Genomic DNA, 72,089 nt, shown 5'->3' with positions numbered 1-72,089 from the left:
TTAATTTCAAGGATCAGAGTTAAGGATATCTGTGCACTCCTGAAGACCCATCATGGGACAGGGAGCAATAGCCTGACCACCACTCTGAACAAAGAAGAGCAGGGCAACTCCAGAAGACTCAAGGAAGGTCACCAGCTATTTAAAAATATTTTTAGAAAATTCCAAAATTTAGTTGATTCTTCTCCCCTCTCTCCAAAACTTGTATATTTGGACTCATTGAACTAAAACAGCTTAGGTTTACAGGAAGAGGGATTAAAAAAAAAAACCACACACATGCATGATCAACTATCTAAAACACTAGAGAACTGTTGTTCCTGGGGAAAAGGGGGTGGGTGGGAAGGAATGTGTGTGGTGTGCAATCAAGATTTTTATCAGCATGTGAGCAGGTCACTGTCCCCTCATGGAGAGAAACAGCACCACAGGAACTCTGCCTCAGTTTCCCCAACCATATTTCTAGCCTTTTCAGTGGGCCTACATGGCTCAACCCTCCAGCCAGATCACTATACAAGTTAAATCCCCTTCCCAGGTAACAGAGACCAAAACAAACACCAGATAAAGGAGTCTTTGCCCCAGCTAGACTTAATTCACAGCCTCTGTGGGACTATTAATTCATCTTCCCTCTGGGTTTAGTGCTTCTGTCTCTTCAAGTAGGATACCTTCTGCTATGGCTTGGTTTAAGCCCATCAGCAGGTCCCAGGTACACACAGATGTCTCTCAGGAAGCTGTCTGACTCCACTCTGGACTCCCACCCAGCTTCTTTCTCAACATGAGGGCTATTGCTCCATCTACACTCCTTCCCAGCTAACTAGCCCCTTAATTAAGTGGCCTCTTCCCTTTTTAGCCCCACCCTTCTGGCCTACCACCCATTACAGGTGTGGCACATGGCACTGATTAAGCTCATAGCAAGACAAGGAAGGTGAGGAAATATCTTTGATTGGATCAACTGCTGTTGGTAGGTCCAAGCTTTTGAACTACATAGAGTTCTTCAGGTCTGTGGAAAGAAATCAGAAACAGAAAAAAAAACACCAACACTCCAATAAGCTCATATCACTCCCTTAACCCTTGCCAGGTCAGTCTGGATTTTGCAAACCCCATCACACCGTACCTGTTCGGGCAGAGCTGCAGAACATACTTGTGACTTTGCTGCTTGCAAGTTAATAACACCTTTTTTACTCTAGCATGAGAGTATAGTAAACTAATGCATGTATCCAAAATAATTAACTCAGAATGTCCCAGTTTTAATTGAGATTGGCATGGTGTCCACATCTTTTGATAAAAAGCACTGGAGTTCCAATGTAACTGTTAGGCAAAGAGTATTTATGAATGAATATGGCCCTGAAGATATTGTGAGAGAGGCGGATCGAGCACACATTGCAGTCAATGGAAGGACTCCGTTTGTCTTCAGTGGGTGCTGGAGCAGGCTTTCAGGCACAATTCTTTCCCTGTCCCTCCCCCCATTCTCAGAGGGAAATAATTTGCTATAGCTCTTTGCCAGGTACAGGTTATTTCCCTTTTCACTGGCTCAGCTCTGTTTGCTGACCCACTGCAGAGTAGGAGTGAAGGCTTTCCCCAGTCCCCTCTCCCTACCCCATCTCTTCCCATTTACTCATGGCTGTGGGTAGCAGCAGTTTTATGGAGCTCCCTTTTCCACCACATACTTAAAACAGAGATTCTGGGTGTGGGTCTTAATCCCTTGCCTGGCTGTGCAAGGTGTGTCAGTCTGGTCCAGTCCAGCTCTCTCTCAATGGCCACCAGTCTGTTATGATGAGATCCAACCACTGAACCCCATGTGCTGCTAAGAAGCTCCCTGGGTCATGGTGAAGAAGCGAGTGGCGACCTCTATGTGGAAGCTGGCAGCTCTAGACTGCTACTGATCAGTCATGAATCAGTTTGGAGTTGGGAAGTCCACCTGGGGGTTCCAGTGATATAAGTGTGCAGGGTCATTAATTGTGTCCTGCTACGAAGGACTGTGAGTCTGGGCAGTGTGAGAGGAAATGGCAGATGGCTTTGTGACAATGAGATTCCCAAACTATGGCAGAGCAATAGATGGCACACACAACCCCATTTTGGCCCCAAACCAACTTGCGATGGAGTACATCAAGAGAAAGGCCTCCTCTGTGGTATTGCAAGGGTCCTTTCACTGACATTAATGAGGGGTGGTCAGGAAAAGCGTCTAGTGCACGAATCTGCAGGAAAACTGGCTTGTATAGAAAGTTGCAAGCTAGGACTTTCTTTCCAGACCAGAAGATTCCAATTGGGGATGTGGAAATGCCAGTTGTGACCCTGGGAGACCCAGCCTACCCCTTGATCCCATGGCTCACGAAGCCTTACACTGGAAACCTTGACTGCAACAAGGAGTGCTTCAACAACCGGCTCAGCAGGTGCAGAAGGACCACTGAATGTGCCTTTGGCAGATTAAAGGGTCACTGGCGCTGCCTTTTTGGCAGGTTAGACCTCAATGAGGAAAATATTCCCATGGCCATAGCATCCTGCCGTGCTCTGCATAACATTTGAGAAGCTAAGGGGGGAAAAGTTTCTGCAAGGGTGGAGCATTGAGGTGGATCAACTGGCAGCTGCTTTTGAGCAGCCAGATACCAGGTCTGTTAGAGAGGCTCCATAGGGGGCTAGGAATCAGGGAGGCTTTGAAGGAACATTTTGATAATGAGCCCCAGTAATGCGTCTTTCTGTAATCCCTTGAGCCAAGCATTGTTTTCTAGCACTGTTGAATGACCCTTGTAATATGATTGCTGTGTGAGCATTAATTGTAGTCTACAAATGTATCGATTGCCACTGTATATGAATTTCAGCAGCAACCACCATGTCTAGGACACAAAGATTCTTTTTTTTTTTTTCTATAAGTAAATTTTTATTAAACAGGTTTATAAACATTACTATTTCCTACAAGAGACATACCCACAAACTGCACTTTTTGAAATGAGGCTCTCACACCTGGGTGTATGTCCAGCTGTCATTGGGAAACATGTCCCGAGGGGTGGAGTGCATGAGGTATAGCGACTGCCTGGGAACATGTGAAGAATGTGTATGGGGAGTTTGGGGAGGGAATGGAAGGCAGTTCTGTGTGGGCTGCAGGGGGAGGCAAGCATGAATGTGTTCCACCTGCAGCACAGTCAGGGACCTCAGCATGTCAGTTTGGTCCTCAAGCAGCTGTATCATCCACTCCTGCCCGTTTCCCCTCCTGGCTATCCATTTTCAGTTTTTCATTGAATATCTCCCTCTCTGCTCGCAATCAGCTTCATCAGACGATTGCAACACCTCTGTGCCATTCTATACCTTGGGGGAGCATACTGTAACCCCCATATTCCTCATTTTCATATAATCGTGATCTTACATATAAAGCATGCCTTGTAAGGTATCACGGGAAAGGTTATGATCTGCTGAAAGTCATTTCTCTATCCATATATGTGTATCATTAATGCATATGAAGTTATGAGAATTGTGTTGTATGGTGGTCACTAAAGCATGTTGTAAGTTGGGGAATCAGCCAGATATTAGCTCCCCAGAGGCAACAGCAAGGAAAGTAATCAATGCCCAGCCGGGGTATCAAATAACCCATCAACAGCCATTGTCCAGCAAGGGAGCTACAATGCAATGACTCACCTGCATGAGGCCACACCAGGTGAATTGCTCAACCTTGCTTGGAGAGACTTCCATACATTCTTGGATTTGTACTCCCCAAGCACATGGACTGAGAGTATAAAACAGAGAGTGGACACATACTGGGCCCTTCTCCTACCCCCACCTATGCTGCAAGCAACCAAGACACTGAGCAGAAGACAAAACTCCAACACAGGAGATCGGCCTAGGTTTAAAGAACAAACCTGTATATTAAGGACTGCAATATCCAGTGGGGTGAGAAAAACTGCTTAATCTAGTTGCTGCCCAGTCTAATAGGGTTGAGAGTTTAGACTGCATGGTTATATTTTCTTTTGGTAACCATGCTGACTTGTTATGCCTTGACTTAGAATCACTTAATATCTATCTTTATAGTTTAAATCTGTTTGTTTATTCTACCTGAAGCAGTGCATTTGGTTTGAAGCATGTCAGAAATCCCCCTTGGGATAACAAGCCTGGTACATATCAATTTCTTTGTTAAATTGACAAACTCATATAAGCTTGCAGTGTCCAGTGGGCATAACTGGACGTTGCAAGATGGAGGTTCCTAGGGTTGTGTCTGGGACCAGAGATGTTGGCTAGTGTCATTCGGTTGCAAGTAGCTAGGAGCAGCTTACATAACAGAGGCTGGGTGTGAACAGCCCAGGAGTTGGGTTCTCACAGCACAGCAGGGTAAGGCTGGCTCCCAGAGTCAAGGATTGGAGCGACCTAGCAGATCACCAGTCCAGATAACACCAGAGGGGAATGTCACAACCTCCCTAAACATGTCTTCCTTACTCCTCCTGGTTTGTCTCCTTATCAGAGAGTCAGTGTGCAGGAGGAGACCCTCAAGGGCACATCTGCAGAAGCTAAAGAAACAATAGAGAGAGTGCACTCACAGCCTTGATTCATAGATATTATACACGTCACTTTCTCATTTTCCCTTTGCAGACACACAGCATGATGAGAGGCCTAAGCATGGTGAGTTTCACCCGGGGGGAAGGGGCAAGATGGGACAAATGGTGGGGTGGTTTCCAAGGGGGATCACTACGAATGCCTAGGGACACTATTCTGAATACTGGGACTGTTTTCCACAGGCAGAGGTGATAGAAGCTGATATTTTGCACCTGAGGGTAAGTGAGGATGCCAGGGTGCAGCTCCTGCATGCATGATTTTAGTAAAGCTTTTGATACTGTCTCGCATGACCTTTTCATAAACAAACTAGGGAAATGCAACCTAGATGGAGCAACTATAAAGTGGGTGCAAAAACCATTCCCACAGAGTAGTTATCAGTGATTCACAGTCAGGCTGGAAGGGCATAACAAGTGGAGTCCCACAGGGATCAGTTTTGGGACCGGCTGTGTTCAACATCATCATCAAGTATTTAGATAATGGCATAGAGAGGATACTTACGAAGTTTATGGATGATACCAAGCTGGGAGGGGTTGCAAGTGCTTTGGAGGATAGGATTAAAAGCCAAAATGATCTGGACAAATTGGAGAAATGATCTGAAGTACATAGGATGAAATTCAATAAGGACAAAGTACTTCATTTAGGAAAGAACAATCAGTTGTACACATACAAGATGGGAAATGACTGCCTAGGAAGGAGAACTGCAGAAAGTGATCTGAGGGTCATAGCGGACCACAAGCTAAGTATGAGTCAGCAGTGTAACACTGTTGCAAAAAAAGCGAACATCATCCTGGGATGTATTAGCAGGAGTGTTGTAAGCAAGACACGAGAAGTAATTCTTCCGCTGTACTCCGCGCTGATTAGGCCTCAACTGGAGTATTGTGTCCAGTTCTGGGTGTCACATTTCAGGAAGGATGTGGACAAATTGGAGAAAGTCCAGAGAAGAGCAATAAAAAGGATTAAAGGTCTAGAAAACATGACCTATGAGGGAAGATTGAAAAAACTGGGGTGGTTTAGTCTGGAAAAGAGAAGACTGAGAGGGCACATGATAACAGTTTTCAAGTACATTAAAGTTTGTTATAAGGAGGAGGGATAGGAGGATAGGTCAAGAAGCAATGGGCTTAAATTGCAGAAAAGGAGGTTTAGGTTAGACATTAGGAAAAACTTCCTAACTGTCAGGGTGGTTAAGTACTGAAATAAATTGCCTAGGGAGATTGTGGAATCTCCATCACTAGAGATTTTTAAGAGAAGGTAAGACAAACACCTCTCAGGAATGGTCTAGATAATACTTAGTCCTGCCATGAATGCAGGGGACTGGACTAGATGACCTCTCAAGGTCCCTTCCAGTCCTATGGTTCTATGTGGCTTCAGTCTGGGTCCGTAGGCTGCTTGCCAGAAGTAATTGCTGATTGGCACAGCAAAGTTTCCTACCGTGGGAAGAAACAATACATGACCTCCCAAAGAACCTGTGGCAGAGGATTGCAGAATACCTTCAGGAAAATTCCCAGAGATCTCTATGGAGGATTCTCAGGACATTCTGGTGTGCATTAACAAACTTTTCTGCTGTGCCCCCTCTGTCTAGCTGCACAGGGGAATGAGAAGTAGATGCAAACAGTGCTAGAGTTGGTTATTTTTATCCCTCTTCTACCCTTTTTCCCCACCTTTTTCTTTTTTTTTTTTAAAAAAGAAGTATCATGTCCTCCTGCAGTATCAAAACACAATGAGTACTCCCCCTCTCCTGCATCAGGAGCACCAGAGCTGGAGTGCTTGGACTGTTTAGACCCCCTCCGGAGTTGAAAAGAGGTCCTGGCTCGCCACACCACCGGATGACCCGCTTGCCTGTCCCTCATCCTCCTCCAAGTCCATTTTCTTGTCCACCACTTTGTCCTTGGTGTTCACTCTGCTGAAGTATCCATGGAGCTCTTGGTGGTGGAGGTGGGGTCGCCGCCAAGGATGGCATGCAGCTCCTTGTAGAAGTGGCATGTCTTTGAAACCACACCAGAGCAACTGTTGGTCTCCCTTGCTTTCTGGTATGCCTGCCTCAGCTCCCTGATCTTAGCACGGCACTGCTGTGTGTCCCTTTTGTGCCCCTTCTCCCCCATGCCATGAGCAATCTGCCCTTAGGTATTAAAGTTCTTATGGCTGGAGCACAGCTGCACCTGCACAGCCTCCTCTCCCCACAGACCCAGTAGATCCAACAATTCCGGTGTACTCCAGGTGGGAGTGTGTTTGCTGCAGTAAGCCAGCATGTTCAGCTGGGATGATGCAATGTGAGTTGTCCATGCTGAGCAAACTGGAAGAGGAATTTCAAAAATTCCTAGGGCTTTAAAGAGGGAGGGGTGTATGCCTGTGTATGTGGCTGCAGGGCATCAGAGTTCAAACTGGTGATCAGAGTGGTCATGATGGGTATTGTGGGATACCTCCTGGAGGCCATTTGGTGCACCATAAGCAACGCTCTGTCTACACTGACAGTGCATCGCTTTAACTTTGTCCTCAAAAGCTCTATGCCTCTGGTCGAGGTGGTTTTATTATGTCAGCATAGCAGAAGGGTTAGATCAGCGGGAGGAGCATTGCAGTGCGTACACCTCCACTGTTTCTGTCTTGTCAACAAAGGGGCCCTTTGTTGATAAAACTGTGTAGTGTAGACATGGCCTTAGAAAGCACTACCTTTTAAAACAGACTCTGTTCCTCTTTGGGTGGGGGAGAAACTGCAGCTCGCTCAGCCATGTGCTTAGCCTGGGGAAGGTAAGGAATTCCAGCCACCTCCCTTCTCCCCACACATATTTCTGAGTACAGAGTCCATTCAAAGTCAATGGCCCTGCTGGTGGTAACCCCATTGTTTCACCAGGGGAAAGCCATTCAGTGCAGATAGCCCTTGGTAGCTGTGTCACAGCTTTCCAGATACAGCTTCCTCTGACACTACGTGTCAGGTTCCGGCTATGAAACAGATGAATTAATCCACAGTGATGGTTACGATTATAAATAGTGTTCATAAACCCAAATGGAATTCATACCTGGACACAGACATGAACCCAAACTGTCACATCTCTCCCCCATTGAAGATGAGCTGAGCCAGGGTGGTCTACAAGCAGCCTAGAGAAGTTCTCACATCTTATGAGAGAACACCAGCTACCCACACTGATATGCCCTTTTACATGAATCACCTCCCTATCATAATCCTGGCATGCCAGACTCCATTTTAGCAGTTTGACATTAGACTCTCTCGACCTGAGAAACATGCTTTTCCAGGTCTATTAAATATCCATCTATTACATCCATACATGTCAAGGCAAATTTCACCATCCCAGATATTCATACAATTAAATATCCTGTGATGTTGGGTAGCGTATCTCTAAGTTGTTTAGCTTGTCAGACAGAAAGTCTGGGGGAGGGGTGCTGCAGAAGCCCGTGTTTTGTTATAAAGAGGTATGTGAGGAACTGAATCACTACTACACTATATGGTACCAGGGGTAAATAAAAAATTAAGAAAATAATCTGAGTGGAAAAATGGAGAAGTTAAAAGCTCCACCAGACCTGAAACTCCCTGGAAATATGGAAGATATTTAAACTGCACTTCACTTTCTATCTGCAAGCACTGGGTGCCAGCAAAAAGAAAGACAATCAGGAAGTAGCCTTAATTTTGACAACAGCAGGTTCTGATGCACTTGATGCATTTAATAGCTTTCGGTTAATTCAGGAACAGGAAGCTACCTATGAAACTGTACTGGATTAACTTTAGGGTTGTGACTATTTGGGGGTTCTCTCTCTACTACTTCTGAATTGTGGATTATTTAATGAAATTATATCATGAAATTACTGTGTAATGGAGAGTCTGTATGTATGTGGATCACACCATGAGTTAGCAGGACTGTCAGAGACAATGGTGAGCGATCAGCTCTCAGTGAAGATCTAGTCAAAGTAAAACACCTTGGGACAACAGGTTTGCTCTAGGTGGGAGAAGATGCTTCCTCTGCTTGTCTGAAGGGAGTGGAGAGTTGGAAGTAATGGAAAGTTACCAGGAAGTGAACAAAAGAGACCAGGAAGGGTTTAGAATAAAGGAACACACAGGAACAGGGGATCAGAAAGAAGACACATGGGGCAGGAAGAAGCAAGGTCACAGAAACAGGGATGAGGCTTCATGACGGAGAGAGCCCAACTAGCATGCAACAAACAGCCTGCATCAGGTGAGAACAGCTTGCTTGCCTGCCTTCCTGGACCCAGATGGTTCCCCAAGGACTCAGAAGAGAAGGGGGAGACAGAAAGTGAGGGACAATGCAGTTTCAGATGTTTATTGTTTTGTATGATCGCTACTCTCCTGTGCTTTACATGATTAAGGATAAAAGTGCATAAAGGTATTAGACTAGGCAAAGTGTGTGTGTTGTCTGCTTTACAACTACTGTGTGTCCCTGAAGGAGTTAAACTGTAAATCTTTGGAGTGGAGTTCTGGGGGATGGGTGTATTTTAGGAGCGTGACAGATCCCCGCTGTGCCCAGAGGTGCTAGGCAGCTGGACAGCAGGTTCCAACACTCACAGAGTGATGGCAGATAGGTCTGCTCCCTGAAAGTGTGCTAGGGACCCTAAGATTGGGACAGTGGCTGGAGCCTGAAACACCCTCGGGAGCCAGAGCACAGAGGCTTGCATTCCCCTAACAGCAGTTCTAGCGAAAGGCCAGGAGGAGTGCTCATAGGGTCTCTGACAGGAGTACAAAGGGAAAGTAAAACAATAAAAGAATCTGTGACTGATTTAATACTGACGAGCCAATCTTACCACTTTGGGAGAACTAATTGAGCCCCTAATAAGAGATCAGATTGTGACTAGAATCTAGAACAAAAAAACAAACAAAACCTTCAGCCAGAGACTACAGAAGACCCAGAATTAACCCTTTACAAAACAATTAGAATTTGCCAAGTAAGAGAACTCAGCCAGTCCAGAATGAAGCTCATGCAGAGTGTACAGTGCTCTGGTGCTGTAAACATGATAGCGAATCCAAAATACAACAAGAATAAAGACTTAAAGCAGAAAGGAATGGAGCTGAAAGCCAGATTTAATCAAGGAGCTAAAAATCCAGATTTAATTAAGAACAGCTCATGGAGCTGCAGAGGCGGTGACAATCAGCACAAGTCAGGACAGTGCCTGGTTTATGGGAAGAAATGTAATGGATCACCTGACTTTACAAGAGATTGCAAGCTCCAGCAGAGTATGCACAGTGTGGACAAAAAGCATGACAGCACCACTAGCTCACATGAATTTTTCATAGGAGCAACAGACACCATTAGAAACAGAAGATGAATGGACTGTCAACCCGAAAATAAATGGAATATTTATTCATTTTAATTTGGACTGTAGTGCAAAAGCCAGTGTGTTGTCAGAAACTAAAAGAAAAGCCACAGGTAGTGAATGATAAATAGGTAAAACCCAGGGCTTCCAGGGGCAAGCTTATCCCACTGAAGGATTAGAGCTGAAAGAGCCCAACCACCACACAATTCATGCCTCTATGAAAGTTCTGCTCACCCACAGGAAGAGATTAAAAGTGGAGCTGGAAGGCTCATTGCTCTGTGAACCCTAGAGAGAGCAGAAGAACCTAGAGAGTCAGGACAGTTGGTCGTTACAGAAATTAAAAAAAAAAAATTGGAACCCTTCACTTGCATATAGAGTCAAAAGAATTAAATAAATATAGAAAAAAGGGAACATTTCCCACTACCTACAAGGGGGGGAAATTTTGGGGGATATGGCTGATGCCAGGTATTTTTCTACACTAAGGCTTTACTTATAGTAGACAGTTTTGTCAACGAAAGTCAACTTTGGTTGACAAAACAGTGGAGATGTACACACTGCAGTGCTCCTACTGCCAATGTAACTACCCTGCTATGCCAATATAATAAAACGACAAGCACCATAGAGCTTTTAGCGACACAGTTAGAGCGACATTGAGTCAGTGTAGACACCTCACTTGGTTATGTCCAGGAGGTGTCCCACAATGCCCATCATGACTGCTGTAGTCAGCAGTTTGAACTTTGTGGCCCTGAAGGTACACAGGCAGGGTCAGCTCTAGGTTTTTTGCTGCCCCAAGCAAAACAAACAAAAAACCACAAACAAACAACCCTCAGAGTGTAACTGCCGAAGCAAAAAAATAAAAAACACAACCCAGAATGCCACCCCTGGAATTGTGCCACCACAACCACCCGGAACGCCACCCCAGGAATTCTGCCACACCAAACCCATGCTTGGTTTGCTGGTGCCTAGAGCCGGCCCTGTACACAGGGATACACCCCTGTGGAACTCTGTGCCTCAAAGCAGCCCTGGAATCCCCATATTCACCCTTGTCATATAATTATGATATGTTTTGTATAAAGTATGCCTTGTGAGGAATCATTTTGAAAGTCTTGATCTGTTGAACATTAACATTCTGTTGGCTTGGGTAGTGAGTTGAGACTCACTGATGCACCACCTCCTGCTGGTCATCTTGGGAATTAGCTCAACTCCAGCTTCAGAGGCCCTCTGCTGGCCAGTGGCTCACCTACCTCAGGCCCCAGTGTCTCCCCCAGACCCTGGTGCCCTTTACCTCAGGATTCTGCCCCAGCAGTACCCCCACACTCTGAGTCTCCCCTCTCAGGGGAACCCCCAACCCTCTAAACCTACTTTGCTTCAGTGGCTACTGCCAGTCATCATCTAGCCCCCACTCACTGGGGCAGACTGCAGTCTAATGGCCACTCATCATTGACAAGGGGTTCCAAGCAGCTGCCTCTGCCTATTCCCAGGCTGTATCTCTACAGCCCCAGTACCTCTGTAGGCCTTCTACAAGATCTGCAGCCTAGGGTTTTACCAGGCTGGAGCTCCCCAGCTCCCTTGCCCTATTCCTCAGCACTGCTCCACTTCAAGTACCTTGCTCCCAGACAGCTAGCCCTTCCCACTCCAGGACTAGAGTAAGACTCCTTCAGCTCCTGGCCCCAACCCTCTTATAAGGGCCAGCTGGGCCCTGATTGAGCTGGCCACAGCTGTGGCTGCTTCCTCAATCAGCCTAGCTTGGCTGCTTTTAACCCATTCTCCAGGAGTGGGGCAATTGCCCCACTACAACTTCTATGTGCTATCATTGTATGTGAAGTTATGAAGTTTTGCTGTGTATCTGTTATTGAAATATGTTGTGAGGTTGGGAGCTCCCACAACCAGTCTTTCAGGTACAACAATGGAGGAGCCAGATGTGCTGATGGCCCATTAAAGAGAATACACTATCCCAGGAACTGTATACAATGGAGACTTCTCAGGGAGAGCATGTATACATGGAAGCTGCTTGACCAATAGGGGTAGACCCCATGTCACGGGCAAAGAGCTTGCCAGCAAGCTGGAAAAAAGTATAAAAGAGGGGAAGTGACATCATCACTTGGTTTCACTCCCCCATAACCCAATCCCAAAATCTAGAGGACAAAGACTTTGAACTGAGGAGGGTGGCCCTGGGTTGGAGGAGAGTTCCAGCCTGTGTACTGAAGATCTATGAGTTGTTCGTACCATCTATCTGGGTGAGACACTGCTTGAGTCAAATCCTGTTTAGTTTATAGAACTCAGATTGTGAATTTACTTTTATTTCTTAGGTAACCAACTTTGATCTCTATGCTCACTACTTATAATCACTTAAAATCTATCTTTCTGTAGTTAATAAGTCTGTTTTATATTTTACCTAAAACTGTGTGTTTTGGTTGAAGTGCTTTGAAAATCTCAGTTCAGGTTCCAAAGGCTTAGTGTGTAAGCTTTCCACTTTGAGGGAGGGATGGACTCGGTAATAAACTTACACTGGTCAGGCATCTGACCAGAGCAAGATGGTATATTCCAGGGGTGCAAGGCTGGGGAGCTGGAGGGAATTGGCTGGAGCCTCTCTATTGTTGGTTCATGAGTGGCTGGCAACCCTTGCCCAAGAATACAGAGATTATTTTTTTTAGTAATGAACATATGATTTGCAAATCAAATACAAACCTGGGTGAGATTTGGTGGTTGCAAACTGTCATGCATTCACAGAGTGTGCTATGCCTCTGACCATTATGCAGTCCCTCTGAGAGCATACCCCTAAAGAGACCGGCCGTATGCAATGTTTCCCCTAATTTTTTCCACCCATGTGCGGAATAAATTTTGTTATGCGCACTAAAGTATGTGCGGATGTGCGCCACCAGTAGAAATCAAAAACCTAGATATAATTTTGTTTTTAAGTTACTAATAGGAATAATTACTCCAGCCAGGACAGGTTAGGCATTTTAGAACTCACTACTCAGAGAATTAAATTTAAGTGTAAGAGAGAAATAAAAATGATGAAATACATTGACCAGTCAAAAAATCAAAATAACACACTTTGAAATAATAATAAAATTACAGAGAATATATGTGCATTGCAGGAAGCACTAAGAAGTAACAACAACAGTGTTGGGAGGTATGTGACACAGAGACTGTGTGTGTGTGTGTGACAGACAAACAGACAGAGATTGTGTGTGCTGCCTGCTGGGGAAGTTTCTGAGAGACCGTGCGCTCTCTCTTTAAGGCACTCACTCACCTGAAGGCTTGTTCAGACCTCAGAGCTGCTGTGAGTCCTAAGCCCTGTCCCCTCTACCCTGCTCTGTGGAGATGAGGTACAGGGGCTGGGCTGGGGGATGGAGAGGGGGACACCCTGACATCAGCATCCTCCTTCCGCCCATCCCCTGCTCTGCACAGGCAGCAGGAGGGTCCCGGGAGCAGCTGCAGGAGCAACCTGGCTGCAAAGCAGTGGGGGAGGGGCACCTGAACACATGCTGCTGGCTGAATGTGTGTAGCTCTGTTAATCAACTGCGTGGCACTTAAATCTCTCCTGGGCAGCTGCCCAGGCATGCAGCTTACAGGGAACACAGGCCCTATGCCTCTACTTTTTGCCAGGGAGAATCCCATGGCTTCATAACTCTGAGACTGGGTCTTTGGCTTCAGCATCTCTGTTCTCACAGTGGTGCCTCCAGTGCTCCAAATGAGTTCAGACCTGTGTCGGAGACTTACCTTCTTCGGAGCCACATGACCAGCAGATGTTTGCAGTGACCCAGGACAGCCTTTTCAAAACAATCCAGCATTTATTAGTCAACTGGAATACAGTACATAAGGATCCCTACGTTAGCATGGAAAAGCAAAGTTTGTATACATGTCCCTGTTGGCAGCATTATCTGTCTCTGTAATCCTAAGAGTCCAGGATTCCATCTATCCCTGCATTGGGCTGCAGTCTACTGAATCCCGGCTGCTCTTTGTTTCATGTTGCTGTTTTCACATATTTTATCTCCCTTTGCTGGCAGTTTTTAAAGTTAATGAGACAAGGTGGGTGAGGTAATATCTTTTATTGGACCAACATCTGTTGGTGAGACAGAGAAGCTTTCAAGCTTACATTGACCTCTTCTTCAGGTCTGGGAAACTTACTCAGAGTATCACAGCTAAATGCAAGATGGAACAGCATTTCTCAAATGTGGCTGCATGTGGCCACCAGGGGCTTTTCTTGTGGCCACAGCCTCCTGGGCAGTGATGGGGTTGCATGGGGCAAAGCAGCAGCCCCTCCCCTGGGGCCATCAGCAGGGGCTGGTCCATGTTCCCTTCAGAAGCCACAAACACTGTAGGAGCCTGCGGCCAGCATGAGTTCACCATCTTCCTGGGGATGATGGGGCTTGGGCTTCAGCCCTGGAGTGGCGGGCGGCAGGCAGCAGGCTCAGGTCGTGTGGCGGCAGGCTGCATCCCCCACCCGCAGGGCTTTGGGTCCAGCTCTGGGCTCATCCCCCACATGTCGCCCCGGCCCCCGCTGCCTCTTCCAGTCCCCAGCCATGCAGCAGGACTCCAGGCTCCTGTCCTGGGCTCACCCCCTCATCGTCTCTGACCTCGTTGCCTCCCATCTCCCTACCCACTCCCCATCCAGGGCTTAATTTGTTCTCCAACTTGCCAGGGCTGAGTACGTCTGCTGTGAAAAGTGATATAGTTAATATCATTCACAGCCTCCCAGCTAGCTAGCAAGTCTGCTGTGAAAAATGATATGAACAAATATACAAATGTCACTTTTCACAGTAGCAGATTTACTAGCTAGCAAGTCTAAAAAAAAAAAAAAATAGCAAAACATGCAAAGCACCTTGTTTGTGTTTCTACTCTGTTTAGAGCCAGTAAAGAAGAGAGACAACTAAATTATTTTTAATTATTGAGTCTGAAAAAAAAAAAACCTACATAAATAAATTACAATGATTTGGACACGTATATGTGCATTTCCCCCCCTCCCCCAAAGTTAATTAAGTATTTTAGGGAAAATTGTTAGAGTGGCCACCAGCAAGAGTTGAGGCCACCCAAAAATTTGTTGTGAGAACCTCTAGCATAAGTAGTTAATATATGTCAAGAGACCATTAGCTGTGACACTCTGAGTAAGTTTCCCAGACCTGAAGAACAGGTCAGTGTAAGCTTGAAAACGTGTCTGTCTCATCAACAGAAGTTGGTCCAATAAAAAGTATTACCTCACCCACTTTGTCTCCCTAATTTCCTCGGACCCACATGACAACAACAATATTGCATACATCTTTAAAATTTAATATCCAGTCATTTATCTTCCATTCTATCTCCAAGTATCTACACACATACACCTCTGTCCCGATATAACGCTGTCCTCGGGAGCCAAAAAATCTTATCGCGTTATAGGTGAAACCGCATTATATCGAACTTGCTTTGATCCGCCAGAGTGCGCAGCCCCGCCCCCCTGGAGCGCTGCTTTACCGCGTTATATCTGAATTCATGTTATATCAGGTCGCATTATATTGGGGTAGAGGTGTATGTTGACAGTTCATGCCAAATGATATGCCTGCTGCCTATATGACTCTTACCCAGTCCCCTGTCTCAGGAAAGAAACGAACCCCTTCAATCCCAGCAGCTAACAATTCCAAAGTGAGTGGGGAAACTGTGTTATGTATATTTTGTATACAAATAATACAGAAATTTCTCACATCCTCCACACAGACCCACTTTCTAGAGCATTTGACAAACATGCAGTGGAGCAAAGTCCAGAGCTACACATTGCACACGCCAATTTGATTTCAAAAACCCTGTGCAGTCCCAGACAAAATGTAGACTGTGATTGCCAGAGCAACAGCTCAGGATGAGAAACTTGCAGTAAGTGATTAAGGATATTAGCACAGGGAGGCCAGGACAGCATGTTCCCAGTCCCTAATACAAATTTAGAAGGGAGCTCTCAGTCCTAGATAGGGTTTTGTTTAAAGATACCTGAATGGTGATGCCTAAGGTGTTACTGAAAAATATTTTTAAAAGGATACATGAAGGTCATTTAGGGACTGAAAAATCTAAGAGGAGGGCAAGACACTGTTAATTTGAAAGACAAAAGTGTCACCTTGAAGAAGCTGTCATTGCTTGCTGCATAGGCCAAAAATACAGGCCAAGTCAGGCAAAGAGCCTATGTTGGTGGCTTCCCGGAGCAAAGTAGGCATAAATTGTTTACACTGACTGTAAAAAACCATGTACTTGTCCTAGACTAGTATTCTCACTTCCCTGAGAAAGCTTTACTAGATAGCTTTACGTCAAGTCTAGCTTTGCTAGACATGGTATACCTGACATAGTAATGTCTGACAAAGGGCCACAGTGTAGTAGGCATGAGTTTAAACCCTAATTTTACTGTGAGTTGCTTAGAGATTTAATTACTGGTCCCCACTATCCCTAATCCAATGGGTTGAGTGAATGCTCTAACCAATGGTCTGTAGGATATATGGGGACAAACCCCATCTATTTTACCAATGGGGCCTAATCCAGTAGGCATGCTCAGAGCACACCTACCTGACCAGGCCCTGCAGGCAAGATAGGTGGAGGACTATCTAGTTTGAGAAGCTCACTAAGTGTTAGGTGTGAGCTACAGGACAAATAGCTCCTTGGCATCAGGATTTAAGTCATTTAAGGCATGCCCACTGGAGGAAATATAGGCACCAGGATGGGGAAGCAAGATTACTGTAGTGATCTGACAGAGATAACTCCTCCAATATGGGCCCATTCATTATTTGGCTTCTTTTATTTTTTTGTGTTTGTGTTTGTTATACTGAAAATAATAATTTGTGCTTCACATATGTATATAACTGGCAGGTTATTAAAGTTCTTTGCATTCCCAAGACCAGGTGCAAGTGAAAATTTCTGAAAAATAAGAGACCTTGACAATGATCTTCTGATTCTGAAGTAAAGTATTCACTGTTTTAACAAGTTTTGTGCTTTTGGTTTTGCTGCTACTTGGAGCTCATCAAATTCATGTTATTTGGAACATCAGTTTTTGGCCTATCTGGTTTAGCCAGCAAAGTCAGATTTTTGACATAGCCAGTGAACTTTCCTGATCATACTTATCATACTACAGCATTTTAACAGTGTGCAAACAGTGATGCCCTGACTGAAAAGTTTTGCAATTCTATAGCACACCAATCATTTAGGAAAAATTTAATAAAAGCAAGCAATGTGTGAAAGAAAAATGTGAAACTGTAAATAGAGTTGTGCAAATAAATGTTTTGGTTTGTTGGCAGCAGTGAAAAATTGAAAAAAATTGTTTCAGGTCGACCTGAAATGAAAATTTTTTGGTGAACTGAAAAGTAAAAGAAAAATTTGTTTGGGGCTGAAATAAATGTTTCATTTGACCCAAAATAAAACATTTTGTTTCTATTTTGAACTTAAAACATTTTTACAAATAAAATGGAAGGAAATTTTGAAATAAAAAGTCATTTTGAAAATGTCAAAACACAACATTTCTATTTTGTCAGAATTTTCTTTTTGTTTGGCTTTCTTTTTTTCCAGATGAAACAATTAGGCAAATTCTGCACAAATTTAGTGAAATATTAATCTGCATTTTTCACAAAAAAACTTACAATTATTCTTGAAACACAAGTTTCTATGGAATCATTCAGACCAGATTCAGTATCTGAGGATTGTAGCAGTTAGTGTCATCCCTCTTTATTGCAGTGTGTAAAGTTCACAGCGTAGTGATCAGGAGACAAATGGACAAAACTGCCTATTCTTTTTTCTCATTTGCATTCTCTTCTCATTCTTTCAAAACTGCCTATTCTCTTTGCTTCCTGTAGAGTAAGATAATTGTTGGACCTTATCTAAATAAAGTGCTACATTGGTTCATTATGTATTTTGCTAAACATATCTGGATTCCTGTAAGTTCCAAATGCAGAAGTAATCACTGGAATTCATGAGTGATGACTTTCTTGTAGAGAGATATGGTTAATTTTAATACTTCGGATTGCTTACTAAGATAGTAAGGTACAAGGTTCAGTACTGGAGAGCAATGGACAGCCAGGGCAGATCCCAGAGCACCCAGAGTTATATGGTCCTAGCAAGATACCCTGCTCAATAAAGCAGATGCTGTATTCTGCGCAAGCTTCAGTCTCCAAATGGTTTTAAGGCATAGCCCCATGTAGCGCACATTGCAATAGTCTAATCTTAGCACTACAAAAGATGAACAACAGTGGCAAGATCTACTTCTGAAAAGAAAAGGTTGCAACCTTTTTAACCTATTTAAATAAAGTAGCAATAATTTAACTGAATCCTATATCAGCTCTTCTGTTGTTTTGCCCAGGATTGATGTCAGGGTAATTGTCCTATAGATACTTATAGTAATAGGGTAGCTGGCCCCTTAAATGAGACTGAGCCCGGTTCTCCTGTTCCAGTCCAGGTTTGTCCTAATTTGGTGTACTGAGGAGGGCAGAGCTGCCCCTGGTAGCAGGGCCGGCTCCAGCATTTCTGCCGCCCCAAGCAAAAAAAATTAAAAAAATAAAAAAAAAGCCGCGATCGGCGGTGGCAATTGGGGGGGGAAAGCCGCGATCGGCGGCAGCAGTTCAGCGGCAGGTCCTTCGTTCCTAGAGGGAGTGAGGGACCTGCCGCCCCCGAATTGCCGCTCCTCTCCCTTGGCCGCCCCAAGCACCTGCTTGTTAAGCTGGTGCCTGGAGCCGGCCCTGCCTGGGAGTTCTAAATGAGAGTTCAGACAGCTGAGAGGGAGGAGTCCAGAACTGGAGCTCTGAAGTGGGGAGCAGTTAGAATTCCCTAGAGAGCAATGGAGCCTGAGCAGGCAGGTGAAAGCTGAAGGCAGGAAGGTCACCTACAAATTTCTCCAGGCCAGAGAGAGGGCTGGGGAGGACTGAAGGCTGGGAGCAGCAGAGGTAGATACCTGCTGGTTCTTTGAGCTGGAGGGCCAGAGAGGACTGAAGGCTGGGGAATAATGAAGGGGTAAGCCTAGCGGTGTCTCTGGGCAAGAACTGGAACAATATCTGGGAAGGAAATAGGGCAGAGAAGCACCCTAGGTAGAAGGGCTGGGATGAGGCACAGTGAAAGACCCCAGAGCCACACTTGAGAGCTGAGGTATGTATGGTGAGACACCCCAGAGCCATATTTGGTGTTGGACTGTTGAGACTAATATACTGTTTGCACTGCACTGGGAGAATTCTGCTTTATGGTAGTGGGACTTTTGGTAATAAATTAACCCCACAAAAGGGCTATTTATGTACTCCAAATGCTGTACAGTATTGAGTTTATCTGATGAACCAAGAGGGAAACTGATGCAAGGAGCATTTGCAGGGCTGTCCTGAGACCACCAGGGGACACATGGGAGACAGCCTCAGGGTTTACACATCATCACACTTGCCCTTTTTGAACATTGGCACAACAATAGCTTTGTTATTATTAGGGTGACCAGACAGCAAGTGTGAAAAATCAGGAGAGGGGATGGGGGGTAATAGGAGCCTATATAAGAAAAAGACCCCAAAATCGGGACTGTTCCTATAAAATCAGGACATCTGGTCACCCTAGTTATTAACCTTATTACCATAGGCCCAGAACTCAGCTGTGTTGGCTCATTTTAAGATTCTCTTTGTTTGATTTAAAACCATCTGCAGTCACTCCTATTGGTCTTTTTAGAAACTTGCCTTTATTTCATTAGTTGTTCTTTGAACCAGACATCCTTCCCCCTACTTCATTCCTTTTGGCCTTATAAGTCATTACTTTCAAGGCTCTTCTCCATGCTCGGTGGTGGCGTGTGTATTGGGGGGTCTCGTCTCCCCCCCGTCCCTCTCCTCCCTACTGGGTGACGGAGGAGGGGGTTGTGTGGAGGAGGAGGGCAGCTCTTCTCTCCCCACCCCCCACTGGGTAATGGAGATGGGGGGGTGCGGTGGAGGGCAGCTCTTCCCCTCCGCCCCGCCTCTATAGTGGGTGACGGAGGCGGTGTGGAGGGGCAGCTCTTTTCTCCCTACCCCTGCTGGGTAATAGAGATCGGGTGGGGGCGCTTCTCCCCCCGGCCCATCTCCTGCCTGCTGAGGGGCTGAAGTGCCTCTGCTCAGGCCCACCGCCCCACCCTTGAGCTTTTGTGGGCATCTCCACGTGACACTCGCGCAACGATGAAGCAGGCAGAGTTCATTGGCCGCTCCCGCGTTCAGAACCAAGTTGTGATTGGTCGCACTTTCTCCTAGAAGGGGGGACACAGCCAATCAGGAGGGCCTCGGGATGCTAGATCCGGCTTGCGCCGTCAGTGCTCTTGCCTTAGAAGCAGAAGTTTGCGCAGGCCCCGTGGCGGGACCGCGCGCGCGGGGGGGCGGGGACTGGAGGAGGAGGAGGAGGGTGCGGGGGTGCGCGCGGCGGCGGGGCAGCCGGGCTCGGCTGAGTCAGGACGGTCACAGGAGGCAGCGGGGAGGGTGACCGACGGGCCGGAGCTGCAGCTGCGTAGAGGGAAGGAGCAACGGCCGGGCTGGGCGGGTTTCTAGGGTCGGGTAGAGGCTAAACCCCCTCCCCGCCTCAGGCCGCCCCCGCCGGCATAGCCCCCCCCGTGGGGAGTCACCCCTCACCCTCCCCTCGGGGAGAGACCCCCCTCTCCCGGGAGAGACCCCCCCGCAGCACCCGGCTCCCGGCATGGCTCTGCTCCAGCGCCTGGCCCGGCTCGCTGCCTACCTGCAGGACCCGCAGAAAGTGGCCGACTTCCAGCGTCTCTGCGGGGTGGAGGGGCCTCCGGGCTTGGCGGCCTCCCCGCCCCTCGCTGAGGAGAGCGGGGCGCCGGGGCCGTTAGCCAACGGCAGCTGCCCCGCCATGAACGGCGGAGGGGAAGGCGATGGGTGGCCCTGGCTCAGAGCCGCCGCTGGCGGGGAGAAGCGGCCCCCGAAGGGGCTGGGGAACGGGGCGATCCCCGAGGGAGCCGGCGGGGAGGGACCCCCGCAGCAGACCTGGGGGAGGAGGCAGCCGCGCCGCAACTCCCTGACCGGGGAAGCCGCCTGCCAGGAGATCGCCATCCGCAACTCCTTCCTCTATTATCTGTTCAACCTGGGCACGGAGCTGGGCAACGAGCTCTTCTACATCCTCTTCTTCCCCTTCTGCATCTGGAACCTGGACGCCTGGATGGGCAGGAGGCTCATCATCGTCTGGGTCTGGGTTATGTACCTGGGCCAGTGCACCAAGGATGTGATCCGCTGGCCACGGCCTGCCTCCCCTCCCGTGGTGAAGCTGGAGGTCTTCTACAACTCCGAGTACAGCATGCCCTCCACCCACGCCATGTCGGGCACTGCCATCCCTCTGGCCCTCGTCCTGCTCAGCTACGGCAGGTGGCAGGTAATGCCCGCCCTTCTTTTTCATAGCAAGATATGCGCTTCACTGCCTTACTGGGAGAGGTGAACTGGTTTGGATAAAATACAAAACCTGTTCTCCCCTCCCCCCCCCCTCCCAATCTATTCCTAAAAATGAATGTGAACTTAACTTCTTGTTTGGTCATCCAGGTAAGGTCAGGAAAGAGACTGCTGGTATTTCCAGCTTATATTTGAATCCTAACTATGTTCACAGTAAAAAGAACAGGAGTACTTGTGTTCTTTTTGCGGATACAGACTAACACGGCTGCTACTCTGAAACCTGTCATTATGTTCACAGTGTGCTCTAAATCTCTGTCTGCACCCTGTTCTTATGAGACTTTTGTAGCCTCAAGTGGTTTGAGGAAACTTTGTACAAGCATCTGATCTTTTGGCAGGCCGATTGGTTTAATTGACTGACTGACAGAGCACCAGGAACTTTAGAGTTCAATGATAATCTTACTTTTGCTTCTGATTTACTACTTGGCCTTGGCATCTCCTTGAACTCAGTTTTAGTTTAATAATCTCTTATCTGGGTGTTGAAGATGTAAATAATCCTCAAAGTGCTGCACAACTATAGAAGTACTAATTTTTATCAGGAACTGACTTCTGAACCTTTTCAGGCTTGCCCTTCTCTCATCTAAATCTTAATCTCAGGTATATTGCATCTTAAATCAACAAGGTCAATTTAAATGATAAATTGTACTCTATGGATAATTAGATCATGTCATGTTTTCAGTTGCGGTAGGTATTGCTGAAATGTTTGCTATTGAACATATTGCTAGAAAATTTTCTACGAGTACATGATCCTCGAGTTCTCTCGCACCACTTGCAGGGGCAGGTGAGCAACAAGAGTTTTTGGTGGTTTTTTTGGTCATTCCTTCATAGCAAGTGTTATAGACGGCCGTTTCAATGCACTGCATATTAAGTAACAGCAATGTATTTGGAGGATACAGATCTCCTATATCCAGTTTATGTAAAAGGGGTTGATTTCTACTTGCAACATGTTTAGCATTTTCAGACTGTCTGCTGCCTGTACTGCTTTTCATATAACTGTATAACTTTTAAGAAGTGCAGCAAATTGCTATGAGATACTTTCAGTTTAGTGACTAAAGAACCCTTATCTTTTCAGTCAATGCTGTTAATGATCACTGGCTGTTTATTGTCATAGCATGATGCTTGTGTTTTTTATCTCAGTCTGTGAAATGGGTATTCTGAAAGGAGAGAGGTGGTTGAAGGTTCAGAAATGTGCAAGTATGGGGTTTAAATAAAGATTGAGATTCAAAGTGCAGTAACTAACCTTGGTAAAAGTCAGTCCACTCCCAAAAAGTGTAGTTATTTTGGATACCTACACTTTTTTTAGCCAAAGGCCAAGTGCCTTCCACTACACACCAAGTCCCCACCCACTTGATGCGCACAGGGATCTGATAGATCAAGGTGTTACGGTTTACTTTATGAAATATATATATTCAGTTATTAGTCACTGTTTGTTTATAGTTTCACTATAAAGAGTGACTCATAAAATGGACCTTATTCAACAACATGTGTATTCAGTGACAGTTACTTACTTTAGTGACAGAAAAATGTTTTATTGCCTTTTACCCCATTAGCACTGGCGAGCTGACAGTCTGAGAATGATCTGAGTTATATTACTTTCTATATATCCCTAACAGAATAACTTACTAATGCCAGAGAGACAATGTGGGTGAGGTAATATATTTTATTGGACCAACGTCTGTTGGTGGGAGAGAAAAGCTTTTGAACCACACAGAGTTCTTTTTAGGTCTGGGAAAGGTACGCTGAGCATCACAGCTAAATGCAAGGTGGGACCAACAAGACTACAATTACATCGCATATGTTACTAATGCTAGTCAATTATATCCATGTAAACCCTATGAAGGCAATACTGGTAGTGATGTATGGGAAGCAGAGCTTAGCTTGATTGTCAGAGTGACTTTGCAGCACTGGCAATCAGAGAAATAATATTTTTACTGGTAAACTAACTACATTTGTTATGAAAATTCAAGTGATGACAAATATGGGAATGCTTTGGTGTAGTTTGTTGTCACTATTCAGAGAAGAACCGCGCTTAACCTTTTCAGTAAACCAGCATCTTTTAAATGGATTGCTCTGCCATCTCTTGATTCTATGAAAAACTTAATTTCATATGAAATTATTTGCTTGAATAGTAGAGCACACTGAAACTAAAGTTTATTCAGATAGTATCTGTCATCTGAAGAAGTCTGAACAATCAGACTAGGATGCTTCAGAAACTTTACAGAAAATTGATGCTGTGAATAAATGTGCTGGACTTCACAAAAGTTTGGGCAGTAACATTTAAGTAGTTTCATTGACAGTTTTAAATATTTTTTATTTTTGTTGGGGAGAGGAGTTTGATTTATGTGGATCTCTGTGATTGGGCCTAGCTATTGAGAATCTTCAGAACCTCAGTTTTGACTCTTAGTGCTTATTGTCTTATACTAGGCCTTTTATTGCAGCTTGACATCTAACCAAGGAGGATGGCAATGTTTTCTCCTTTTGAAGCCTATTTGTGCTGCTCATGAGTGCTGGCTATAAGGATTTGCTATGAAGCAGTTTAGAAGTTCTCTCTCTACTGTACAATTGGGTGTATTGCATTCATAATAATTCCAGACTCTGCTAAAAGTTTGAACTCATGTCTCTTGTATAGTAATGAAGTGCTCTGTTGATGGATTTTGTTACATTATGTATTATGAACTAAACTTTTTTAATAAAATGAATTTTTAGCACTAACTTCCCGAGCTAATATTTCCAAAGGAATATTTAAAATTAGATTAAGTGACATGAAACCATTAAACTAAGTCTCTCCTGAAAACCCATATTATTTGCAGTGGTGATGTAGCTGGTTGGTCCCAGGATTTCAGAGGCACAGAGTGAGTGAGGTAATATAAGTTGGTCCAATATAAGATATTACCTTACTCATCTTGCCTTTGAGAAACCCTACTTGTTTTAAAAAACCTTGCAAAATATTCTCGCTAAGGGTCAGATCCTGCTTCCATTGAGGACAATGACAAAACTCCTTTTGACTTCAGTTGTGCTGGATTGGGCAAAATGAGTGTATATTGTACGGAACAACTCGGCAGAGATGCCTTTTATTCTTCAGTAGAAGAAAGTTAATAGTTTTTAAAATATTTTTGAAGTACTACTTTTTTGTAAAGATAATTTTTATGCCAATACATAAAACTAGCAGCTAGAAGAGTACCTTCCACCAGGTTCAGTTCTTTTGCATTCATAAAATGCTGACAGGGCTTTGGAGCTGTGCTCCAGCTCTGCTCCAGCTCCAGGCAAAAATCTGCAGCTCCACTGCTCCGGAGCTGCTCCGCGCTCGAGCTCAGGGCTCCGCTCCAAAGCCCTGGTTCTTAATGGAATTTTGTTCATTACTTTTCTCTTTAACAAATAAGCAGAGCTTGGTAAATTCTTTGTGAATAAAAGGGTCTAAGCCATTAACTTCTACAGAGTTGAAGCTTTAATTTAAAAAGAAAATTCCTGTTATCGTAATAGCCATAAGAAACGTTCTAAATGTGAATAAAATATAAACTGATGCACTATTGTCTGTCCTTGGATTCAGGAAGGCAACTCTAATACCTCTGCTACTCCACATAGTTTACCCATAAAGTAAAAGTGGGACATAAATAAAACACTGGTTCTCTTTACTACTCTGGAAATAGTGGATTGACAGGAATCAGGCAGTTTCCGTTCAGTTACCGCTTGGGAGAGTTTTGAACAACAGGGGACCTCATTAGTAGTAGTCCCCATCTTTTGTGTCTAATAGCTGAAAGGTGGTTCTCTATGAGCTGAGGAGTGAAAACATTTCTATTTTGGTATGTTATTGCCAGGACTCAAAGATCTCTACCTAGAGCGTGACATATGGAGCCCTAATCTATAGTCTGCAAATATCCCGTATTTTACCGTATTCTTTTGCACAACCAGAGAGACCTTGAAGGATTCTTGTTTCCAAAAGAACAGTATTGATCTTTTAGCAGCAAGAAAAAAAATTGTTTTGATAATGCTTCATTATAGTTAACGGTTTTGTCCTCTTATAATATATGACTTTTTAATTGTTACTTATTTTGACACTATATAGGAACTTGACTAATGAGCTCTCTATTTCAGTTATTCAGGATTATGTTGACAAAATCCCTCCATTTTATTATTAAATTGTTTACTAAGGTGGAAAACCCCACAAACTTTATAATTTTACTTGGTGACTGAAATACAAAGCAGATGCAATCTATCCATGGAAATTTAGAAACACTATTGTGGATATTAATACAATAGATGGTGAAAATTGTAAAGAAAACTGATTAACTGGAAATAAGGGTGCCATGGATGATATTTAAAAACAAACAAACAAACAAAAAGGTGTATTCCCTAGTTCATATCCAGATCTACCTTCATACACCTTTTTCTAAATATATGATTTTACCACAGTAAAGAAAATACAGGCACTCTCTAATCTTCAATCAGTCTTCAATATTTTAAATATTATAAAGTGACAGGGGGGTAAGAGGTAAAAGCACTGTATGATGTAAACAGTTAACTGACATTTGATAAAAATTTCATGAACTTTAGAGAGTGCTTGAAAACAAGTACTTGTTAACCTGATTTTTAGAAAATATTTTATATTAGAATGAGTTTGATCTGTACATAAACTTTCAAAGCTGGGCATTTTCATGTGTCACATTTCAGATTTATCAGACCCTGCACAGCTCAGGAAGGCTGCTGCAAAGGTGATTTTTAGCTACCTTAGTGCCAGATTGGGGAAGCACAAGTACAATTCTTACTGTAAACTAGAGCAGTCTGTGGATTTTGCTAAATTATGCTGGTGGCCAATAGTCCTAAAGGGTTGTTTCAGGAAAGAGTAATTGTGGTGCCTATGGAAGACTGGGTCATTCCCTCTGCTCTGGTAGCCAGGAGTGCGTGGTGTAAGAGATTTTGTAGCTTCTCTAGACCACCTCAGAACATCTCTGCCTATGGAGAAGGAATCTTCCAGTGGCTGGGTAAAGCCAAAGCTGCTCTACAGTAATGACAGGATCTAGCCATGAAAAACTTTAGCTATTACTCACTTGGGTTTGAGTCACTGTAATGACTCACTTAAATGTGTGATGTCTTATCTAGTTACACTTAGTATTGAGAGGAACAATTCACTTAACATGAAGAAAATATAATTGTGTGAATATTAAATTGATTAGTTCTCAGTTAATTTTGTTCAGGCTATTTGCATAATATACCATCCTTCCTAGTACCTGTAAACATTAGGCAGGTTTGAATTAGTGTATGTATAAATTGACAATCCTGACTCCTTTATACATATGGTTAGATAACAAGCTCTTCAGCTGTTTAATATAAAAATGTAAACTACATGAAGCTAAGGTTGTTCATTGAGATTTCTGAAAGCTGTTCTAGTTTGTTTTGGCTGTTCAGTGAGATTTTGGAATGAAGCAAATAGATTTGGATTGTTAAAATATGTGATGGCTGAACAGTCATATCTGTTTAATAATTCTGTGTTGATTTTCCCTTGCCCGGAAAACCAATATTTATTGTCATCTTTATTCATTATGCTGAAGACCTTTAATGTAAGCTAAATAGGGTGGTTGCTTTTTGGTGGTGGTGTTTTTTTTTTTTTTTTGGGGGGGGGGGGGGCGCAAGTCAGTGTCTTTCCGTGGACTTTAATGTGAATCAAATTGTGTCACATTTTAGCTTGGTATCTGGTGAGAAATGTGAGGAGGGAGAACAAGATTTACAATAATAAGATAATATGGATGTCTTGGTTAGTGCATATGTATTGATGACTTAATAAAAGCTTAATTTAAAAAAAAAAGATATTGATACTAGCCAGAAAAGGTCAGGAAGAAAGTTCCGTGTGTAAAATTCTGCATAGAATTTGCATGAAGATGAGGAGGAAAAGGAAATAGGAGGGTGCTTAAACGTGTAGATGGCATATATACTGTACCTGAGTTATCTTGATATATAGGAATTCAGGCATGTAACTCCCTGTGCTTTCATTTGGAATTCAACCCCCCCAAACAGTGCTGTTAGCAAATATTGCAGTACTTTGCTTATAAATTGTGTAAATGTTTTTGTGTACAATCATTCTTTGGATAGACTGTGTAGCAGCTAGTGTGAAAATTTAAATTGTACAATAACAGACAGGCTGCTGGCAATTGCCTTATTTAGTTTCTGCTCATTAGCAAATAAGGAAACAAAACTATGCTTATCTTACTCATCAAAGTTATTGGCTTAACTTTTTGTTCTTGCTCTTATACAGCCTGTATTTAAAAGACATAGATTAATAAAATGGACAATTGGGAATCTTTGGTAAGCTTAAAACAAATTTTAATTGCTTTTCCCAAAGCTAGCAGTACCCTTGCTTTTCTGCAAAACATAATAATGTGTAATAACCTATGGGATGTTTTCATCCCAGTTGAATCAAGGCACATTACTAGTATTAATCTTTCTATATCTGCCTATGTCTGAAGAAGAGCTAAACTAAAACTTTAATCGTGACAGCCTCTGCATGAACAGTACATTTTGAAATATGGCTGATTCTCCATCTATCTGTAGAAAACTTTGGCCAGGTCTGAGTTTAGGCCTGGATAATTTTATTTGGTAAAATTAAGTTTAGGATTAATAAGGAATACTGAAATCAGAGCTGCTTTAGGTGAAAGAGCACTGAAGTAGGCCATGCTCTCACCTTGTGCTTGGCCCCATTTTTGAGTCTCTTTTGGAAAAGAGTAAAAGGGTAATGGACTACACACTGCTAATTATATTTAGCAAAGTGAGAATGGGCCATATTCTGCTAGAAGTCTGTTGCCAGCTCCTTCTCACATGTTCTGCTTACGAAGAGGACATCTATTTGTGGTCACCAATGGATGATGGAAGAAAATGTCCACCTGAGACTGGACTCTTCTACTATGACCTCAGATTGAGATACCGAATTACTACCACATTGAGCTATAGCCAACATGCTGAAACCCTAATTGTAGAAAGGTGGTCCCCAAGGCAGAGCAAGAGGACACAGAATCCTACAAGACTAGCCATGCAGAAGGAAAGTACGGGGGACTCTCTCTTGCATCACCAACGACACCTGAAGTTGTGTCCTGCTTTCTTTCCTGGACTTGTCATCCAGAGAAGTAATTTAAAGACTGCTCATCAGCTAAGCCAAGCCTGAAGTCACAACTGAGAGAGAGAAGAGCCCAACCATCACCCTGCATGCAAAAGGAGCTCAAATTTTTTGCAACATCAGAACTAGTTCTCACCTAAAAGACTGATCATGTTAGTTAGAGACTCTAAGAAAAAGACATGCGTGCATTTGTATAGAATTCAGAGATGTCTGAATTCTCTTGACATTCTATTTGTGTGTGTCTCTAACTTTTTCCCTAGGTAGACGCTAAAAATTAGTAAGAAATTATATTGGTTAAAAGTGTTATTTCAAAGCTGTTAAGTGCTTGATTTTAAGAATAATTTCTGCATCTGTATAAAAGTGTTAGGAAGATGCAGACAACGTATTTTAATGTGGGAAGGTGAATAAACTAAGTAAATAAAATCTAACGTGGGTCGTATGTTCTCAGAAACTTAAGGTGGAACAGCTCAGTGGGAAGATATAAAGAAATAATTTTACATATTGTACTCCCTTAAAACAAAGGCAAGAGTCAGCTTCTGTCTTTAGCAGACTCAGCCCGATTGCCTTTCTTTTAATCTAAGCATTCTTCCTTAACTTTCCTGTAAAGTATTGAAGTGTAATTCTTGTGAATTTTGATAAATGATTTAATTACCGATTGTAGTAATTGGTGAGCCAGATAAATTGAACCATTGATATGTTGATTGAGTTTTCAATTGTAACCTCATTTTGAACATTGCATTGTGTTATATTTGATTAGTTTAAGGAAACTACAAATAAAATGAGTGACATATTTACTTCATATTTGATTGCTTATTCTTTTACTAAATCTATAAAAGCACATTAGATTTGTTCCTCTCTTGAAATTTCAGTGCAGGAAAACAACCTAGTTAAGAGTTAAAGGTAAATACATTGAATAACACTGTATTTTAATTGACTAAAATCCTATCACCACTACATAACCTAGAAGTTATATATTACATACTCTTCACTTTGCTATTAGTGCTTTGTCACACAATTTGAGGGAGTTCTCAGTAATAGAAAAATTTCTCCCCAGCAGGATCATATTATTTATAATGGAATGTCAGATGAAATAACTGACGCAGTTGTCAAGTTCTCAGGATCATGTTTAATTTATAAACTCACAGATGAAAATACTCAAACTTCATTGAAGATTGACCATATACTGTACATGCAAATAAGCTCCTTACATTCTATTTCTTGAAAGTTTTATGAAATACACACATTTGAACATATATTATTAAATGTATTAGTAGACTGTAACAGTAGAACAGCCAGTAAAACTACAAATCATAGAAGTTTGTATCTATAAATTGACACCAGTTGCAACTTATTTACTTGATAAAGTATCCATAGACTTTGTATAACAAAGCAAACATTGTTTTAAATTCAAATTGTCAGTCAGATCACATATGACCAGTCCTTGTTTTCAAAAAAAAAAAAAAAAAAAAAAAAAAAGTCTGCGTACACATCTTGTCATATTCGCATGACTTCGTATGGTTGGCACAAATATGTAGTTAATATTTTCAGGGCTTGTCTACCAAAAACTGTAGTGACAGTAAGGGTGCAGTATTTTGCCATATTACTTGCAGCTAGCAAGATTGAGAGATTTTGACAAACTGTATGATTTCTTTAAGGTCTTGAGAAATGTTTTGTATTAATGATTATAGATGCCTTTCATAATGTTTGCACGTCATAATCTTGTAAAGATAGTGTCACAGTTCTTCCTTCCCTGTCCTCACTAATCATCTTCTTATAGCTTTCATTACCTGAATTATTTTCTGGAGTCTTATCTTGAGCCTCATCCCCAGAGATGCTGAGCGTCCATAGGTACTTGGCACCCAGCAAGTTCCCAAATTTACCCTTATCTTGTAAATACCTTGAATCAGATAATATCTAACTCTGGAAAGCATGGAGTAAATTTTGTTTAATATAAATGAGTTATTAGTTATGTGGTCCACAGATCCATGACAGTAAGGGAGGTGTGTCTCCACCACAGAGAAACCACCAGATTTCGTCTTCCTTTTTAGGGTATGTCTACACTGCAGTTAAAAACTTGTAGTTGGCCTGTGCCAGCTGACGTAGGCTCGCGGGGCTTGGACTAAGGGGCTGTTTAATTGATGTGTAGATGTTCAGGCTCAGGCTTGCAGCCTGGGCTCTAGACCCCACGAGGGGCGGAGAGTCCCAGAGCTTGGGTTCTGAGCTGGAACATCTGCACCACAATTAAGCAGCCCCTTAGTCCAAGACTGAATCAGCTGGCATGGTCAAGCCCCAGGGTTTTAATTGCAGTGTAGACATGCCCTTAAACTGCAGGCAGGCAGACCTGCTACAGAACATATATAAAGAAGTGGGGGTGAGGGAAGAGAAGGATGAAATTCTTGAGGCTCTGCTTTTATCAGCAGAGGCAATCGCCCTTTCTGTGTCTCCCCTCCTTGCTTATCCGTGTGGAATGCATCCTGGGTAAGAAGTGAGAGAAAGCTGGACACTGTCTCCTGTACCTCCCTCTGCTGATTGAGTGCCTTCATGGACTTCTGTGGTGACCCAGGCCCTTCTCAATGGCTCAGGCTGAGACAGCATTTCCTGCAGCCTTCCTCCCTGAGCAGGACAGCTTCCAGGAAACGTTGGCAGCACCTCACCATAAAATTACCCACACAGAGGCCCCAGGACGGTCATAAGTGGCAGCTCCCTACCATATGAGGAGTGTGTAAGTTGAGGCACAATAGCAGAAGGTCAGGTGAGCCTCCCGCCTAGTCGTTGGAGCCCATGCTTACAGTCCTGAATGTTGGCCTGGAGCCCTGTCCAGCCTCTTCCTGACAGCTGCTGCACCAGCAGGGATTTACTGATAGAGACCCAGAGAGCAGACAGAAAAAGGAGAGTCTCATAAAGGACCCCCTGGCGCATCTGCTCCTAGTGTTCTGCAGCATACTCCTCTGTCCACCCTGCAGTGCCTTAGGGTTACTGCTTGCCAGCAGTGTCATACCGGTTCTATCTACCAGGTGCAGCATGTTGGTTAAGGATTCTGTTTGAATCACTGGGGTTGCAACCTGCTGCCCACACTGTTGACTCAGACTATGTCTAGGAATCTCTCTCCAAAACAGGATGTGGAATCCTGGAAAGCCACCTTCTGCTCCCAGTGCAGCACAACCTTTCAGTTTGAACCCCCTCTTTCTAGGGCAAGAAATCTGCACAAGAAAGTAACCACAAGGTTCCATGGCCCTCCAGGAGACCCTCAATCTGAAAATTCTCTTGGTGTCTGAGAGGAGGAGCATCAAAGGGGTCTCAGATGTTCAGACCCCTCTACTCGTACCATTATGAAGCTCTAAGGGAAGAAAAAGGGCCTCCCAATCCCTCTCAGTCTTATGAAGAGTCTGATTCAGGTAATTTCTCTAGGAGGCACTCTAAGGGCTTGTCTACAAGGGGCTTTGCTTTGTGACAAAGCAGTGTGTGACTCTACAGAGCAGTAGCTTACCATGCAGTAACATTCCATGTGGATGCTGCTAGAGCACATTAAGAGTTGCATAGAGCACTGTAGCATCATCCACACAGGAAAAGTCCCATGTAGACAAGCCCTCAAGAGGTACAAAGTGAAATGTTTCCCTCAAGCAACATAAATCTGAGGAATGCAGCAGGACAGATATTCCTCAGCACCTGCCTCCTGTGCTCAACTTCCTGAAGTGCAGCATAACAATCAATGCAGAAAACAGCAGGCCATAGCCATGAACTCTTTCCTCGAGGTGTGCATAGTTGAAACCCTACAAAAGGAAATTCTCCCCATTTATGGAAGGAAGGCCACAACTCCAAATCAGAATTAGCGAATCAAAGTTAAATAAAATACCCCCCTCCCCAGCCCCCTGGCTAGACTCTCAGGGAAGAATGTATTGAGTATTCTAAATCATGATTATAAGGTCTGCAGATAGACAAGCTATAGCTAAATACCCCTCTTTATGCACCCTGGGAGGGTATAATAGTGGGATAGGGATTTCCTGCCACACCTAAAAGATTAGGAAACTATCAGACAGTCATCCACCACTGCGGCTGTGAGTTGTTGCCCTAATATCCTGGGTGTTGCTATCAGACTCTGTTGCAGGTTGCTGTGCCTTGCCTTCACCTTATAACCCATGGGTTCTCAGACTGGGGGTTGGGACCCCCTCAGGGGGTCATGAGGTGATTACATCGGGGGGTTGTGAGCTGTCAACCTCCACCCCACACCCTGCTTTGCCTCCAGCATTTATAATGGTGTTAAATATATAAAAAAGTGTTTTTAATTGATAAGGGGGGTTGCACTCAGAGGCTTGCTATGTGAAAGGGGTCACCAGTACAAATGTTTGAGAGCCAGTGTTCTAAACCAAGTAGATGGCTGTGCAGTAATGATAGGGAGAGCAGCTCAGATGTGGAAGAACCAGCAGGCACTAAGGGGCATCTTGGCCCACTGTATTTTTTTTTTTTTCTTCCTGCCCCTGGTTTCCATTCTGTAAGCTCAGAAGTTTCCTCAGTGTGTTCAAAATTATCCTGGTATCTCTTATAAAGAAAAATGTGCCTATTTTTCTGGTGGTCAGGAACTCATCTTTTCTAACAGAGACTTTTTTTTAATACCTGCAAGAGTGTCTTCCTCCCTATCCAGCCCAATCACAGGCAGCCAAGTCCAGGCAGGTGTATTCTTAGCCCCCTCCTTCTGGCATGAAAACTATTGGGAGCATCAGGCCCCAAGAGTAAACAAACATACATCATATCTGTTAATCTGATACCCTAACTGCCCATTCATGCTTTCACAAGCAGTGATAATATGGGTGCACAATATTGTAAGTATGGTCCCTCTCAACCTATTTAAAAAGAGAATTGTATAGTCTAAGGGCTTTTCCCTAAGGAGGAAGAATCAGTGCATGCAGATAGTCATCCTAGATCTCTTATGAATGGAAACAATATAACCTGTCCCCTCTCTAGAGAGGAAAACAAGACTTTTACTCCATATTGTTCCTAGTCTCTTCTCCCATCTTCCCTTCCCCTCCCCCACCAAATCAGAAGGCCATAAAGAGCAGTTCTTGACCTCAAGTGTCTCAACAGTTCCACGAAGAAATCAAAATTCAGTATAGAGACCTTAAAATCCACAGTGGCTGCCAACAACAAAAGGAACTGCATGATATTAATGGATTTGAGGGATGCCTATCTCCATACAAGAAAGGATGACCACCTAGTTTGGGCACTGGCCTGGGGCATGGTAGACTTAGGTTCCAATCCCTGCTCTGCCATGGACTTCCTGTGTGACCTGGGACTAGTCCCTTAGCCTCTCTGTGCCTCAGTTCCCCATCTGTAAAATGTGGGTCCCAGAGATGAGATGGGCACTGCCCAATTAAAACCACCCATTGAAATGTCATGAAATGACACCCCTATGGACCAAGTTGGTCACAGGATATACACGCTATTGCTGTATCTCAATCTAACAGTCTAACAGATGCTTCCTAAGCTTTGCTCTGTATACAATACAGGTCCTTGCCCTTTGGTTTAGTAATAATATGGCAAGTATTTACAAAAGTGCTGAAAGTGTTAATAATAGCTCTTGGACTGGAGGGGGTCTGTGTCTACTTACCCCTTCCCGTGTGACCTCATCCAGAGCCACTTTCATAGACGGCACCATGTGATGAGGATGCTGCAGAGCCACAGTTTTGTGAAATCAGTTAACGTTGTCTCAGTGGATTCCTCATCATGGAGTTGACATAGATGTGGTCCTTTATAAAGTTTCTTTTTGCAGGAAAGAGAAGAGAAGCTGAGAAATCTTAACAGAAGTCAGTCTCTCAAGGGAAGTACCCCTTCCAGTTTCTTCTGGGATCAGTGGTCTTCATTGTGGATATTCTTAGTGGCTCATGCTCACATGAGATCACTGCAGAGCTGCTTCTTATCCACCCTTCAGCGAAGGTCTATCTCCCCAGCAGGATTCTCAGGTCATTCAGATGGTGAATGAGTCTCAGCAGATTTAAGTTAGGAATTCTAATAAGCGAACCCACTCAGGACATTTATCACCAAAGATGCAAGCATAGAGGGATGGGGTGTTCACAAGGTGTCAAGGACTTTCCAAGGGTTCTGATGGAAACGAGAGCAAGCACAGCATAACTTGGTGAGACCTCAGGACAATCTGATATGGTCTCTAGATTCTGCTCCCACATGTGGACTCCCCTCATGTTGATAATGACAACACCTCAGCCATGTCATATGTCAGCAGGCAAAGGGGAACAAGGTCTACAGTCCCTCAAAGAGAAGCTCACCTCCTGATGACTTGACTGATAACTATCTGCAGTCAATTCACTCTCTTCATATCCAAGGGAAAATAAGTGTTATGGCTGGCTGGCTCAGCAGGCCAAAATTAGATTATCCTGAGTGGGAACTATAGCCAGATGTGTTCCATTTACTTGGAAAGGAATCTGGTCTCCCAGCAATAGTTGTTTTTTTTTTTTGCCTCCCACTTGAATTGCAAAGTTTTTCAGTGTTCTTGTCTGGCTGGTGGAATCACAAAGCCAAGGCAACAGATGCTTTTTCAGAAAGATGGCCCAAAGGGATCCTTTTATTTATGTCTTCCCTCCCTTTTCTCTCCTTGCCAAAACATTACAGGGGATCAGCAGAGAAGCAGCACTGGTAATTCTGGCTTCTCCAGTGTGGCCAAGGAAGCCTTTTTTGACATGGTACAAAAAGCCCCTGTATATTTTCTGTCCAGAAAGGATCTGATATTACAGGGGCCAGTTATGCATCAGAAGTTGAAGTGATTCACTCTGAATCTAATTGCTAAATTCTTGAACAGAGCCTCTTAAGCCAAGGAGGTTATTCAGTGGAGGGAATATTCATACTTTTAGCTTCTAGAAATAACTCTATTAACTCAACATATTCAAAGGCCTGGTTGAGGTATTCCTGTTGGTACGAGGACAAGGGTCTCATCCCTACATCTGCATTTTTTATTAATTTCTTCAAGATGGACTTGGGGTAGGCCTGGCAGTTCAGACACTCAAAGGTCAAGTTGATGCTTCATCTACTATCCTTAATGCCATAGATGAGTAGTGGATTTCATCTAACCTACATGACTAGCAGTTTTTTTTTTTTTTAAGAGCAGAATCTTTAATACATCCTTCCCAAGTACACAGAGTTCTTTCGTAGAATCTTGCCTAAGTGATCTCTTTTGACAGCAGTTATGTTAGTTTCCAGATGTTTGAGTTGGGAGCTCCTTTCCTGCAACCTCAATGCTGCAACTTCTGTGAAGATAGTGGTACTTAGAACCAACCTTGTCTTCATTTCAGAGATTAACTCCAGGCTCCACAGAGCACAGGAAACCATCCTTCTATCCTTCTGCCCAGCTCCATCGCACTCCAGAGAGAAATGGTAGCCTACTTCATATGTCCACAAAGCTCTTAAAATGTATATTCATTGCACAGCTGAGTTCAGAAAGACAAATGCTTTGTGCTTTATCTGGTGTCAAAGGGAAAGAAGATTTCAAAATCTTCTATTTCCATGTGGCTAAGATAGTGTATCTTAGACGTGTACAAGTCCTGCAAGGATCTATACTATGCCCTCTTTTCCTCAATATGTACATGAGATCACTGGGAGAACTCATGAGACGTTATGGGTTTAGCTGCAAACAGCATGCTGAAACTCAGCTATATATCTTACTAATTCATGCAGCCACCGCTACTATTACAATGTCAGTGCTTATAGGAAATTAGCTGTTGGATGAAAAGCAGGTGGCTCAAGCTGAACCCAGACAAGACTGAAATGTTGTTGGTCAGAAAGATGAAAGACTTCAAAGCTGGCTAAGATGTTGTCTCCACCTTCCATTAAAGACATATAGCCCCCATTTGTCAAGTGCAATGTTTTAGAGTCCTGTTTGACTCTTCACTAAGCTTGAATAACCACATAGGCACAGTTTCCAGAAATATTCCCTTTCACCTCCAGCTTGCTAGGAAACTTCATCCCTTCCCACAGACAAGCACCTGTCTACAATAATCCAATCTTGTCACTTCCAGGCTGGGTTACTGTAACTGGTGGTATTTGAAACTGAATGTGAAGATGATGCATAGGTTCCAGCTGGTACAGAATGCAGCTGCCTATCATCTCTATGGCTCAGGCAACTGTGAGCCCTCAGGTTTGTGCTCAGATCCTTTACTGGCGCCCAGTGAGCTTCGGATGCTAGTTTAAGGCTTTGGTCCTAAATTTCAAAGCAATTAATAGATTACGCCCCACCTACATGAAAGACCATTTTTTTATCGGTGAACGATCACGACAGCTGTGCTACTCCTGGACAATGCAGATCACTAAGACTGAGACCAAGCATGTGAGAGCTGAAAACAACACACATTCTCTGTCAAGTGGTTTCATCTGTGGAACAATCTTCTGAGGAGATCAGGTGAGTCTAGCGTCTGACCATCTTTAGGAAATGTTGCAAAGCTTTTCTCTTTGAGAGAGCCTTTCTGCCATAAATGACACTTACAAATCAAACACTTCTTTTATTTCCAACTCCCCACCCAAAAAGGTTCCTACCACAAACTGAGTTCTGACCCCATCAAGGGAGAAGTGCCACAGACTCCGTAAGTCCACTAAGGACTTTACTATTGTTATTGATTTTTATCCGAAAGACACTTGGGGCCCAGATTTTTGAAGGCATTTAGGTGTTGCTGCTTTCAGTGTTGTAACATGTACCTGATTTAAAGCCTAAGTCTCATTTTCAAATGGGATTTAGGCCCTAGAAACTAAAATCCCATTGATAATTAATGGGGTTTAGGCTCCTAAGTGCTTAAATCCCTTGTGAAAAATAAGATGTAGGCTACTGAATCAGTTAGGTGTTGCAAGGCTGAGTACACCACCACCTAAATACCTTAAAAAATTGAGCCTCAGATGTTATGGAGATGGGTGCTGGTACAAAACTTAAATTGTATTATTGCTATGGGCAACTTTTCTTTAGTTGGCTTTCCACTGAGTCCTATTAAAATACTATAATACCTAACAGATCTAAAATTGAAATGCATCCTTTCTGTGTCTTGTCTTCATCATTAAACTGGTTCAGGGTTTGGCTCACTCACGAACTAAATCTTCCCAATGGGGTGGAAAAATACTTGGTTTGATACACCCCCAAGGCATGCCTACTTAATATCCATTGGTACACAGTTGTGTCCTCACCCAGAATAAATACATTCTGGTACACTGAAACAAACCCACTTTAATCTGTCAATTAATATTTGATAGAGTAGAAATAGAGGGAATTAGAATTCATGCTCTTTTGCTTCTTGAAAAGCAGATGGTGAACTGATTCTGGTTGAAGTCCATTTTTACGGAATCAGCCTAACAACCATGCTTTTGTAAAGAACAAATAGCAGACTGTCCTTGAATTGAGGGGTATTTATTTGGAAAGTGAGGTTTGAAAGGTGGGTCTTGAATGCTGTTGTGTTGCTACATCTTCAGAAGAGCTTTAAGTTACAACAGTAATGAACTATTTATTGAAAGTAGCAAATAAGATTTTTGAATGGACACTCAATAGATATTTCATGAAACTTTGTTAAATCCCATTAGAAAAAGAACACTCTGGTGTGTACAACACAGGCCATAAAATTTCACGGTCTCACCCTGCATTGACTCCAATGACTTGTTTGGCTAAAACATATCTGCCTGATTTGAAGACATTAAGTGATGGAGAATCCACAACATTCCTTTGTAACTCTTCCTGTTTTTTTTTTTTTTTTTTTTAAAGTGCCTTATTTTTCATTTGAATTTGTCTAACTTTAACTTCCAGCCATTGGCTCTTGTTGTTTTTCCTCCTCTCGATTTAAAGATCCCGTTAGTACCTAGTATTTTCTCCCTGTGAAGGTATTTAGACACTGTAATTAAGTCACCTCTCAATCATTCTGATAAACTAAACAGATTAAGCTGGTTAAGTCTCTCACTGGAAGGCATTTTCTCCATCCCCTCTAATAATTTTTGTTCTTTTTGGCATCTTCTCCAATTTTTCCACATCCTTTTTAATGTGTGGTCACTAGAGCTGTATGCATTATTCCAGTATCTGTATCACCAACGCTCCATAGAGAGATCAAATCACCTCCTTACTCCTACTCCCTACTCCTACTCAGCAGTACTGGTGGTGGTTTCATTTTATAGATCAGAACAGCTGCTTCAGCAAAACATGTTGAGAAAATTGGACAAACTTGCAGTATAATGGTAGTCTGTTAGATAAAATATAGAGGAAGACATGCCTTTCATTTCAGGACATATCACAAGACGAATTTTACATTGCAATCGCTTAATTTCTAACATGATGAAGAGGTAGATTTTATATTCTGCCACATACCCCTATAAAGGTCAGTTCTCAAAGTCAGATCTCCTGAAATATTAAGGACCTGCCTGCCTGGAGTCTTCTGAATCAGCCTAAGGTTGGTAGATGTCTGAAATTTCAAAGTCCAATCCCCGGTTGCTAGTAGGGAGAGGAGCATGCATACTTTCCCTCCTCCAGGCCTCTCATCAAGTGTCTGGGAGGAGGGGCGGTAGGGTTTCTGGTACTGTTCTGCCTGCAGTCTTGTGGCTGCTGCTATGGGACTGTGCCATTGATACCCTACTCTTTTCTTCGCTTTCGCCCTTACCCTAGTCTCTGTTGGGATCCTTTTCCCAAATAAATATCTCCAGTTGTCTTCTCATAATTTCTGTGAGAAGCAGGAAAGTGTAAATTACCTGATTCTTAGTTCTTATAGTTGCCTATTAGTGAAAACTGACATGAGTCTGGTCAACTTTCAGTCTGTGGTAGCAAAGCTTAGTACAGCAGCCAAGGCATTGGGGCTTTCTGTCTAGACTTAAGAAAATAACTTTCCCGTCACATCTGAAAGTTTAATCTCTGCAATCATAAGCTCTGTAAAAGCTATCTGAGGGTTTAGCTAGCAGAAGCTTCTGATCTTGCCATTTCTGAGGGAGGAGAATACTGTTTCCCTCAATACTATGGCCTACATTTGGGGGATAGAAAAAAGGGGCAAAATGTGAATTTTAATGTGATTAAATGGATTAAAATCAAATTTTATTTTAGTTCTCAAACATAGAAAGACTGTACAGTAACTTCTCACTTAGTCATCCCGGTTAACATTGTTTTGTTGTTACATTGCTGATCAATTAGGGAACATGCTCTTTTAAAGTTGTGTAATGCTTCCTTCTAACGTTGTTTGGCAGCCGCCTGCTTTGTCTACTGCTTGCAGGAAGAGCAGCCCCTTGCAGGAAGAGCAGCCCCTTGCAGCGAGCTGGTGGGGGCTTGGAACTAGGGTGGACTGGCAGCCCCCTATCAGCTCCCCGTTCCCCTGTTCCCTGTGCAGCAGCAGCCTGCAGTTCAGCTGTGTCCCTCCCCCTACTGCCATGTGCTGCTCCTGCCCTCTGCCTTGGAGCTGCTCCCCGAGACTCCTGCTTGCTGTACCGGGGGGTGGGGGTGGGGAGGGAGAGAAGGAAGAGGGGAGCTAATGTCAGAGTGTTTCCCTCCCACCTGCATCCCGCTTACCCCATCTTCCATAGAGCGGGGCTCAGGATGGAGGGAGCTTGCAGCAGCTGCGGTCTCAGCAAGCTGATCTAATTAACAAGGTAGTGTACTTAAGGGAAATGCGCATATCTCCCTCCATTCCTGCTGCCTTGCAGAGTGAGAGAGTTAGCCCTTGAGGGCTCAGCCAATTGCTAGTTCATCATTTAGCAGTAAGGGAAATATCCTACCTTTTGACTCCTCCATCTCAACCAAGCTTCACAATCATCATCACTGTGTAAATTTTGTTTAAAACTTATTTTGTGTGTGTGTGTGTGTGTGTGTGTGTGTGTGTGTGTGTGTGTGTGTGTGTGTGTATATAGTCAGTCCCTGGAACCTCTAACTCCCTCATTTACATTAATCCTTATGGGGAAATTGGATTCGCTTAACATCGTTTCACTTAAAGTTGCATTTTTCAGGAATATAACTACAACGTTAAGAGAGGAGTTACTGTACTACACACAAGAAAACTACATTTGGAACCCTGTTCTCGTACTAGAACCCCACCATTAGAAAGAAAGTTGAAAAAGGCCTGGCTTTTTTAAACTGAGAAGGAAGGGAAAATATTTTTTTTTTTTTTTTTTAAGCAGAATTTCCTTTCCACCTATACAAAAAAACTGGAGTCTAAACTAAAAGAAATGGGTATCGAGAGTCCTCTTTGGTTCTCTCCTCCGCTAAGGAAGGGGAACTTTCTGACCCTGGATCATAATCTTGCAAGACAGATTGTCTCCTTATGAATGTTTTCAAACAATGATTAAGTAATTAAAAACCTTGGCATTCAATCAGAGGGAAAGAAGTTCAAGAAGGGCACTTCAAGGGAAATATTTTCTGCGTGGATCCAACCAGAAGCTTGCTAACCTACTTTAGGGGATGCAATTAAAGCAGAATGGGAATTTCCCAATAAAAACAGGAGGCATAATATATGATATATGAACATCTAGGGATTTGAAAAGGAAAAATCTGATCTGTAAAGTACATATTGAAATGCCTTCATTACTTAAGGAAATGATACTTTGGAGCATTTGTTTCTGCTGTCAAATAAATAAGTCTCTGGAGAAATTGCCAGCAGTGGCCAGACATTAGTTTACACTTTTTTGCCAGCTCTGTTATGACATTCTCATTATACCTAAAAGACAGCATACCTAGCAAATTTAAAGTTGTCATAATAGACTTCCTCAGCCTCTTTTTTTTATATTGGATATATTCATGGATACCCTGAGGTTTTTAACTGGAACTATAATACCTATAGGCAGAAATCAGACTTCATCTTTTCTTGAGATCATGGAAGACCGATATCCAGGTGAAACAGTTGCTAGCTTTGAAAAAATTCTTACGAGGAAAGGTGGGGAGGCTTTTTGGAGAGGGTTCTTGTCAGTGGTGGCTGGATTAGTAGAAAATTGGTCATTACCATCATCCAGACTTTTTAAGAAAGATTTCAAGACTTATTTAATTAATTCTGTTTGTTCAGAAATCCAAATAAAAGATTCTGGATATAAGAAGAAAACAGTAAATAAACACTAGTCTGTGGTCTTAAATGGATTTATTTATTTATTGTCATGGATAACACTAGAAACTGTAAATAGCTACCAATGAGTTTGAACAAATGGAATTCAAAGATGAGTAAATAGGAGAATTACTACACCAGTGGCCTTTCCATGGCAGAAAATTTCTTATCTGTTAACTTTCATTTCTCCTAAATAGCATGTCATCTAATCTGTCATTCATTAATATAATTCGTACACATAAAAAATATTAGCTAAGGTTCCTTAAAGGAAATGGCCACTCACACAAACCCTTAAAACCAAAGAAATGTCAATTATGATATTCTTTTTAGCCTACCATAACCCCTATTCATCACAAACACCACTTTCACTAACAGACGACTCCTCTCTGTGAATACCATCTCCAACATGTTCAGTAACAGTACAAACACCTCATTCCTCAGAATCTGACTGTACTGTGAAACCTTAATTCTGATATCTGCAACATGTAAATGTCTATTGAACATCAGTGCATTGCTGAAGTGTATGATGTGGTGTTTTATCATGGAGAAGTATGTGGTTGGAGTTAAAGTTTTGAGGTGACATTTGTGGTGACACTTTTGTTTTAGCACAAAATTAATTTTTAAAAAATAGAGTGGCCACCTCTGAAAATATTGGTTTAAATGACTTGCTCAGCATCATATAAGAAATCTTTGGTAGAGCTGGGGATGGAATACAGTTCTCCAAGGTCCTAGATCAGTGGTTCTCAATCGGCTGCTCACAGGCTGCTTGCGGCCCAGTAGGCACAGAGCTGCAGCCCATGTGACCTCCTCAAGGCCATAGAGGTAGTATTGGATGTGGTCCACAATGGAGAAGCACTGTCCTAGACCCATATCTTGACAACACCACTCTAAAGGGGCAAGGAGGAAAGCATGGGATCATGTAATTAAAGATTATCATTCACTGTATGTTTTGCAGTGTCTTATAGAGCTGGAGATGCAGGAGTAGCCCATTTTAAAGAACATATAGCCAAGTATGAAGACTTAGTCTAATCTTTCTGAGAGACAGCATGGCCAAATGGATGAAATTTGGTTTCTGTTCCCAGCTGTGCCAGAAGTGATCTTGGGAACCTTTCAGATCTTCACACATTTCCTCTGTGAAAATATTTTGAATGACACTTGTGTACCTCCTGAGGTCTTGCTTAATAAGAAGAGCAGTGAAGCACACCCCTAGTATGTGGATGAAATAAGATTTGAACTCCTCATCTCCTGGATGCCAGTGCACGTTTCCATAGGGGAATTGCTCAGATGCTGTTGCAGCTCTGCTGATCTGGCACTTTCTTACTTAAGGAACCACATATTGAAATTACTGTAATTTTGTGGCTTTACTTTGGCATTTTTCTTTCTACTTAAGTAGAAATTGCTAGTACTGTGGAAAAGATCCAAGTATCAATCTATGCCATTACTGGAAAGCTGAGGTCTCTGGGATTCCTGATTAGCTAAAATCCTAAGCATGTTCCCCAAAGACAACTGGAGTACATAAGAGCTCTGATACATTTTACAAGTCTTAGATTTTGTATGACTCCTAGCACCTGCAATACTCCTGTACAAACAGCTACTATGGTCTATACTGGACACAGTTCTTAAATTTATACTAAACTTATCAGACTGATATTCTTTTTGCTATATAGGAAATGAAACTAATCTTGGAAGTATGCCGTGTGTCTTGTGACTGCCTCCCTTTTATGGCTTTGTAAAACTAATGATTCTTCTCAAACGATAAAAGGAAGCTGCACCCTATTTTGCGCAATACAGTGTTTTGCAAATATGTAGTTGAAGAAAAATGTCTTGCCCTTTATGAGTTATGAAACAGTATACCATCTTAATCTGAGGATTTCAAAATTTTTATTAAAAAGTTCGAAATTTTGTTTATTTCTGGACTCTGAAACAGTACATACCAGTTAAAATGAAGCATTTTTTTTTCTTCCCAATAATGTAGTGTACAGAATCTTGAAAGATTTTTTCCATGCCATGTGTTCAAGAAAAGCATTGACATTCATGCTTTAACAAAAACCCTAAAGAATTAAAGTTCTCTTTTATGTGGTTTGTAGAAGACAATATGATGATTTTCCAGGCTTCCTTATGTAAAGGTCAAGGAGAATGGAGTATGTTCAGACTATTTCAGGTTTCTCCCTAACTTTGATGAATGCTTGCATATCACATTTATTTTTTTATTTTGAGATGAGCCTCCAAAGCTCCTTGGATCAATGGATAAAGTTTGTGGTGACTTGGTGTTGTCTCATCTTCTGTGTTCCTAAGGGTTAGCAACAAGAGCAGATGAATTGTTAAGGATCCTAGATTAAAGTAGATACCTTTTTAGTAAGCAAGCAAACTGGGAGAAATAGAAACTCAGCAGAGTTCTTTCTATAAATCAGTAGTATTCAGTTTCCTTCCAGGCAGCTATCTTAAACAATTTATATTTGATTATAAATTCAGTATTGCTAACCACAAGTGATGAAAAAATCATGTCAGTTCCTCCAAAATCATGATATTATTTTAAATCATGAGATTTAAAAAAAAAAAAAATTGTCTTCTGGGCTTTGAGCCTTTAGGGTTCGTGTTTTCAAGCCTTTTCCCTCCCTCCCGCCCCGGAACCCTGAGAAATAGAAACATTCTCCCCTCCTCCCCTGCATACACCCCAGTTGGAAGCTGAGCTGCTTATGCAATTTCGTTACTCCAGGAGCTGAGGCTTATATCGTGAGACAATTGCAGGTGTTGCTAAAATGGGAATTAATGCATTTCATGAGCTATACTTAAGTTTAAAAGAAGTTAAGTGTTTGAATCAGTCAGCCAAAAATATGTGAGAATCTGTCTCACATTACTAGATTACATGGCAGCATGTCTTTAGGACTCCATATTCCAGACTCCACCTCCATCCTATTCAGGGGGTTGATATTAGTTGTATCAACCAATCAGGCGCAGCATGGACTACTGGTACAAGTATGAAAAGTGCTGCCATCTCCATGCTGATGGACAGACCTTCAGATCTGTCAAGGTGTTCTGTTCCACCCACCTGCCCCCTTAGATTCATTGTGACAGATGTGTCCAAGCAGGACTGAGGTGCACAGTAGGACAACCTCCAGATACAGGCGGTCTGGGGTTTTGGACGCAGTCTCAGTGATACAAATAAATTAGAAGTCAGAACTGTTTGTCTAGTTTGCAAGACTTTCCTACCCCTGCTTCGGTGCACCACTGTTCAGGTCCTAGCAGACAATCCAACTGTGATGCACTATATAAACAGCAAGAAGGGGAAGCATCTGCCCCACTATGATGGGAAGTGGTTCTTTTGTTGGCATGATGTATTTTTTTTCATTGAGTCAGCCTGATATCCCTTCATTTGCTGGGTGCTCAAAACAATTTGTCAGATTATCTCAGCAGGAGGGCTTAGTCACTCACGAGTGGGAGTTGAAAGACTTGGTTCTGCAGCAAGTATTTCTGAAATAGTGGGTCTCCTCAATAGACTTATTTGGCTGTTAAAATATTTTAAGGATCAAACTTGTAAAATGTGCAAAAGTGCATCTGAGTTATTTATGTATCACTAAAAGGCTGCTAGCAAAGGTTTAATTAGTGTTTCTAGATTGCTTTTAATGTAATCTTGCTGTAGTAGATGGTTGACTCATGGAATAGATGGTTATAAAACATTTAAAGTGTTCTGGGATAACGGTAATTCTAAACAGTTTATTTATTTATTTATTCTCCTTTGAATAAATATAATTTCTGTTTTCCTGCACTACCACCCATTTTTTGAATAATATGCAGACAATTAATTGTTTAACAAAGGTTGTAAAATCTTCAGACAGTAAACTATGTCCTCTTTTCAACAAAAGATTGCAAGGTTCTATACAAATATTATGTTTTGTAAGACCCTGGAGAATAGATAAGTTATTTTTCCCACTTCACAGATGGGTAAACTCAATATTGTGTAAAACACTTCCTGATCACAATCTGATAACTCTTTGGATCTACAAACTCAAACTTCATGAAGTGTGTATGAATCCATAAAGCCATATTAATTAAAGTGGTGTCTTTTGAAGGATTAGTGAAACTACTGTTTAAATACTTGGCAGCAGCATCATGTGTTGTCGATTGCAGCATGCATTTTGAATGGAAATGGAGAATGTGTTCTGTTATATTTGTGACTCAAAGGATGTTGCACCTAGTGGGTGTCCCCTGTCAATCCTAGCTTTTTCTTAAAATGTCGGATAGTACACTGTTAGCAAGTTTTTCTCATAGAATAGGTTAGCACTAGTCTCTCTCCTGTCATTGCTACTTTGAAATCAGCAAAACTGGTGTGGACTACCTCTTTGGAGTGCTTTATCACAACAGTAATTTATCAGTGTTGTACCTTGTCACAGGATATTGTATTATAAATTTTACTAGATCATAGGAGCCTTCCAATGCCACTAAGAATTTGTCATTTTGGATGCATCCTGTTTACCAGTTCCTTGATACTTATTAAATATTAAATACTATTTTTGATTTTAGGAACTATTAACTTCAAATTAATGATTTACTTGTATTGAATTGTGGAACACTTCTCATACAGGTATAAATTTTCCAAAAGTATGAACTGAACAAACAGAGGTCCAGTTATGGGCATAATTTTTGCAGTGTCCAAACTGAAATTTTGAAATGTTCTAAAACCATATTCCAGTTCATATATTCAATTAGTTTAAATTGAGTTTGCTTATTTACAGTATACAGTAGAACTTCAGAGTTATAAACACCTTGGGAATGGAGGTTGTTCGTAACTCTGAACCAAATGTTATGGTGATTCTTTCAAAAGTTTGCAATTGAACATTGACTTGTTCTGCAAAGCTGTATTTATGCAGGAAAAAAAATGCTGCTTTCCCTTTATTTTTTAGTAATTTTCATTTAGCACAGTACTGTCCTGTTTTTGCTCCCCCCCTCCCGCCCGGTCTCTTCTGCTGCGTGATTGCATACTTCTGGTTCCAAATGAGGTGTGTGGCTGACTGGTCAGTTCATACTGAGGTTCTACTGTAGCTTTTTAAAAGCAGTGGTGCCTTCTCTAAAGTACCTCTATTTTTAATACCTCACCCCCTCCCCCCCCCAAATGTAGCACTGTCTTAAACTCAAGGATCTGGTGTACGGTCAGCCCTATCTGCTGACTTTGCTGATTTAAAATAAATGTTCGCCATTTTTGTTAGTCCTCAACTTTGAGGGGCTTTGGATCCAGCTTTAGGGGGAGGAGATTCTGTTCTGGCTCATGCATCAGCAGAATTGATAACTTAGTTTCGATTGCAACATTTTTAATTGTTAATGTGTGAACTTGGAAAGAACTTAGCCAGAGTTTCACTTCCCCAGGTAAGTTTAGAGAGGTGGAAATTAAAAAACAAAACAAAACATGGTTTTACTGGTAAACTGAGCAGAGTTGATCTGGAACTGTCAAATAAATATGGAACCACACTTTAAAAAAAAAAAAAGTCACTTTTCAGAGAAGCATGCTTTTTCCATAGTCAATTATTTTATGCCTCTGCCTTGCATAGTTAGTTACTGTTGGAGAGAAAAAAAGTTTCAGGTCTTGGTCTGTTGTAACAAAATAAGCAATGAGCATTGGTACTGTAGCTGTTTATAACTTTGTCATTTTGCAGATAGATTTTGGAAGATGAGTGATTTTCTGTACCTTCTAGAAGAGAGCCAGTAATTAAAAATACAGTCTAAACTTTTAGTCTGTACATGACCACTATAGGCTATGTTCTGGTTCTTTAGAAAATTAGGCTTTTCTTCTTTCTATTAAAAGAACAGGAGTACTTGTGGCACCTTAGAGACTAACAAATTTATTTGAGCATAAGCTTTCGTGGGCTACAGCCCACTTTTTTCCACAAACAACAAAAAGTATTGTATGATCAGGTGAAAGATCCTAGCAAGGATTACTTGTAAAAATCTAGGTAGTATTACTACAGGGGAGGAGTAGCTGTTACTGGAGAGTAATGTTATGATGTAATGACGGTAATAATAATTTAAACATTATGGTGGCAAACCAGGTCAGGGTCCCATTGTGCTAGGCACAGTATGAACATGCAGAAAATGACAAAAAGCTTGCAGTCTAACAGATAAGAGAATAAGGCCTTGTCTACACAACAAAGTTTTGTCGGCAAAAGCTGCCTTTTGCTGACAAAACAGGGGAGGTGTACACAGTGCAAAGCTACTTTTGGTCGCAAAACAAAACCACCTTGATGAGAGGCATAAAGCTTTTTTTTGCCTCAGGATAGGTCGGTCAGCCTGCTGTCTTCCTCGCCCCAGACACACCACTATCCTCTCCCTCCCCCTCACCCCCTTCAGTTGAAAAGCTGACAGTCTACTAGGATGCCCCTGGAATGATGAGATTGAGAAACCTGCATCATGTGATGCAGTACCTGCCCCATGAGGCATTGCCAACCCTTCTCAAAGCACCCTGTGACCAGTTGCACAGTGGGATAGCTACTCCAGCGCACTGCTCTCTGTGTTGATGCAAGAGCTGTTTGCGTGGATGCACTTTACCGACACAACGAGCTAGTGTAGACATGCAACAGCAGTTTTAATTAAAGCGGCATAACTTTTACAACAAAACTTTGTAGTATAGACAGGGCCTAAGTGGACAGACAAAGGCAAAAAAATGACCAACTGCCTAGCTTGATTATGAGAGAGACCAAAGGCAAAAAGTATTTAGACTTGAATATTAAAATTTGATGCAAACTTCCAGAACAGAGTTGGTTGGGTATGATGGTAATACTATGTGAATAGTGTCCAAAATGTTTTAAGCTCTGTCTCTATTCTCAAGAACCTACATCCTTACTCGTAGCTGTCCCTTGGGTAGGGCAAATCGGGGTGACCGCTCTGAGCCCTGTGCTTTGGGGGGCCCAGTGGGCTGTTGCGATTGGCCAGTGCGGTCGGTCCTGGACAAGACGAATCGGTAACTTCCACTCCGGGCCTTGCACCCCTCTAGGGATGGCCCTGTCCTTACTGTGTTACAGTATTATAATTTTATTACATATCTTCATAATGTTATAATTTTGTATGATGCTTAATTGATTAAAAAGACATGGTCCTGCCCAGCACTGCCTGTATTGTGAATAGAATAGAAAAGCAGACAGAGGGAAGGGGGTAGGAAAGAGAGACAAGAGTTAAAAGAAATGGATCCATATAGTGAGGAAATGATGTAAGCTCTGACACTTAAGTAAAAACTGAGCCTAGGGCAAGAGGAGAAATAGTAAACAGCACAGCGTATAAAGCCCTGATGCAGTAAAGCACTTAAGCATGTGTGCAACTTTAGAACTACTTAGGTGCTTAAAGTTAAGCATGTGATTTAGTTCTATTGACTTTATTAAAGTTGCACACATGCTTAAGTGCTTTGCTGGATCAGGACCTAACTCGATAGTGGAAAGTAAAAGTAGTTTTTGAAGTGGGCTTTAAAAGAAGAGTTGAGGGCATTTGAGACCTGATTCAAAGCCCATTGAAATCAGTGGAAGCAAGTTTCTTGAGATTTGGGGAGTGGGGAATTATCACCGGAGTGAGAGATGTGAGAGTCAGTCAACAGGAGTTGAAGGAGAGGAAGAACAGACTGACTCAAGATGCTTGGAGAGAAAGGGAATGAAGGAGAGATTGTATTGGTAAGGAAACAAACAAGTGAGGGTTTCTTTAGGATAGGGGAAATAGTATGCAATGATTTTGTAGCACCAACATGCTGGAACTCCTTTTTATGGAGATTTAATACATCATGGAAGCAACTAATGTTTCTGTAAATCAGAGAGAAATGTTCCACTCCCCTTAGTCTGGGCTGCAGGCTTTAGCTAACTTTATTAGAACTATAAAAGCAGCAGAGAGTCCTGTGGCACTTTATAGACTAACAGACGTATTGGAGCATGAGCTTTCGTGGGTGAATACCCACTTCGTCAGAATACCCACTTCGTCGGATGCACCCACGAAAGCTCATGCTCCAATACGTCTGTTAGTCTACAAGATGCCACAGGACTTTTTGCTGCTTTTACAGATCCAGACTAACACGGCTACCCCTCTGACACTTTATTAGAACTGTTCTGTGTACAGTTTAAAATGGTATTTGAAATATGAGATCCGAGTGTGGTGTAGCTATTCATTGCTAAATCATTTTCACGGAGTATATACTTATGGCTTATGATTCTAATACAATCTTTTTCTTTTCTTTCAGTATCCCCTTATGTATGGTCTGATTCTTGTGATCTGTTGGTGTTCCCTGGTTTGTTTTAGTCGAATTTACATGGGAATGCACTCAATTTTGGTAAGAGAAACACCACACATTAAATCTGTTACTTTACCTAATGACGACACCATATACCTACTTTCATATCCCTCTGTAATATTCAGATATTTAACTACACTAAGGTATCTTGTGCATTGTGGTAATTCGAGGGGCTTTTTTCAGCATATGTTACTGTATGGGGATCCAGTACTCTATTGTTAAATGTAAATGAAATAAATTGTTTATCATTATATAATTTATTAGCAAACAGAAAAACTATAGTCTACAAAGATTTTACCTAGTAACTTTATAAGTTTGCAGAAAAGGCAGCTGTCTAGAACCCTAGATGCTTTTGACATAATTTTTTTAAATAATTACAGTAACTAAAACTAGCAAAATGTGTGCCCTTATTAAGAGGTAATAGTTTATTGCTGATTGGGTTTGTAACTAAAAACATTTTCCCCACACATACTTAAAAACAAAATAAATTGTATAAAGCATTTTTTAAATAGTAAGACTGGCTGAAGGACCAATATTATGGTTAAAAATTCTGTATCAAGCTTATTAACTTATATAAATTAGTTACACACTTAAAATTAATTGGCACTCTTGTTTGCAGTTTCAGTGCAGAAGTCAAAAACTAATAGGTAAAGGGACAAACTTGCCCCCTCCCTCTCTGATAGTTCATCCGGAGAAGGGTTGAAGTACTTTGTTAGGGCATGAGGAAAGCTTTTCATGCTCATTCAGCTTTCACTTGTCACCTTGGCACTTTGCAAAAGCATCAAGTTAAATCTTATTTAAGGGAAGAAGACTTTCACGCTACAGCACGCTGGGAAGAGAATGTACTTGGTCAGTAGTTTTGTGTTGCCTTGATATTCTGGAAGGTATCTGCATGGTCAAAGGGCTTCTTCCTCCTAGTTCCACTGTTGCTTTTCTTCTTAGTCATAATCCTATTTTTGTGACATACCTTTGTATGGATTAGACTAATACTACGCTGCTTCTGCCTTTGTGTTAACAGAAATGCAGCATGATGTTGGCTTTATAGGACCAAAAAGACAAACATTGATGGAGTAACCCTTTTTCAAACACACAACTTTGGTAACTCACAAATGTGGTAACCAAATTATGAAATACATCTGGCAGGTCAATTTGTTTCTTAGTCATGATATATCAAAAATGACCCAAGTAGGGCAGTCTCCTTTTAAAAACAAATTACAAAATACTTTATGGAAGTTTAAAAAAAATAAAGCATATTCAGTACAAGTATAACGATATGTCTGCGACACAGCAGAATCATTTGAATAACAAACTAGTATTCAAATGAATGGATTCTTCCTAACATATTTTACAGCTGTATATTTCTACATACTGTAAATAGTAGAGATATCAGTACTTTGTTGTTGCAATCCCAGAGTGTACTTGCTAAGAAATTTTGTTGTAGGCTTAGTGACCATTAGTAATATCTAACCGTGACACTATCTGCTAGTTTGTTTATTTTTTTTAAGTTACCAAACTTTGTTGCTGTTTATCCCATTCCTACCTGGCAATTTTTCACAGTGGGTTTTACCTTTGTCTCATTCTTAGGAGTGCAGATACCAGAACTTGGCAGCTTCAGATGGGGCTTAGGACCACTTCTTTGAAAACCAGTCCCAGAAACCATCTCTGCTGAATCTTAGGCTCTTTGTACATTGCATTAGAAAAGGAGCAAGTACAATTCCTTCCCCTACCATTAGAACAAAACTATATACATTGTGAAAGGTTAAATGTAAGAAAAAGGAGATTTCAAACATGTGGAAGCATCTCTACCTACAAAGCAACTAAACTATTCTCCATGTTAATGTAAATTACAATCTTAAATGAATTATTGAAATAGTTATTTCAAAGTTGGATGTGAAAGAAATTCTAAAAATAAAGTATATCATACTAAATGATTGTATCTTTTATCTCCTCTCAACAGGATGTTATTGCTGGATTTCTATATGCTATTCTCATCTTGGTTGTCTTCCATCCAGCTGTGGACCTGATTGATAACTTCAATTTAACTTACAAGTATGCACCACTAATTATCATCAGTCTTCATTTAGCCTTGGGGGTTTTCTCTTTCACTCTTGACACCTGGAGCACATCACGAGGAGATACAGCTCAGATTCTGGGTTGTGGTGCTGGAGTTGCTTGTGGATCTCATTTTAATTACATGTTGGGTTTAATGCAAGATCCTTCCCCAGATACATGGCCTTTAATTCCTCCCTCCATCACTGTGACTTTATTTGGAAAAGCCATATTGCGGTTATTGATTGGAGTAGTACTACTATTGTTAACAAGAATGATGATGAAGAAAATCACCATCCCACTGGCCTGTAAAATGTTCTCTATACCGTGTGATGATATACGACAAGCAAGGCAGCGCATGGAGGTTGAACTTCCCTATCGCTATATTACATATGGAATGGTTGGGTTTTCTCTCATGTTTTTGGTTCCTTGCCTGTTTCTTTTTATTGGTCTTTCTTGATGTAGACTTATTCACTTGACAAGGGAAGAAGGGAGGTAGTTGCCTAATGTAAGAAAATGTGCACCGGTTTGCTATTGGCAGACTTGTGAACTTTGCTTTAGCAGGGACTTTAACAGCAATACATGATAGGCACTGCATTTAAAGGAAATTGCACATCTTAGGTATGGTGTCGGGCCAAAAGCCAAGAATTACTCTCCTGAGAAGTGCTATACTCTATAAATGCCATGTCTATTCTTATTGCTGTAATGATGTGTGTGTATATATACATGCAGTACATATATATGTGTGTATACACGTACGTAGTGAAACATACATCATGCTGTAATTGTATACTTTGGCATATTGCAAAGGTGTCTGACAGCTGATCAGAAAGTTCCATTTGTGTTCGGTTTAAGTCCTTTCATAATAACTTACCAGTTATTGAACAACAAACAGCTAATGGAACAGCTTATGTGTTTTCCTCCATTCTTCCCCAAACTCAGTTGTTTATATAGATGGCATTTCTAATGGACCAAACTTGCAGTGAGATCAGTTGTAAAAACTAAAGTTATTTCCTTCAATCCCTTCCACAAAATAAAATGTCTAGGTTGACATTGGTTTTAGGTATAAATAAAACTGTTAGATTCAGGTACTGTATTTTATGGCTTAATAATTGTGCCTTTCTGTTGCTAAATTAAGAAATGCCATATACTGTGATGTAAAAATATGACAACTAATTTTATTTTAAGTCATACATAATTAGGCAGATATTTTTAAATGTAGGTGTCCACATATTTGAATGGTTAATTTTGACTATACTGATCACAATTTAGCTTATATTTAAAATTATATAGATGGAATGAGCTGAACAGTGAATCACTAAGCTCAACAGGTTGTGAATGGACAATAATTCCCTTTTGTAGGTATTTTTATGTGCATTGTCAGTTACTGGTAGAGGATATATTTTTCTGCAAATTGTCTTAATAGTTTATATACTGGACAGGTATGTCCAATATTAAGGAATAAATTATAAACAATAACAATGCACACCCTAGCTATAAATGGCCTCATTTGTTTTGTTATTCCAAACTGATTTTAAAAGGCCACTATTTTTAGAGGTGTACTTAAAAGATCCTCTTATCTTGGCTTTAGAAAAAATATATAATTTTTTATGCACAAATTGAATATATTGTAGTTCAAGAAGTCTTACCATTTTTACCCATACCTAGACAAAATATATAAAGGTCAAAGCAAATTTCATTGTGATCATTCTATAATAAATTAAACTAAGTGTTTGACGCAAAGTCAACAGCATGGTGAATGCATAAACTATTTGTGCATAACGGGGTTGTTTTGAATGGCTTTTAACAATAATGCACTTTTCAGTTTTATAGCGACCTCTTTGCTGCTGATAAGTAAGATGCAATCCTTGGACTATCTAATTTTACATGAACCTGGGATTTGAATTTCATTTTGTCCATATGATTGTTTAGGTTCACGTGTTGCCTAAGCGATATGTCAGGAGTTGTTATTGCAATGTTGCAGTATTCTGACAAGACATAACTTGTGTTGTGTATCCATATTATATGTTCAGGAAGAACCTTAACTTGATTAAAAGCTTTCTGTTCTAGCTTAGCTATTCACTTTAATGTATAGTTTTGTAGAGGATAACTTGGAATTGGAACTTTTTGATTTGGAGATATGAACTCTACACTCTATTAATAATATGTATATTAACAAAACTTAGTAAAGGCACTGACTGACTTCCTATCTCTATCTTATTAGACCAGTCAGTAGATCTTCTTATGGTACGCTGACATCTGAAGTTGTGAAAATTGAACTTTTCAGATGTGCATTTAGAATGCACTATTGGTTATGAATGTATTCCACTGTGTTCAGTATGTTAAACCACTAACTTTTTTTAATAGTTGAAGAGGTTTTTAGCTTGCAAAAAAAAACTTGGTTAGCTTGTTTCAGTACTTATTTGTGTATTTATGATTTTCTATCTATTCCTTTATTACAGTTTTATGCTTAATGTGCAGTAGAAGTTAAATCCCATTTCCAAAGTGTTGAGAGAGGAGATTTTGTACTGGTATGGTTCTGGATTTATACTTGCATGTTCTGAGCAAATAACTAGGGAGATTATATAAAAAGGCTTTCTTCCTTAAAGCCCTGAAGAGATAATTTGTAGCTCGTCATGCTCATTAAATTGGCCCTGCCAGAGGTAGAAATAATATTTGTAGAATGGTTTCCTTTTCTTTAAATAGCCTGGCTTTACTCTTCTAGTGAAGAATGTTTAAATAGTAGTACAAAAGGGCAGTTATACAAGAACTAATTGTTCCAAGTAAAAAATTGCACTCATGGTTTATAGGAACTTGAAATTCAAAGCATGGGATTCCTCTTAAGGCTGAGTTTATAGTTGTACTGCACTGTTATATCATGAATGCAAAAGAAATCTCAGTTGCTGAGAAAGCTTAGTGTGTAGTACCTATAAAATCACATGCAGTCATGGTTTCCAGAAGAGTAGGAAAAATTGCACTGTAGTTCTACTGTTACTCCTGTATATTTTTATATTTTGTACATTGCATTTGGTAGTTTTAAAATGTCATTCCTCGTGCACAGAGTAGTTTATTCTACAGGAAAAATGTACATCCAAATGTCAATTTATATAGCACTTTTACAATCCTGTCCTTAGATCATTGCTACTTACTCCAGTTTACATGAAAATGGAATATTAAAACCTTTCTTTCATGTTTTATAAGGGGGTTGGATCATGTGGGTAGTGTAACAGAAGATGCCATGCAATACGAAAGCAGTATGGGGCAGGGAAAAAAGGCAGAAATGCAAACATTTAACAAAGTTGAACTTTAAAGAAAGTTCATATGAACATTTGATTGAAAGTCTAATTTCGTTTTGTGGTTATATTTTCCAAAATGATTCCTCCAAATCTGTAATTAACACTTGGCAATTGATATAACTTGAACGTTTTAATTGGCCTAAACAGATATTCTATTCCTTTATCGTTGGAGTTGAACATAAAAAACAAAGGCTTATAGTTGGAATTTCAGCTTGTACCAAAATAAAAAAATTATATATGCTTTAAAATGATGGTGGTTAGCAGTCTTTTCAGAGTGGGAATACACTTGAAAGAACTTGAGGAACTTTTATGAGGTGTAGTGTGAGAACTTAATTATTCAAATATAACTGTGCTAGAGAACTTTTTCAATTCCAGATACTATTTCAACTTTTAGGAATATGCTATTCTTTAAAGAAGTAGGGCTACATCCATTACTAAAAGATATTAGAATATTACATTTGAGTTGGGTTTTTTTGGTTACTATATGCAATTTAAAGACGTCTGAAAATGTTAATATAGGGCCTAATTTAGCAAAGAATTTTCCACAAGGCCAAAGAGGCTCTAAAATATTGACTTGTATGTCTGCCTTAAGAATGGAAGCAAGATGAATTTTTTTCTGACCTGGCGCTTAAATAAGACTAATATATGTATTACACTGTCTTTAAAAAATGTACCCAATCTATTACTTTTTCATGTTTACAGTATAACTACCACTTTTGCTTCCTAAACTTACGTTGATGTTGAGCTGGTTTGTTTTATGCAGTCATGTACAAGGCTCTTAAGCGTTTGATCACATTTGCCTTATTCCTTAACTTGCTAATAAATTAAAAAAAAAAAAGAAAAGGTATTTTAAAGGTAAATTGGCAAACCAAAAGTAACTTTTGCTTTGTTTTAAGTTTACTTGGACTTTTCCTTTTAGGTATAGCTTTTTTCTGAAAGCTAGAAAGATGTTTTTTAAAAATAACATCTCTAAATGTACTTTTTTTTTTTTTTTTTAACCACAACAGTGTTAATTGTCCAGGTTTTAAAAATTGTCATTTTTTCTTTTTTGCTGTTATATTTTAAATATGCTTCTGTATTTTTGTGTCCCAGAGAGGGTCCTATACTATTTGTAAGCAAATGCAAAAATTCTATTACCTATGTAAAGATTTTGTCATTTTGAACTTGTAAATATTTAAGGGCTGTTAGTGGCTCAAGTTCGTGAGAACAAGCCAAGCATGCTGTAAGTAAATTCATCTATTGTGCTAAAAGTGGTTTTATCTCAGTATTTGCTTTCTAAATACGAAAGACAGGCAAAATTTTTAATGCAGATATTTTAAGGTATTAGTAATCCACACATGGGAGGAGATAGATGCCCAGCTCCTATTAACTTTGTTGGGAGTTGTAAATCCAAGTCCATGCATACTGAGCGGAAAATTTACCTTTAAAGGCTTGACCTTGCTGTAGTATGCAGACATGCATCACTGTGCATGTGGAGTAGCTAACTTTATAAGATACAAATATAACATACTCATTTTTGAGAACTGGGTGATTACTCTTTATAGAATAACGTATAGGACTCAGTCCAATTTCACAGCTGTCTTCTTTTTTCATTTTAATTGTTTTCTTTATCTGGAACTAGTACTACATTTGCAAAAGTGGATTAAAGCATTCCCCCTTGTATTATAATTATGATGATGGACAAGATCCCAGAATGATACATAAAGCAGGAGAATTAATATCCTGGGAAACTTCAACATGTTGAGGCCAATGCACTCTATTCAGTTCTTTTAATGGCAGAGTGTTTTGCCTTGTGAAATTCACTGACGTATTTCAGAAGTTACTTTGAAGCAATTGAAAAAAAATTGGTCTTTCTTACAGCCTTGCATTCCTGTCAAGAAGGCTCCTTGAATGATTTGCATCACTTCTTTATGCAGAAACAGCTGACAAAAGCTTAATTGGTCACTGCATTTTTGGCATAAATAGCTGATCCTGTTCAGAATTTACTCTGGATGTATTTATCATTATATAATTTCAGATAATTTGCATTAGTTACCTTTATACAGTACTTCCTTCTGAATCAAATGGAGGAAAATAAAATCAGATTAGGCAAAGTAGCACTTAGTACTGGTGAAATATTGTCTTTAAATTGCAAATATGACATGCTAGAGCCAATTCCAAGTTGGAAACTATTTTGGAAATTATTTGCAGCTACTGACCACTGAAGACAGGTTTTATAAAACAATCATTCAGTAATAATGGTTACAAAATATAAATTTGGCTCTTTCAGTAGCCATTGTAAAATTTCATAGGTGTACTGGTGGGTCACCAGTAACACAAAAGAATTTAAAACACACACATTGGCATTTGAAAACTTTTCTTTGGTACATTCAGTTTTGATCTGGAAATAAACTAGATGTGGGTGGGAGAACTCACTAAAACAAATTGATAGCAAATTTGTGTTTACAATGTATAGGCAGCCTAATAAATAGTTACTTCTTGCAAGGTCCATGAAGAACAGAATATATTTAAAATTTAAATGGGAAAATTTACTTTAAAGCTATTTATTTTTCATTGCAAATAAGGGCTTTGTTAAGTTAGAGGGTTTCAGTAGTACTTGTCTTTCTGGGTTATTTAATTTTATAGTTACTTTTTCTTTTGGTTTTGAAAGTCCTAATGAATATCAAGGTTAGTGTTACTGAAATAGACACCAGGTTTCATGACTTCATTCAGATCACCCCAAAACAGCATGACTGAAATTAGGTAAATTCAGGAACTGGTAACTTTTTAAAAAACAAACAAAGAAGCCCAAACCAAAACAAAAAACCCACCACCCTACAAACAAAAAAACCAAACAAACAGAAAAACTCTAAGGAATAAAAACTCATAGGCAGATTTTGGACCAAATTTTGGTGTACATAAATGTGATGTCAGAATTTGGCCTATACTTGAGTTTACAGGATCTGTAGTATACTGCAGCTGAAATAGGAATTTCACAGCATAAGATACGTATAGGAGTGTAATCATTTGTTGTTTTCTCCCATTAATGTTGTTGTGTTCATTAATGAAAGCAAATATTCAATATAAGATATTTTATAGACTTTCTTCATTTTGTGAGGCTGCCAGCAAACTTTCAGTAAACAATATTTTTTAAACTGTTGCCAGCCTCTCAACATCTTAGAGAGAACAAAAAAACCAAACTTGCTAGCACAAGTCCTAAATTATTTGCTAGATTACATAATGGTTACTGTATGATAGTGTACAACCTGACATTTAGAGATAAAAAAACTGTTCCGGTATTTCTTACATTATGGTTAATGCTTTTGCATTCATTGTACACTCTCCACAGTTGTCAGAATTAATATTTAATCTTTAACTGATAACGGAAACAATATTTGTAACTCCATCTGCAATGATTGGATAATAAACTACTGTTGGAATCAAATGTTTGGTCATTTCTGCGTCCCATGTTAGAAGGGATATGTGGTTGGATGCCTAATGTAAGGGTAAATTGTTGGCTTGAGAAAACCTACATATATTTAGCTCTTTATATAGTAAAAGTCATTAGGATGATAACGTGTGGTATTTTCACATTTAACTTTTGAATCCTTCTGAAAACAACACATTGACAATATTTTTACTGTCTGATAGAGTTATGTGGCATATTTGTCAGTATCTCATACCCTAAATGGGAAGCCAAATCATTGATCAAATTAGATGAAATATTTTATTGCTGAGAACTTTAGATCCTACCTTCTTTACCACCTTCCCCATTCCTCACCCTTTCTTGTTCACAGACGCATGCTCCTGCTCCACAGTATCTGATAGAAATTTGCTTTCTAGAAAATGAATCAAAGCAGGCACACAAAGAAGCAAAATGTCTGATACAACCCACTGGTTTGAGGTGCTTGAGTTTATTATTTTATGCTAATGTAGCACCTAGGAGCCTTAGTCATAGACAAGGACCCCACAGTGCAAGATGCTGTACAAATACAGAGATGGTCCATGTCCCAGAGAGCTTACAGTCCAAGTATAAGACAAAACAATAGATGGATACAGACAGACGGGAGAGTACACAAAAACAATTGGCCAGTGTTGGTCAGCATGATAGATGTTAGTACTCATAGACCTCTAAAATGTCAAGTGAGGAAGTTAAAACAATCAGTGCATTATGGTATGTTCTACCTTAAGACGTGCATCAGAGTTCAGAAACCTCTGAAAGAGGCAGGAAACAGCTTCCTCCTCCCCTACCATTTCTAATCTCATTATAGGGGATTAGATATCAGTCCTCCATGCTTTGCTAATAGCAAAGGCTTACATGGTAGCTGGGACATAGACTCTTCCTTCTGTTCCAGTGTAAAATAAGTAGGGTCCTACTAAATTCACAGTCCATTTTGGTCAGTTTCATGGTCATAAGATTTTAAAAATCATAAATTTCACAGTTTCAGATATTTAAATCTGAAATTTCATGGTGGTGTAACCATGGGGGTCTCAACCCAAAAGCGGGTTGAATGGGGGGCTGCAAGGCTATATTGTGTGTGTGTGAGTGGGGGGGAGGGATGTCACGGTATTGCCACTGGTGCTTCTGCACTGCTGCCTTCAGAGCTGGGTGGCCAGCTCTAAAGGCAGCACCACCGCCAGCTACAGCACAGAAATGAGGATTGCATGGTATGGGAGGTCTTCCCTTTTTGGGGGCAGGGCCAGCCTTATGGATGGGTCCATGTAGGTGACTGCCCAGGGCTCTGTGGTCAGGGAGTGTCATGGTCCTCCTCATCCTCCTCCTCACCCCCACAGCCAGTCTAAGGCCCCTTTAACTCCCGAGTGCTAGGCCTGGAGCCAAGGAGGGGCAAGGCTGGGGGTGCCCCAGTCAAGGGCTCCTACCCTGCACCAGACTCCAGTTACTCGTTCTGGCCGGGCTGCTGCTGGCGGCAGTGCTGCCTTCAGAGTTGGGCTCTCAGCCAGTAGCCGTGAAGCTTCCTGCAGCCAGGGCAGGTTCCTGGAGGTGGGTCTGACCCAGCCTTGGGAGTGGCCCGTGCAGCGTAAGAGGAAGTCCCATCCCTCCTCAGCCAAGCCAGGACTAGCATCTGGAGCCTGGTGCATGGTAGGAGTCCATGGCTCCAGACCCAGGACTGTGTGTGTGTGTGTGTGTGTGTGTGTGTGTAGAGGGAGGAGACAACAGCGCCCCCCTGACCACAGGGCCCTGTCCCCCACAAAAGTGACTACTCCCCTGTACCCTGCGACCCTCATTTCTGTATTGTAGCTGGCAGCTGTGCTGCCTTCAGAGCTGGGTACCCAACCAGCAGCCACCACTCTCCAGCTGCCCAGATCTGAAAGCAGCACCGCCACCAGAAGCAGTGCAGAAGTAAGGGTGGTAATACCATACCATGTCACCTTCACTTATTCTGTTCTGCTGCTGGCAGCAGTGTTACCTTCAGAGCTGGCATCCCCACCCCCAGCACCTGTGGAGCTGGGGGAGGTTCCTGGAGGTGGATCTGACCCAGTCCCGGGAGCAGCCTGTGCTGGGGAAGAGGAAGTCCCATCCCTCCCCAGCCTCGCCAAGACTAGCATCTGGAGCCTGGCGCATGGAAGGAGCCCCTAGCCGGGGTGCCCCCAACCTTGCCTCTCCTACAATCGCCAGATTTCACAGGGGGAGATCAGGTTTTATGGTCTGTGATGTGTTTTTCACGGCTGTGAATTTGGTAGGGTCTTCAAAATAAGACCTTCCTGCTACAACTTGCAAAGCTACTGCTTCTATTGTTTCTCCTACAAAGGCCATCCCGTCTTCAGTTAGGTGAGCTGATGGTGAATGTAAAGAACTTAGAGACTACATACAAGGATTTACTCACCACTGGGACAAGGTCTGTTGCTCGTCAGAGTGTTCCACTAATTTCTCAGAGGGGTAGCCGTGTCAGTCTGAATCCGTAAAAAGCAACAGAGGGTCCTGTGGCACCTTTAAGACTAACAGAAGTATTGGGAGCATAAGCTTTCGTGGGTAAGAACCTCACTTCTTCAGATGCAAGTAATGGACATTTCCAGAGGCAGGTATAAATCAGTATGGAGATAACGAGGATAGTTCAATCAGGGAGGGTGAGGTGCTCTGCTAGCAGTTGAGGTGTGAACACCAAGGGAGGAGAAACTGCTTCTGTAGTTGGATAGCCATTCACAGTCTTTGTTTAATCCTGATCTGATGATGTCAAATTTGCAAATGAACTGGAGCTCAGCAGTTTCTCTTTGGAGTCTGGTCCTGAAGTTTTTTTGCTGTAAGATGGCTACCTTTACATCTGCTATTGTGTGGCCAGGGAGGCTGAAGTGTTCTCCTACAGGTTTTTGTATATTGCCATTCCTGATATCTGACTTGTGTCCATTTATCCTCTTGCGTAGTGACTGTCCAGTTTGGCCAATGTACATAGCAGAGGGACATTGCTGGCACATGATGGCATATATAACATTGGTGGACGTGCAGGTGAATGAGCCGGTGATGTTGTAGCTGATCTGGTTAGGTGCTGTGATGGTGTTGCTGGTGTAGATATGTGGGCAGAGTTGGCATCGAGGTTTGTTGCATGGGTTGGTTCATACCAAATGGACTGAAGGTGAAAAATCCATTGCTATCTACATACTGCACAGACCACAGTGAGAGATTATGCCATACACTATCAAAGAAACTGAGGAACCACCTGATCAGCATCCTATACAGCAAACAGAAAAACATCAAGCAAGAGGTCTCCAACCTGGAGACTTTCATAAATAACCAACCCCCCACACAAATGGACTTTACTAAAATAAGACAGGAGATCTACATTACACACTTCACCTCTCTACAAAGGAAAAAGGACCGTAAGCTGTCTAAAATCCTACCTGCCACATGGGGCCACAACAGGGGTACCCCTAACTCACCCAGCAATATCGTCAATTTATCCAGCTACACACTCAACCCAGCAGAAGAGTCTGTCCTATCTCGGGGACTCTCTTTTTGCCCCAGCACCCCCACGAACATGATACAGTTCTGCGGTGATCTGGAAGCCTACTTTCGCCGCCTCCGACTCAAAGAATACTTTCAAGATAACACTGAACAGTGCACTGATACACAGATACCCTCCCACCAACAACACAGGAAGAAGAACTCCACATGGACTCCTCCTGAGGGTCGAAATGACAGTCTGGACCTATACATAGAATGCTTCCGCCGACATGCACAGGCAGAAATTGTGGAAAAACAACATCGCTTGTCTCATAACCTAAGTCGTGCAGAACGCAATGCCATCCACAGCCTCAGAAACCACCCTGACATTATCATCAAAGAGGCTGATAAAGGAGGTGCTGTTGTCATCATGAACAGGTCTGACTACCACAAGGAGGCTGCCAGACAACTCTCCAATACCAAATTCTACAGGCCACTTTCCTCAGATCCCACTGAGGAATACACTAGGAAACTGCAACATCTACTCAGGACACTCCCTACACTACCACAGGAACAAATCAACATACCCTTAGAGCCCCGACCGGGGTTATTCTATCTACTACCCAAGATCCACAAACCTGGAAATCCTGGACGCCCCATCATCTCGGGCACTGGCACGCTCACTGAAGGACTGTCTGGATATGTGGACTCCCTACTCAGACCCTACGCCACCTGCACTCCCAGCTATCTCCGTGACACCACTGATCTCCTGAGAAAACTACAATGCATTGGTGACCTCCCAGAAAACACCATCCTACCCACCATGGATGTAGAGGCTCTCTACACAAACATCCCACACACAGATGGAATACAAGCTGTCAGGAACAGTATCCCTGATGATGACACAGCACAACTTGTTGCTGAGCTCTGTGACTTTATCCTCACGCACAATTATTTCAATTATTTCACGCACCGCCATGGGCACCCGCATGGCCCCACAATATGCCAACATTTTTATGGCTGCCCTGGAACAACGCTTCCTCAGCTCTCGTCCACTCACGCCCCTTCTCTACTTACTCTACATTGATGACATCTTCATCATCTGGATCCATGGGAAGGAGACCCTGGAAGAATTCCACCATGATTTCAACAGCTTCCACCCCACCAGCAACCTCAGCCTGGACCAATCTACACAGGAGGTCCACTTCCTAGACACCACAGTACAATAAGCGACGGCCACGTTAACACCACCCTATACCGAAAACCCACCAACCGCTACGCCTACCTTCATGCCTCCAGCTTCCACCCCGGACACACCACACAATCCATCGTCTACAGCCAAGCGCTGAGGTACAACCGCATCTGCTCCAACCCCTCAGACAGAGACCAACACCTACAAGATCTTCACCAAGCATTCTCAAAACTACGATACCCACACAAGGAAATAAAGAAACAAATCAACAGAGCCAGACGTGTACCCAGAAGCCTCCTGCTACAAGACAGGCCCAGAAGAGAAACCAACAGAACTCCACTGGCCATCACCTACAGTCCTCAGCTTAAACCTCTCCAACGCATCATCAGTGATCTACAACCCATCCTGGACAATGATCCCTCACTTTCACAGACCTTGGGAGGCAGGCCAGTCCTCGCCCACAGACAACCTGCCAACCTTAAGCATATTCTCACCAGCAACCACGCATCGCACCATAACAACTCTAACTCAGGAACCAACCCATGCAACAAACCTCGAGGCCAACTCTACCCACATATCTACACTAGCAACACCATCAAAGGACCTAACCAGATCAGCTACAACATCACCGGCTCATTCACCTGCACGTCCACCAATGTTATATATGCCATCATGTGCCAGCTCTGCTATGTACATTGGCAAACTGGACAGTCACTACGCAAGAGGATAAATGGACACAAGTCAGATATCAGGAATAGCAATATACAAAAACCTGTAGGAGAACACTTCAACCTCCCTGGCCACACAATAGCAGATGAAAAGGTAGCCATCTTACAGCAAAAAAACTTCAGGACCAGACTCCAAAGAGAAACTGCTGAGCTCCAGTTCATTTGCAAATTTGACACCATCAGATCAGGATTAAACAAAGACTGTGAATGGCTATCCAACTACAGAAGCAGTTTCTCCTCCCTTGGTGTTCACACCTCAACTGCTAGCAGAGCACCTCACCCTCCCTGATTGAACTAACCTCGTTATCTCCATACTGATTTATACCTGCCTCTGGAAATGTCCATTACTTGCATCTGAAGAAGTGAGGTTCTTACCCACGAAAGCTTATGCTCCCAATACTTCTGTCATAACTATAAAGGGAAGGGTAATAGCTGTCCTGTGTACAGTACTATAAATCCNGCCCCTACATTTGTACCCTAAAGTTCAAAGTGGGGATCTCAGTCCTGACAACTTCTGTTAGTCTTAAAGGTGCCACAGGACCCTTTGTTGCTTTCCACTCATTTCTATTATAACTCATCAATCTTTAAGTCTGGAAGGAAACATTATGATAATCTAGTCTAACCTTGTGCATAACACAGGCCAAAGAACCTCACTCAATAATTTCTACATCAAGCCCATAACTTCTGTTTGAGCTATAGCATATCTTTTAGAAAGACCTCTAATCTTGATTTTAAATACTTCAAATGAAGAAAAGTCTACCACATCACTAGGTAAACAGTAGAGGTAAGAGAATGAGTTCTTGTTTGAAACCAGCGGTTTAAACCATTCATCCAAATCTGTGTTTACTTAAATTGTGTATGCTGCATGTTAAAAGCAGGGGTCGGCAACCTTTCAGAAGTGATGTGCCGAATCTTCATTTATTCACTCTAATTTAAGGTTTCATGTGCCAGTAATACATTTTAACATTTTTAGAAGGTCTCTTTCTATAAGTCTATAATATATAACTAAACTATTGTTGTATGTAAAGTAAATAAGGTTTTTAAAATGTTTAAGAAGTTTCATTTAAAATTAAATTAAAATGCAGAGCCTCCCCAGACTGGTGGCCAGGACCTGGGCAGTGTGAGTGCCACTGAAAGTCAGCTCTCGTGCCGCCTTCGGCATGCGTGCCATAGGTTGCCTACCCCTGATATAAAGCCTTAATGATTTATTTTGGCATACCATAGCATTTCAAGATGTTCCAGGTTGAATAATGGTGGAGACTGGTAAAGGTAAATGCTTTCTTAAAATCTATGAAGTTTGAGTGGTTTTTGCCATTCAGTGCTTTCTTTGATGAGTACTCTTAGGGTGAAAATCTGGTTGACACATGATCTGGGTCAAAATCCATCCTGCTCCTCCCGTATCTTTCTTTCAACCAACTCCTTTATTCTGCTTAAGATGATACTGCAGAAGACTTTTCCTGCCACTCAAAGGAGTGTAACACTACTTCAGTTACTGCAATTACTTAGGTCACCTTTCTTTAGTATTTTGATTTATGCCATTTTCCCCATTGTTTGGAGGCTTTTCCTGGTTTCATGTGTCATTGAAAAATTTGATAATTTTTGTTTAAAATTGGTCTCATCACAAGCTTTCAACATTGCCCTGGGGACTTGGTCTTCACCTGCAGCCTTCCTAGGCTTAACTTTTCATTGCACTATTCATTTTTTGTGTGAGGTGAGACATGATGTCTAGTTCTGAGTGTTTAATTTCATTGTCAAAGTTAATGTTTCTTGTGGTTTAGCACGTCTTGAAAATGCTGTGCTCTTTGTTCTTTCTGTTAAGGTATTTTTCCTTGTTTATCCATAACAGGCCCTCTGGCTAGTATAAAATTGCCAGTTAGATCTTTGTTGAGTTGATATACTGTTTTACTATCCCTTCTTTCAGTAGCCTCAACTTCTTTAGCCATTTTATCCATATATTTCCTTTTCTCTTCTAACAGTGCTTTTATTGTTTCATCCTTTGTTTTATATAGATTTTTTTTTTTTTTTGCTGCTGCTTTTTTGGTAGATATTTTTAAGTAGTTAATGTTTGCTTTGACTTGTTTCCTTTTTTACCACATAGTTCCACATATCCTCAGTTATCCAGACTTGAGGTTTGCTTAGAAAAAAACCCATAACATGTCCATGATGACTTCTTGTGGTGGACTCTGTCTTGTAGCACCTGAAATTGATTCTAGTTCAGTTCGAATCTGCTGCTGTATCCATTAGCCTTTTGCTGTAAAATGTCTTGGTACTTTGGGAGACTTCTTGTTTTTCTTTAGTTTATTTTCAGTCTGGCCGCATACAAATTGTGATCACTTCCAACATCAGTCCCTCTGTATACTCTAAATTTCTTTCTAATATGTAGATTGTCAATCTGATTACTGGTGACTCCATCTGGGGAATTCCAAATTACTTTATATATATCTTTTTGTGGTAATAGTGTTCCACCAATGTTGACCCTGGATACCAAGTACATAGGGTGACCAGATGTCCCGATTTTATAGGGACAGTCCCGATATTTGGGGTTTTGTCTTATATAGGTGCCTATTACCCCCCCCCCCCCATCCTCTGTCCGGATTTTTCACACTTTCTATTTGGTCACCCTACAAGTACAGTTCTTCTAGTCTTTCATGGTTCTGATTTTGGGAACCAAATATGTGATTGCCCATTGATTTCTCCACTCTCTTGTTGTTGTTGTCATCATCAACCGTGGCATTGAAGTCCTCCATTTCTAAGCAGATGAATGTCATGCTTGAAATATTGTCAGAGTTTGTAGACAGCTCTATATCTGCTCTTTGAGTTTGTCATCATAGTGGTCTGTCTGTGCATAACACTGTATAATTGTCATTTTCATTACTGTGTTTAAAACCTGTCTCAGAGCATTTGGGTATTGGTTCCCAATCTAAGTGATTTTTCTGCTTTGGAAGTCACAATTAGTGCTACTTCCTGAGTATCTTATGATTTTATTTTCATTTTTGAATTGTTTTTTATCAGCTCCTGGCCATCAACATTTGCTTACTCCAAGGATTTGAGATTATATTCATCCATTTCTTTCATCACCTGTGCAGCCTTTGGTGTTGCAGCCATCATTCTAATGCTTCAGAAACCTATTTTCATAGTTTTATTTTTACCTTTAGTAAAGAACTTTTCAAACACTTGGCTTCCTGATGGCTCGTTATTTCTGCAAGACATGCTGTTAGCCTCTATGGCAATCTTCTTGTATGTCTATAACTTGGCCTATCACTCAACCCCCAGATCTGGAGGACCAGTGGGCTGCTTTTTATCTGGCCCCTACCCTTTGACCTGTCTTGGTTGGGTGACCCTACCAGGAGTTATAACTATCTCTGGCATAGCTCTGAGGATCATTATAGCACACAAGCCTTCCCACCACATCAAGGTGCAGTCCTCAGGGAAATGATCTTACCCACTCAGAGTGGGATTTTCATGACTGCTCAGCGTTGACCAAACTGCTCCCGTTAAAGTCAATGAGAATTTGACGACTGATTTCAAAAGGAGCAGTTAGGCCAATGTTGAGTGCTTTCGAAAATCCTACTCTGAAGCTGCAGTCTCCTGGTCAAAGAATCACTGCAGGTGGCGCCTTTAGTTAGGACTCATGCTGTAATTACTAGTCTCTTTTCCAGGGTCGGATCAAGAGCGTAAAGTTTGGCTATTTGTTTATCCAATGGCTGAGAAACACCGTTTCTTTAAAAGTACCATCATTACAGGATTCTCCTTGGGTTTCAAGCCTCCAGAGCAAAACAGGCAGCAAGCTTCAGAAGCTGAAAATATTTTTTTTCAGGGTTGCTGTCCCACACACATCAGCTGGCAGTATGTTCTGCTTCTGCAGTGGAAATGGAGCAGCCCACTGGTACCTCCAAATGCCAATTCCTTTTTTACCACTCATGAATGAGAAGCTCCCTGTGGCAGCCAAATCTACTTGGCTTTTGGCTAATTTTCTTCTTTATTTCTGGGTTTTCCCCGACCATCAGTTTGCTGTCAGTTTTAACAATGAAAACATTTAGAGAGGCTCTTGCCATCTCTTTGGCATTGGATTAGATTTCTTGCCAGTTAGGCCTGTTCCTCTTTTTTTCCTCTCTTTCCTAGGCTAGCTTTGGTTCCTAGGAAGACGATGCACGCTATTGCAAATCTCATGAAGGGTCCCTGTAGTACTTTCTTCTTGCAGACTTTGCAAAGCAAGTACAAGGTTCATGGGTTTTTTCCTGCACACTACTGCCTGGCCCCTGTGTTAAGACTGTGGATTCCAGACCCATAGTAGTGTGGCTAACTCCCAGCTCTAATCTGTTCTGGGTACCTTCCCACCCAGAAAACAAATACAAATATAGAGACAGCAAATCTACATTAATATCAATATACACACTGTTCTAGCTGTAAATCTGCATTTAATTAAGCTTAAAATTGGCACACACCAACAAATGCAGAAAATGCAAACTTGAGGACAGAACTTCTGTGTTTAATTTTCGTTAGTGATTTAGAATATTTTGTAATGGCAGTAGCAACATATCAACTGTTACCTTATAAACATCTTGAAAACACAGGCCATCTGAAATATAGAAAATCAAACCTGCCAGTAACAAGAACCCTTCATCACTTTTCAGAGCACAGTCTGTTGTAGACTTCTCCTTGTCCCATGACTGCTTTACACACACATCTACAAAAATCCGACTTTACCAAAAAATGTTTAAAGCCCTGCTCTAAACTAAATGGAAAAGAAAAATCTCGGACTTCTATTAGAGTTGACTTCAGCATTGTGGAGTACACGTGTATACAACAGGAGCTATTACAATTTCAGATTTTCAGTATGGGTGCAAGCTGGGGGTCATGTTTGAGGCTCGCTGCACCTGTGCCCCTTTTGACCTCTGAGGAGACACTGCTCAGTCTTAGGCCTCTTCCCCTTACCTCTCTCGGGATGGAATCTTGCAGTTTTTTCCGCTATTAACCTGATCAATGTACCAGTCTATCCTACGCATATCTACTGCTTACCACCCTGAAGATCTAACTGGGTTTTCGGTACCTGCATTTCTTCCTTTGGGAACCTGAGACACATGAGACTGACCAACAGTCTTCTTAGAGCAAAATATTTGTATTTAGCCATTGGAACAAAGCATTATAGAAAGAAGGATTTTAAAATAAGAAACAACCTACATGTATGTCTATTATATCAACAGTACTTCACCCCATACTGGTAACCTAGGCAGGTCTTACTTTTTCAGATACACCTATGCTTTCCTGTGCCGAATATCTTTCAACCTAGTTCCTGCGGGACCCAGCAAGAGTATCTTTTTAAACAGTGTGAAGTTCTTTGTTCTTTTCATTGTTGATGGGTTTTGGTCCCTCCTGATCAAACCAGTTTCAAAGGCTAGTGTAGGGTATCAAGCCAGACTAGATAGAGCTGATAGTCCAATAACCAGGTCAATATACACTATTGAGAAATTGTTATATAGCACTCCATTATTGTGTCACTGGAGTTTGTGGGCCACCGGTAGTAATGGAATGCTTCGGTGGTTTGCTGAGAGCTGGCTAGTCATGGTGGTGGTGATTCTCGCTGCTAAAAGAAATAGCGGGGGAAGGGGAAATGAAATGAAGTGCAAAAGAGAAGGCAGTGTGAGAGCTCTTGCAAAACCAAAACCACAACCTTGTATCACACTGATGAAGCTAAAATACTTTTCCATATAAGCAATTGCTGTAGTTCAATGGCCATTTGTTTATCTACTTTTAACTGTATATTTACGTGATCAGCAGAGTTAGTTTAACTCCTATGTATGCATTTAGGGCTTGATCCTACTCCTATTGAATTCAATAGTAAAACTTCCACTGACTTCAGTGGTGCAGGCTCAGATTGTTAGCCATTACCTTTGATAATCCAAAGGCCCTAGTTTGATTATCTCTGGTGTAGATAATTCATTCCTGATGTTCATTCAGCCCTTTTCCTCTGTGCTACAACTGCCAAAAAAGGTGCCAATTGTAAAAGATTTAAATTTTATTAGAGGATATTTAAAAAAAATAAACGATACAGAAAATTTGAAGCACTGAACAATGGACTGAAATCACCTGCTTACTGCAGATCACTGAGCAACTTTCAGAGCATGGTGACTTTGGTCACTAATAACTGGGGATGGATTTGAATCAATATCCTGGAGCTTGAAAGTCTGCTATTGGAGCCTCCTGTGTAATTGATGGGTACATGTCATTTATATTACTCCTCAGGGAATTCTGTGCCACTGCACAATGCAAAATTTCACAGAATTCCCTGTTTCCCCTGCAGAATTGGGGCTGCAGAGCTGCTGGCCTTTATAGAGCCTGGCTGGGCTGAAGGCTGCATGCTCTGCTTGATCCTCATTCTCCCAGGGAAGGGAAAGGGCCCGAGAGGCCCAGCTATGGCAAAGGGCAAGTAAGGCCAGGGCAGCACCACACCACGTCCTCCAGCAGGACAGTAAAGAAACTGAGGGGAGTAAAGGCTCTGGAGCTGCTGGTGTCTGGACAGGGCGTGCCCTGTGGCTAGGCTCTGGGGGCCCCACACAGCCCCCTCCAGCATCCTTCAACTGGAACTGGGTTGCTATAGGGGTTTCTTTAACTCTCTACTCCTGGGGGAATCTTCTTCGCTGTTGTCTGTATTGTTAACAGGTATTTTGAAATAAATTACCAAAATAATTGAAACTAGAGTGTTTATATTGTGTTGTTTTGACAAAATATGCAGAAATTTGCAGAATTTTAAAGTATTGTGTACAGAATTTTTATTTTTTTGGTGCAGAATTCCCCCAGGAGTTAAATAAATTAAATTAAATATTTAAGTCTGCTGATCGTGTGTGTGTGTGTGTGTGTATGTGTATATATATATATATATATATATATATGGGCTGTCAAGCTATTAAATAATTGTGTGATTAATTGCTCTGTTAATAATAGAATACCATTTATTTAAATATTTTTTGATGTTTTCTACATTTTCAAATATATTGATTTCAATTAGAACACAGAATACAAAGTGTACAGTGCTCACTTTATATTTATTTTTTATTACCAATATTTGCACTGGAAAAAAAAATATTTTTCAGTTCGCCTAATACAAGTACTGTAGTGCAATCTCTTTAGCATGAAGGTTGAACTTACAAATGTAGAATTATGTACAAAAAATAACTGCACTCAAAAATAAAACAATGTAAAACTTTAGAGCCTACAAGTCCACCCAGTCTTACTTCTGGTTCAGCCACTCGCTATGAAAAACAAGTTTGTTTACATTTATGGGAGGTAATGCTTTCTACTTCTTATTTACAATGTCACTTGAAAATGAAAACAGGTGTTTGCCATGGTACTGTTGTAGCAGGTATTCCTAGGTATTTACATGCCAGATAGGCAAAACGTTTGTTTGCCCCTTCATGCTTCGGCCACCATTCCAGAGGATATGCTTCCATGCTGATGATGCTCATTAAAAAAAGTTATGCATTAATTAAATTTGTGGCTGAACTCCTTGGGAAAGAATTGTATGTCTCCTGCTCTGTTTTACCTGCATTCTGCCATATATTTCGTGTTATGGCAATCTCAGATGACAACCCAGCACGTATTGTTCATTTTAAGAACACTTTCACTGCAGATATGACAAAACGCAAAGAAGGTACCAATGTGAGATTTCTCAAAGTAGCTACAGCACTTGACCTAAGGTTTAAGAATCTGAAGTGTTGTCCAAAATCTGAGAGGGACAAAGTGTGGAGCATGTTTTCAAAAGTCTTAAAAGAGTAACAGTCTGATGTGGAAACTACATAACCCGAACTACCAAAAAAGAAAATCAACCTTTTGTTGGTGGTATCTGACTCAGATGATGAAAATGAACATGCATCAGTCTGCATTGCTTTGGATCGTTATAGAGAAGAACCATTATCAGCATGGAAGCATGTCCTCTGGAATAGTGGGTGAAGCATAAAGGGACTTATGAATGTTTAGCATACCTGGCACATAAATATCTTGCGACACCGGCTACAACAGGCTCATGCAAATGCCTGTTCTCACTTTCAGGTGACGTAAATAAGAAGTGGGCAGCATTATCTCCTGTAAATGTAAACAAACTTGTTTGTCTTAGTGACTGGCTGAACAAGAAGTAGGACTGAGTAGACTTGTAGGCTTTAAAGTTTTACATTGTTTTGTTTCTGAGTACAGTTTTGTTACAAAAAACAAAATCTACATTTGTAAGTTGCACTTTCACAAAGAGATTGCACTACAGTACTTGTATGAGGTGAATTGAAAATACTCTTGTCATTTTTACAGGGCACATATTTGTAATAAAAATAATATAAAGTGAGCACTATATACTTTATATTCTGTGTTGTAAATTGAAATCAAATATT

General features: G+C 41.5%; 1 protein-coding gene across 1 annotated transcript; it reads left to right on the top strand.

The window, feature by feature from the left end:
- Positions 1-20,144: 20,144 nt before the first annotated feature.
- SGPP1 (sphingosine-1-phosphate phosphatase 1) lies at positions 20,145-55,966 on the top strand. Its single transcript, XM_034768102.1, has 3 exons — positions 20,145-21,114; positions 49,522-49,611; positions 51,530-55,966. The coding sequence occupies exons 1-3, from the start codon at positions 20,425-20,427 to the stop codon at positions 52,079-52,081; spliced, it is 1,332 nt and encodes a 443-aa protein (XP_034623993.1). The 5' UTR covers positions 20,145-20,424; the 3' UTR covers positions 52,082-55,966.
- The last annotated feature ends 16,123 nt before the right edge of the window (positions 55,967-72,089 follow it).

Source organism: Trachemys scripta, chromosome 4 (genome assembly GCF_013100865.1).
Source record: "Trachemys scripta elegans isolate TJP31775 chromosome 4, CAS_Tse_1.0, whole genome shotgun sequence".
Lineage (NCBI taxonomy): Eukaryota > Metazoa > Chordata > Testudines > Emydidae > Trachemys > Trachemys scripta.
The sequence above is the reverse complement of the archived record's forward strand: the minus strand, read 5'-3'. Positions and strand labels throughout refer to the sequence as shown.

Bases quoted from the DNA above. Each gene is read 5' to 3' on its own strand.
- SGPP1 (XM_034768102.1), top strand. From the start codon at position 20,425: ATGGCTCTGCTCCAGCGCCTGGCCCGGCTCGCTGCCTACCTGCAGGAC. The intron at 21,115-49,521 runs GTAATGCCCGCC...CTTTTCTTTCAG, and splicing joins TCAGCTACGGCAGGTGGCAG to TATCCCCTTATGTATGGTCT. The intron at 49,612-51,529 runs GTAAGAGAAACA...TCCTCTCAACAG, and splicing joins TGGGAATGCACTCAATTTTG to GATGTTATTGCTGGATTTCT.